The 65,734-nt window shown below is 31.9% G+C and overlaps 2 protein-coding genes across 4 annotated transcripts; one reads left to right on the top strand and one right to left on the bottom strand.

The window, feature by feature from the left end:
- Positions 1-27,237: 27,237 nt before the first annotated feature.
- LOC143052186 (fumarylacetoacetase-like) lies at positions 27,238-42,473 on the bottom strand. Its single transcript, XM_076225148.1, has 12 exons — positions 42,330-42,473; positions 40,399-40,509; positions 38,143-38,264; positions 37,369-37,418; positions 36,868-36,958; positions 36,076-36,173; positions 35,040-35,192; positions 34,059-34,265; positions 33,467-33,513; positions 32,187-32,288; positions 30,625-30,742; positions 27,238-29,548 (listed from the first exon to the last, which is right to left on the bottom strand). The coding sequence occupies exons 1-12, from the start codon at positions 42,408-42,410 to the stop codon at positions 29,469-29,471; spliced, it is 1,260 nt and encodes a 419-aa protein (XP_076081263.1). The 5' UTR covers positions 42,411-42,473; the 3' UTR covers positions 27,238-29,468.
- A 177-nt stretch (positions 42,474-42,650) lies between these two features.
- LOC143052185 (methylcrotonoyl-CoA carboxylase beta chain, mitochondrial-like) lies at positions 42,651-60,366 on the top strand. Of its 3 annotated transcripts, none has more exons than XM_076225145.1 (17): positions 42,652-42,835; positions 43,494-43,560; positions 44,194-44,278; positions 44,883-44,984; positions 45,928-46,055; positions 46,390-46,502; positions 46,937-47,050; positions 48,321-48,385; positions 49,015-49,114; positions 50,081-50,176; positions 52,998-53,070; positions 53,581-53,657; positions 53,800-53,866; positions 56,134-56,290; positions 57,794-57,908; positions 58,575-58,660; positions 59,758-60,366. In XM_076225145.1, the coding sequence occupies exons 1-17, from the start codon at positions 42,701-42,703 to the stop codon at positions 59,873-59,875; spliced, it is 1,698 nt and encodes a 565-aa protein (XP_076081260.1). In that variant the 5' UTR covers positions 42,652-42,700; the 3' UTR covers positions 59,876-60,366. The 3 variants fall into 3 exon arrangements, with proteins under 3 accessions (XP_076081262.1, XP_076081260.1, XP_076081261.1); XM_076225146.1 differs by having other exon boundaries at positions 46,390-46,506; positions 46,941-47,050; XM_076225147.1 differs by lacking the exons at positions 58,575-58,660; positions 59,758-60,366 and having other exon boundaries at positions 42,651-42,835; positions 57,738-57,865.
- The last annotated feature ends 5,368 nt before the right edge of the window (positions 60,367-65,734 follow it).

The following is a 65,734-nucleotide window of genomic DNA, read 5'->3' as shown; positions in this document are numbered from 1 at the left end:
GTATCATTAACAGCTCCTAATAGTACTTGAAGAAGGTCATCGTCGTCTAAATTGAAAATGTCCACATATTTTGGAATGGTAGGTTCATCTACAATTTTATAAAACATAACATTTCTCTCTGTTAATAAAACATGACACTCCATAATTAAATGTTTAATAATATCAAAAGACTCTTTGTTACGTAGAGTACATGTAGCTTTCTTAATGGCTGTCGATCCTAAAGCCACAAGTACTAGCAGTTCGAGTTTTGCATCGGGATATAAAACTGTCAACCGAATTAATCTATGTCCACAGAGGGTAGGATGAATTTTGGAATACCTTTTGAGTTCATTTCTATTTTCTAAATTACTTTTCCATCTGTTCTCTTCATAAATTTCAATAGACTGACGGACAATTTTCGACCACAGCACTTTTTCTGGTATGTAATCCTCATTTACATAGGTTTCAAGGAAAGAAAATAGATCGTATTTAACAAGAGTTGTTATAATATTATATGTTATAGAGTGTTCGGCATTTTCATCCAGAATAAATTGACTGATGCATATGTTGAAATGTCAACATCTGTATTATTATTAAATGCCAAGACACAACTTTTTGTTCCGTTATATTTAAGTCTCCATTTACAAGCATAAGTTTGTACACAGTCGAGAAGACCTTGTAGACCTTTTGGCAAAGCACTAAGAAGGGTTGTGTCGTCCGCAAGAAGAATGGCAGGAATGTTCAAATAACATATTCGTATTCCACAATTTGTCGAAATCAGCTGTAATATTAAGTCATTTATGTACAAAAAGAATAGCCAAGATGAGAGTACTCTCCCTTGCCCTACACCCTGAGAAATGGAGAAATTGTCACTAGTAAGTCCATTATATTGCACATGTGCACTAGCAGATTTGTAAGACATAAAAAGTATTATATTATAGCAGAGTGATTTTTGTACTAGTTATGAAGAAGATGTGTTCTGTTTTTGTCTTGATTTTTGCAACGTGTAGTGTTTCTCGTGCTGAACACCAATCAAGGATACGTGATAACGGTATATATCCAGAGCGGATCACATTTATGTACAAAAAGAATAGCCAAGATGAGAGAACTCTCCCTTGCCCTACACCCTGAGAAATGGAGAAATTGTCACTAGTAAGTCCATTATATTGCACATGTGCACTAGCAGATTTGTAAGACATAAAAAGTATGTTCCATAATTTACCAGTTACACCGATTTCTTTCAATTTCAAAAAAAGTCCGTCGTGCCAGATCTTATCAAACGCTTTCTCGTTATCTAGTAAACCAACATAAAGTTTAGATTTACTTTTCATAAACACGTTAATACATTCTTGGAGTGTATATAAAGCGGGGATAGCACCATGTTCAGGAACAAATCCAAACTGTAAAGGAATAGGAAAAGTCTTATCAAGTGCAGTAAGCATTTTATTTATTCGATGAAGGACTGTTTTGTCATGTAATTTTCCAAATACGGATGTTAGGACAATAGCTCGGTAACTGTTCGGATTACTCTTGTCTTTGTTATTTCCTTTATATAACGGAATAATTATGCCATGTCGATATAGTAATGGAATATATTCGCATTTAAGTATAGTATTAAAAATATAACAAATCCATTTCAACAAGGTATTACAACCGTATATTATATGTTCGTTGCATACATAGTCCGGTCCTGGAGCCTTACCACATTTTAAAGTTTTAACTTGCTCATATGTTTCATCTTCAGTGTAGGGCACATCGAAAAAGCATTAAACGGTTTTCTAATTTGACTGCTATATTCACGAATTTTTCCGTGACATCCATATAAAAAGATTGATCGAAATTGTCATTTTCATGTTCATTAGGAGTATATAAATCCCTAAATTAAGTACTCCACAACTTGCAAATATCCCCGTTATTAGTAGCTGTATTTCCATCATAATTCAAACAAGTTGCTGGCGATTTTTGTTGTCTATGCTTTCGCACTACACGATAAAATTGTCCTATGTCCATTTCGGCTGCTTTAGCACATCAGCAAATTTTTCAGATTCCCATAATCGCTCTGCATTACGTTTATGCTTTCGAAATTGTCTTTTCTTATCTTTATACTGTTTATAAAAAATATTGTCGTTGTTTCGTGTTTGTCCCATTGACAGCCACGTTTTACGAGCTTGTCGTTGCTCATTATGGTAATAATCTAAGCTGTTACTTTTCCAGTACGGTTTTAGATAGTGTCTAAATTTTCCAGTGGGAATACAAGAATTTGCAGCGATATGCACAACATTTACAATATTTGAGTTTATATGTTCTATGTAATTTTCGTTTATTTCACACGAGTTCAAAGGTAAAACTTCAACATTTAGTAATTTGTCTAGTTCTGTTTGATAATACTTCTTCTCCCATTCATCACATCTCGACCACATTAGAACTTTACGATAAAGATGAAATTTATTTGATGTATTACATAGCAAATTCATATCTAAGAAAATCAAAACAGGATAATGATCTGAAACATTAAATGGACAGTCATTTCTGACTTCTAAATTTGTAAAGCCATTACAAAAGAATTCTGGAATGAAAATATAATCAATCATAGTTTTACGTGTCATGCCTTTAGACCTAAATGTAAAATCAGGGCCTTTACGACCGGACATCAATGGGACAGGAGATAAATTATTTTTTGTAATAAAGTCTATGACATTTTTTGATTTACTACTTAAACTTGTTACTGCAATATCAGTATTAAAATCACCACCAATTACTGTTACACAATCAACTGACATTCTATCATAAATACTACACACAGTTTGAAAATGTTGTAAATACTCTTCAGCTGAATGATTTGTTGATGGTAGTAAAGTACCTATGATACATAAACTTTCATAACCATGCTTGGATAATTTGACAGCACAAAGTCTGTCATTATCAACAAATAAATTATAAGTCTTAAAACCATTTTTTTTTCCTTACAAGAATAGCTACTCCACCAGAGCCTCTGTTTGAATTTACTGAACTAGAGCTAAAGCATGAAAATACTCGAAAATCATTTGCTAACTCATATAAAAATGTAATATTAGTTCTATTTAACCAGTGCTCAGTTACAATACATATATCAGAGTCTTTGAGCAAGTTTTTAAAATATGAGGTGCCATACATAGCGCCTCTCATATTCCATGTTGTTATTCGTAACAACATAAGTAAAATAAAATATACAATATATAAAAGATTGAACATGAATGTTATAGATGTTTGTTTTGTGGGATATAGTCTCGCCAGTACACGCCTTCTGGCCAAAAGAAGTCATCGTTTTCTACTGCAGCAAAGTCCCTCTCATTGATGTTAGCACGAAGAGTATATGTTGCAATGTCTTTGTATTGTCGCTTTATTAGAAGTTTTACAAAAGTTATATTAACCCCTTTACTTGACGCAAAGTTTCTAATTGCAGTATCAACTAGTTCGAAAGGTTTATCAGCAGTTACATTGTAAAGTACGATTCTTCTGGAACGTTTCCTTACAACACCACGAAATACACTTGTATCTCCGTTTGTGACTCGTGTTTGTATTTGTTGAATTTGTTCTGTAGGAACCGGTCTGTCCACAGTATTTGGTCGTGCCTACGCATGTACGTAAGTATTTTTTGTCATTGTGTTTTCCTGATTATATACATGATCCCTGTTTGCGCTATTTATACTATTGTTTTCGTAATGTAAACTCTGATGATTATCAAGTTCAGAGTTAGCAGTTTTCGACTGTGAATGTATTTTTTCACCAGCACTTGGATTTAAAGCCTCATTATAAGACATTGTATTTTTTCCAAGTGTTTTACATTGTTCGAAAACATGTTCAAAAAGAGTGCATCTTTTAATGCGACTGTGGTGATTTTTATAAATGTAAACAATGTTTTAAGCCAAATTTCCTACAAATCTTCACCATGGATATTTTGTTAATGAACAACATTTAGCAAAGTAAACCTGTCCTAAATCAGGAATCTGATGTACAGTAGTTGTCGTTTGTTCATGTTATTTATACGTGTTTCTCGTTTCTAGTTTGTTATATAGATAAGACTGTTGGTTTTCCCGTTTGAATGGTTTTACACTTGTAATTTAGGGGCCCTTTATAGATTTTTGTTCGGTGTGAGACAAGGCTCCGCGTTGAAGGCCGTACATTGACCTATAATGGTTTACTTTTATAAATAGTTCTTTGGATGGAGAATTGTCTATTGGAACTCACACCACATCTTCCTATATTTATATGATACATCCTAATTATTTCAAAACTAAGGAATAAAGTATAATATGTTGCTACATATAACGAGCAGAGAATAAAAACAAGTGAAATAAAGAATTGAGAACATATACCTCTTAAGAATAAAGAATACAGAAATTAACAAAAACTACCCCTCCGCTATTCTCCTAAAAATAAAAATAAAAATTGAAAAGTTGTCTATATTGGTCACATCGTTTGTATAGTAACATCAGGAAGATGAGTTTTGAAAATTTTAACTTTCAATGACATTTGTTTCTGTTGCTAATCAGATGCCATTTATATCATTGTAAACTTGGGATTTGTCAGACAATGAACAAATATGTTGACACTCTCAAAAACAGCAGTAGGATAAAATTGTAATAGTTTAATGTTTTAAATGTTAGATTTGACACTAAGTTATGCAACTGAGGTATAAGTATTTCGGCAGAGCGATTTTCATTCTAGTCATGAAGAAGATGTGTTCTGTTTTAGTCTTTTTAATTTTTGCAACGTGTAGTGTTTCTAGTGCTGGACACCAATCAACCATGTATGATCACGGGATATATTCTTCAGAGCGGACCACAACATACAAGTATGGTAATGTTTATTATCCACAGGAGATGACAACATACATGTACGTGTATGACCATGTTGTATATCCAGAGGAATCCACACCAAAGTCCTATGACTATGGTAGGATATCAGAGCCAGCTAAAACTAGTGAGTACTTAACAAATTTCTTTAAAGGTTTACAGCTGGATCTGTTTAAACGTCAAGTTTATTGTTGTTGGTAATATTGGTTTATTTTGTCTAGTTATGTTTTAAAGGGGTTCCAACACTTGAAATATATATATAAAGACAGTTTAAACAATGTGCCTAAACAAAGGCCTTTTTTTTTGTTAAAAGAGGGTTCCAAGCCTAGGTAAATCTCCGGAATTCTCCAGTGATTAGTGATCTACAGTAATGTCTTTAACATTGTTGGTTTTTTGTTTTAAATGCCAAATTTCAAAACTGACACGTCGATCTAAAAAGTAAAATCACAAAAATACTGAACTCCGAAAATTTAAAACGGAAAGTATATCAAATTGCAAAATCAAATGATAAAACGCTTCAAACGAATGGACAACAACTGTAATTTTCCTGACTTGGTACAGACATTTTCAAATGTATAAAATGGTGGATTGAACCTGGTTTTGAAGCGTTAAACCTCTCACTCATATGACAGCCGCATCAAATTCCATTATATTTACAACGATGCGTGAACAAAATAGACATAATAGGCCGTACATTGACCTATAATGGTTTACTCTTTTAAATTGTTATTTGGATGGAGAGTTGTCTCATTGGCACTCACACCACATCTTCCTATATCTAAAGATAAAAAAAAACCGAATAAAACTGAAGCACCAAACAATCAAGTAAAAGCAAGGAAAAATTTGTTAATTTCAAGCAATGTAACAGACTTCCTAAGGTTTGGATTGTGTTTACAGAATAGAGCATAATGGACCACCACAAACAATAAGAAGAAAACTGTTATAAGTTATAGATAAACTGTAATTATTCCATTCACGTATCAGGATGAAAACGGCACAAAATTATACTTAAAATACGAAAATGAATAATGTGTAATGATAGTGTATATTCTTTCCATTGCAAACACAAACAAACACATCATACCCCCACCCCAAATTATCGTAGATTTATATAACATTGTGCACAACCTATTTGCTTTATTAAACTGTTGTAGTCATAATGATGCAATCCTTCAATTCACAAATAAGGATGAGAAAGACCCAAAAATGTATGATTTATGTTGTATTTATTTATATCCAATATCTCAATCGTTCCGCTTGAATTAGCCTGGACATGAGACGAATACTGAAAATATTGTCTGGACATTTGGTATAATTTAGACAGATTAGTTTTGACATTTGAATACAATCTATTAATTGAGACAATACCAATAAAGTGTAACGCAAGGCTGTTATTATAGATTATTGTTGATCAATGACCAATGATAATCTGTTTATCGCTATTTTACTTGTCATTTTCATTAATAACGCCACGTGCCTTTACAGTTTCTCGCGATTATTTTCCATCTCAAGCGATTAGTATGATATGAAAAATTATCACAAAAAAAGATCAAAGGAAAAATGTACAAAATAGCGATAAAGTGTGTTATTTCTGCAGCACAACCGATGTTAAATATAGGAAATAATTGTCGCGTTCATGTGATAAGAAAATATGGTCAGTCTTTTGCCAGGATATTTTTGTAATTGATTGAGTTTCTTGCTTTGGGTATCAATCATACATGTATGACAATATTGTATTTCCAGGGCAAACATTTCCGTATACGTATAACCATCGTTCATATCCAGAGCGGACCACAACGTACACTTATGGTTATGGTTTACATTAAGGTTTGACCCCTACTACAAGATATGACCATAGTATGTATCCAGAGGAAAGGACCAAAACTTCCAAGAATGGATATGGTCTATATTATGAGGGAAAAATCACAACTTTGATCAACGGCAATGATGAATATCCTGATTGGACCAAAACATCAAAGAATGATCTAGATAATTATCTTGAGATGACCACAGCATATCTATATGACGATGGACAAACTGCTGAGGGGAAAGCCTGTAAGTATTTAAAATAAAATTATGTCTTTTTCTGGTTTAATCCTCTTTTTCTAGGGAATACCTGTACCATGTCAGCAATGTCAACAAAACAAATATTTCCATTCAACAAGTGTTTATGTGTCTGCTTTTGCCATTTGAAAAGGTACTTTACTATTTGAATTTTCCTGTGAGATCGGTCATTTGGTACCCTTAATTACAGAAAGTCTAATTAAATGCATGTTGTAGGCTAGTATAGTATTTTTTCCGCTCCAAATTTTCTGTCAAAATATTGGTAATGAAATCTGCAATATCCAAATTCTTTAACATATTGAAATAAATCTTTTTGTGACAATGCTTATGGTCCATTTCTACACCTTTGAGTGTAGATTAGTACTAATTACATGAACATGACATGGTGAACATTTGAAAAATTTTCAGACGTTATCGTTTATTACAATTGATAATTTTATCATGATATCCAGTCATGTGAATTACCTGGTAAACATTTAAAAAAAGAAAAATAATCAACATCCAGTCCTCTTTCTATATTATTTTGAAATTAAAAAAGATAATGATTATATTACATGTGAAATAATAAATTTCTTCAAGACGATGTCCGTTCTGTGTTTTAGGAATTTTTCACTTGTAACATAATCAGGTCTAATGTATTGATGTGTTGTAATGGATCAAACTCTATTTCAGTTGATGAGAGCAATAATTGCTCTCGCCTCATACCAGAACCAATTGGATTGTTTAATACATCATATTTACAAGGTCTTCAAGACTGCTTAAAAGGAACAGTTGTCCGGAAGTTATTATGCAGCCATTCAATGACGTATAATATAAGTTTTGTAAATGACGTAGTTCCGTACTTTTCTGATTTACAAATATATTTTGCCGATGGAATTAACAATTGTACGAACCGTTTTAATAAATTCATAGAATCGAAAAATAATATATTAACAAATCTCGAAATCTTTCATTTTCTAACTCGTAGTTCAACTTGCTGGGAACATACTTTCTTCACTTACCAGTTATGCGTCAATTTTAAATTAAACACCCATAATAAAAGACTTTCATTGAATGTACGAACGTTTCCATACGAATCGATCCACCTCACTTTAAAGCACCAATCACATGAATCATGCAGAAACGAATTTATCCAACACGTTTATGAGAATGGTTTACATATGAGCTCAAACGACACGTACATTCTCAATATCGATAAGATAAATAACTTTAGTAAGGAAAACAATTGTTTGGACATTCACTTTCCATGCCCATGGCCGGCGTTCACAGATTTTTCTTTAAAGGTGCCAGAGTCTACAACTACAGTGTATATGCAATTAGTAATAGCAGTCGAAGTGATATTGGTAAATAGTGGTGTTGTTCTTGTTTTTTTGCAACTAGAAAACAGAACTCCTGTCACCATTCTTCTGTCAGCTTTGGCTGTATCTGATTCTACTGCTGCACTCCTTATGACCGTTCCAATATTTACCGCCCATCAAATATATGGTAACCGCATATATGAGCATTCGTTATTATATATTTTAGGTTTTCCAGATTGTGTTTATAATTTTCTGTATATTATCTTACGAGACGTGTTCCATATGACATCAGTCCTAATAACGACACTATTATGTCTCGAGAAAACTGCAGCTCTTCTATTTCCAATTTGGACAAAACAACATATAAACAACAGAATAAATATCGTATGTTCTCTTTTAATGTTTATCATAAGTATGTCCTTATTTTCTCGATTTGTCTATGAAGAATCTCTAGTCATTTACAATTTTAACGGCAGGTGTTGTGTTTCATCTCAAAATATTGATTACCAGGCAATATCATACCATTATATCATAGTTAACGCGTTTATCCTGCTGGCATGTTTGGTCGTATTTTTATGTACAGTGTACATGATATGCAAGTTAACAATCTTGAGAAGGAACCTACCGTGGACCGATAGTCCAGTTGTGCAGAAAAGAAACCGAATTTCCGTTATAACGGTTGTGTTCATTTGCATCATATTTTTGTTGTCAGAGTTGCCCTTTATTTACACCTCTTTTATCTACATGATAATTCACGTTAATTTCAGCTCTTTAACTAGATCTGCATTAGATGATTATGTTACATTCTTTGAATACAAAGACCTCGGTTTAATCATTGGATTCTCTCTGAACTTTCTAGTTTATATTATAATGGGTAAACAGATACGCAATAAATTATGGATTAGCGTTATGAAGTTTGCAAGGCGTTGTAAATGTTGGTGACATACAACAAAATGTATCCTCAAGACCAAGAGAGAGGGATATATATATATAGAGAGAGAGAGAGAGAGAGAGAGAGAGAGAGAGAGAGAGAGAGAGAGAGAGAGAGAGAACCAATTGATATTTACCAATAAGTGTGTCGGATCAATGATACATATATATAGTGCTATAACATGTACATCCACAAACATAGGCAGTAGCTGTGTTATGGTGTGTGTGTGTGTGTCGAAACGCACGTCTGGTGTAAATAATAAAATTTAATCCTGGTATCTATGATGAGTTTATTGATAATCTTACAATCATACTAATGTCAGTTAATATCTCCTTACGTTATTCAATTGTTCAGTTTCTGATGTCGTTACATTCACACTGTTACATATTTAGGGTATTGCAAATGTTAGCTTATATCAAAGTAATATATTTAGTGTCATTGATTGTATTTTGAATATATGATACTAATTTTTTTTTTTTTTTTTTTTTATAATAGCTTGTATTTGTAATTTATGAAAAATTCCTGATTTCCTTTACTTAAAAATTGATATTATATATTAAACAATTAAATTAGAATTATTCATGTTATATATATTAAACAATTAGAATATTATTTTATTTTTAGATTATATTCGAAATTATAATGTAATTATTCTTCTCATTTTGATCACCGTGGTTTTCAAATAAAATATTTAAAATATTTGTTTGTTTTGTATTAGAAATAGGCTAATAAATTGACGAAAGATGTGTAACATCATATCAACGATTTGTTTGTTTAATTGTTAGTTATTTTATATTAACGATAACATTTACGTCGAAATAATGTGATTTATAAGATGATTTCTGATGATTGACAGGGCAAAGAAAGGACATGACACTGTATATGCGTCCGAAGCATGTTTTTTTAATCTAACTTCACAAGGAACGTTCAACGCTAATCGTATAATTGTAACTTAAACTGGTACAATTTAAAATTAATTTAGTGAAGATGATAATAGCCGATGGTTGAAGGACGCCAACTGAATGCTGTAGCTTATTCAAACAAATTCAAACAAACTGAGCATAGAACTACACAATAGCTGTAAATATATATTCGCAATTTGTTTGTTCTTCCCTCGCCAGCTCTACACTTATAAAGCTTTTGGTGAACTTGCACCTGTCCTAAGTCAGGAATCTGATGTACAGTAGTTGTCGTTTGTTTATGTAATATATACGTGTTTCTCGTTTCTCGTTTTGTTTATATAGATTAGACCGATGGTTTTCCCGTTTGAATGGTTTTATACTAGTAATTTTGGGGCCCTTTATAGCTTGTTGTTCGGTGTGAGCCAAGGCTCCGTGTTGAAGGCCGTACTTTAACCTATAATGGTTTACTTTTTTAAATTGTTATTTGGATGAAGAGTTGTCTCATTGGCACTCACACCACATCTGCCTTTATCTATTGTGTTACCTTTCCTTGTCAGTATTAATCTAACGTCGATGTCGTAACACATATATACAGTACATGATACATTAGGCATACAGATGGAATTGTTACAGATCGGCTGAATTATCTATTGAAAATCATCCTGCATTCTAATGTAAGAGACAATAACAATCAAAACCAAGGAGTAAACAAAGACTCACAAAACCAAAGGACATTTACATCAACAGTTATAAATAATAATTAAGAGACAACACGAACTCAACTAAAAACCGGGAGTGAAATCAGGTCCTCCGGAAGGGTAAGCATTTCCTGCATCATATACGGGACCCGTCGTGTTATTTCCTTGTTCAGTTCGGTAATGATGGAAGGTAATTATGACTGAGAAAGAACATAGTCACATAAATAATTGTATTATAAGTACTATATGTATATATATATATATACAGAAAAAAATATGGTGGTCAACTAGAAGTCATCAATGGAATATAGACCGATAAGGAAGACTGCACCACGTCAAAAGTAAAGGACTCATGAATACACAATAACTGTAAAAATATTTAAAAAAAAAAAGAAAATGTTTAAGCTTGAACATTACACAGATATAAGAAGGTGTAGTATTTTTAAGATTGAGACAACCTTCCATCCAAGTCCCAATTTGTAAAAAGGAAACCTTTATAGGTCAAAGTACGGCATCAACACGGAGCCGTGTCTCACACCGAACAGTAAGTTATAAAGCCTCAAATATGACTAGTGGAAAGCCATTCAAATAAGAATACAACCGCTTTTTCTGTATAAAATCGATAAACGAGAAACACACGTATGCACCTTAATAACAAAGGACAAACACTAAACATCAGGTTCCGAACTGAGTGTAGGTGCAAACAAATGCAGACTATTTAAACGTTTACACCGGCGATAACCTTCATTCTAAGCTGAACATCACACCATAAAAAGACACATTTCAACATATAAACTGTAATGATTTAACACAATCAAAAGATTAATTAACAATAACAAGTAAACTTACACTGAACTAAGAAATTTGATGTATGACACAATCTAAATACTGTAAACCAACTTATTTTCGCGGATACTTTATTTCGCGTTTTACCCTTTCTAGTCTATTTCGCGGCTATTTAATTTCGCGATTTTCCAATTTCTGGATATAGTTTAATAAGGAAAGATCTAAGTTTTACATATTCGCGACGATTTATGTTCGCGTTATTTTTCTACTCGCGAAAGTCGCGAAAATAAATTGCTCGCGAAAATAAGTTGGTTTACAGTACAATATCAATGAAAAAGAAGAGATACGAAAAACAATATCGGAAAGACAACAAAAACCTTGGTCAAAATGACATTTAATAGCCTACACGGGTAATTATAATACAATGTAATTTTTGAGTAAGCAGTATATGGAGTACGAAAATATTTTTATACAAATAAATAAAAGCAGTAAATGGAGGAAAGGCCGAAATGAAATCCTCATGGCAAAGGTATAGAATATATACAAGCAGTCCAAACAACATGAAACAACAATAATAAATAGGAGCACACACGCTGAAATGGCTTGCATTCTTTACTAACCATTGATATTATGTTGGTAGTCCTAAATACAATGAAATAAACAGCTTTACTACAACCTTTACATAAACTTGACATGATCCAAGAAAATGAGGTCAAAGTCATAAAAAACTAAACGAGAAATACATGTACAACTTACCATCTCTAAGAACACATAGTTACCACCAGAGCCATGATCACAATTGAAAATCGATTTATTTCAAGGTGCAACGTATAACACACGTATTAAACGCGAATAATGCGTTTTTCTTAATGACAATTTGTCATTTACAATGGTTATAAGTGTTTTTATATAGTTTGCAGATTCAGATTCAATATATTTTTAGTCTCACCGCTTGTACAAAATTTTCAAATACACGTTTAATCATCTGTTTAATCGATATCTTTTTTTGTTACGAAGGAGATGCACTCACTTGATAAACAGTGAATTGGGAGATAACTCTTACAAAGGAAATTGTTCGGTTAAGAATGGATGAAAATAAAAAGCGCATAAACTGTATGATATTATATACATGATATAAGAAATATCTAAGCGACATATTGCTAAACAAAAATTTTACGCGACAACAAAATTTGGCGGAAGAAAAAAAAATAATAATAATAATAATAATCAGAACAAATACAATAGCTCTTTCCACAGAAAAGTGGAAAGACCTAATAATAATAATCAGAAGAAGAAAGTACAGTAAGGTCTTTCCTTATAGAAAAAGGAAAGACCTTAATAAAGAATTGAGAAGTATGCCTCTTAAGAATAAAGAATACAAAAATTAACAAAAACTGCCCCTCCGATATTCTAAAAATAAAAATTGAAAAATTGTCTATATTGGTCACATCGTTTGTATAGTAACATCGGGAAGATAAGTTTTGAACATTTAAACTTTCAATGACATTTGTTTCTAGTGCTAATCAGATGCCATTTGTATAATTGTAAACTTGGGATTTGTCAAAGAATTAACAAATATGTTGACACTCTAAACAATACTATTAAGATAAAATTGATAAAAAAAGATAAAAATATTTTAATGCAGCATTGTTTTAAATGTTAGATTTGACACTAAGTTATACAAATGAGTTATAAGTATTCCGGCAGAGCGATTTTCATTCTAGTCATGAAGAAGATGTGTTCTGTTTTAGTCTTTTTGATTTTTGCAACGTGTAGTGTTTCTAGTGCTGGACATCAATCAACCATGTATGATCACGGTATATATCCAGAGCGGACAACAACATACAAGTATGGTAATGTTTATCATCCACAGGAGACGACAACAAACTTCTATGACTATGGTATGATTCCAGAGCCAGCTAAAACAAGTGAGTAGCAAATAAATGTTATCTAAGGTTTACAGCTGGATATTTTTAAACGTCAATTTTATTGTTGTTAGTGATACTGGTATTTTTGTCTTTTTATCCAGAACATACTAGTTCCAATATGATTTGTTTACTATTCACATGCACGGATCTAGTCATGTTATAAAGGGGATTCCAACACTTGGAATATATATAAAAAGACAGTTCAAGCCTGAGAAAATCTCCTAGATTCGCCAGTTATTAATCATCTGCAGAAATGTCTTTAATATTAAAGGTTTTTTTTTCAAATGCAAAATTTCAAAATTGACACGTCGACCTAAAAAGTAAAATGACAAAAATACTGAAGTCCGAGAAAAGTTCAAATAGAAAGTCCCTAATCAAATTGTAAAACAACTGTCATATTCCTTACTTGGTACAGGCATTTTCAAATGTAGAAAATTGTGGATTGAATCTGGTTTTATAGCGCTAAACCTCTCACTTGTATGACAGTCGCATCAAGTTCCATTATATTAACAACTATGCGTGAACAAACAGACATAACAGGTAAAAAATAGAATAAAACATAAGCACAAAGCAATCAAATAAAAGCAATATGACGTTTGTTAACTTCAAGTAAGTTTGCATACTTACTAAGGTTCGGATTGTGTTTATAGAATAGAGAATAAACTCATCATAGATACCAGGACTAAGTTTTGTATATACGTCAGACGCGCGTTTCGTCTACAAAAGACTCATCAGTGATGGTCGATTCCAAAAAAGTTAAAAAGGCCAAATAACGTATGAAGTTGAAGAGCATTGAGGACCAAAATTCCGACCAAAACAAATAAGACGACAACTGTTATAAGTTATAGATATACTGTAATCCTTTCATTCACGCATCATGATGAAAACGATACAACATGTACTCAAAATACAAAATGCAAAATGTGTAATGGTAGTCTTTCCATTGCAAACACATACCCCCACCCCAAATCATCATAGATTTATAAAAAAATTGTGCACAACATGCACAATATAGCTATCAAAGGTACCAAGATTATAATTTAGTACGCCAGACGCGCGTTTCGTCCACATAGGACTCATCAGTGACGCTCATATCGAAATATTTATAAAGCATTTTGAAACATTCAAAGTTTTGTAAACAGGAAATTTATAAAAATGACCACATTATTGATATGCATGTCAACACCGAAATGTTGACTACTGGGCTGGTGATACCCTCGGGAACGAAACGTCCAACAGCAGTGGCATCGACCCAGTGGTTTAAATAGTTATCAAAGGTGCCAAGATTATAATGTAGTACGCCAGACGCGCGTTTCGTCTACATAGGACTCATCAGTGACGCTCATATCGAAATATTTATAAAGCCAAACAAGTACAATGTTGAAGAGCATTGAGGATCCAAAATTCCAAAAAGTTGTGTCAAATACGTCTAAGGTAATCTATGCCTGGAATAAGAAAATCCTTAGTTTTTTTTAAACATTCAAAGTTTTGTAAACAGGAAATTTATAAAAATGACCACATTATTGATATTCATGTCAACACCGAAATGTTGACTACTGGGCTGGTGATACCCTCGGGGACGAAACGCAACCTATGTGCTTTATTAAACTGGTGTGGTCATAATGATGCAATCCTTCAGTTCACAAAGCAGGATGAGTTATATCCAATATCTCAATCGTTCAGTACGAATTAGCTTGAACATGAGATGAATGCTGAAAATGTTATCTGGAGATTTGCTTTTGTTTAGACAGATTAGTTTTGACATTTGGATACAATCTATTAATTGATATAATACCAATAAAGTGTAACGCAAGGCTGTTATTATAGATTATTGTTAATCAATGACCAATGATAATCTGTTTATCGCTATTTTACTTGTCATTTTCATTAATGACACCTCGTGCCTTTATAGTTTCTCGCGATTATTTTCCATCTCAAGCGATTAGTATGATATGAAAAATTATCACAAAAAAAGATCAAAGGAAAAATGCACAAAATAGCGATAAAGTGTGTTATTTCTGCAGCACAACCGATGTTAAATATGAGGAAATAATTGTCGCGTTCATGTGATAAGAAAATATGGTCAGTCTTTTGCCAGGATATTTTTGTAATTGATTGAGTTTCTTGCTTTGGGTATCAATCATACAGGTATGACAATATTGTATTTTCAGGGCAAACATTGCCGTTTACGTATAACCATCGTTCATATCCAGAGCGGACCACAACGTACACTTATGATTATGGTTTTCATCAAGAGGTGGTCACAGCTTCCAGATATGACCATAGTATGAATCCAGAGGAGAGGACCAAAACTTCCAAGAATGGATATGGTATATATCATGAGGGGAAAATCACAACTTTGATCAATGGCAATGATGTTCATCAAGATTCGACCAAAATATCAAAGAATGATCTAGATAATTATCTTGAGATGACCACAGCATATATGTATGACGATGAACAAACTGCCACTGTATATCCTGAGGGGGAAGCCTGTTAGCTTTTAAAATAAAATTATCACTTTTTTCTGGTTTAATCTGCTATTTTCTGGGGAATACCTGTACCATGGCAGCAACAGAAACGAAACAAATGTTTTCATTTGTATGAAGTGTTTAAGTTTCTGATTTTGCCATTTAAAAATTGACTTTACGATTTTAATGTTCCTGTGAGTTTGGTATTTTGGTACCTTTTATTACAGAGAGTTTAATTAAATGCATATTGAGGTCTAGTTTGTGTATTATTGTTTGTCTGTTTGTCTTTTTTTATTTTTAGCCATGGCGTTGTCAGTTTGTTTTAGATTTATGAGTTTGACTGTCCCTTTTGGTATCTTTCGTCCCTCTTTTAGTATTGTTTATGATCAAATTGTCTGTCAAAATATTGATAATAAAATCTGCAATATCCAAATACTTTCACATGTTGAAATAAATCAATATGTGACAATTCTTTTAATCCATTTTAACAGTTTAGAGTGTGATAAGTATATGTATATTACATGGTGAACATTTAAAATTAATTCAGACAAAATCGTTTATTATTACTTTTTAATTGCATTTCCATTATAATTGATCAATTTTGTGATGATATCTAATCGAATAAATTATCTGGTACACCTTTAAAAAACGAAACGTAACCAACATCCAGTCCTCTTTCAAAAAAGCTACTCGATATTATTTTGAAATTTGAACAAAAAAGAACATATACCATGCGAAATAATAAACTTGTTGCATTCTTTGGTTTAGGAAATTTTCACCCATAACATAATCAAGTCAAATGTTTGCGGTAAGTTTTAATAATTAAAACTATATTTCAGTTGATGAAAGCAATAATTGCTCTAGCCTAAAACCAGACCCAATTGGATTGTTAAATGCAACATATGTACAAGGCCTTAAAGACTGCCGAAATGGAACAGTTATCCGGAAGTTATTATGCAGCCCTCCCATGACGTACAATATAAGTTTTGTAAATGACGTAGTTCCGTATTTTTCCGGTGTACGAATATATTTTGCCGACGGAATTAACAATTGTACGAATCGTTTCAATAAATTCAAGAAATCGAAAAATAATATATTAACAAATCTCGACATCTATCATTTTCTAACTCGTAGTTCAACATGCTGGGAATATTCTTTTTTCACTAACCAGTTATGCGTCGATTTCAAATTGAACACCCATAATAAAAGACTTGCATTGAATGTACGAACGTTTCCATACGACCCGATCCACCTCACTTTAAAGCACCAATCATGCAGAGAAGAATTTATCCAGTACGTTTATCAGAATAGTCTACATACGAGCTCAAACGACACGTACATTCTAAATATCGATAAGATAAATAACTTTACTAAAGAAAACAATTGTTTGGACATTAAATTTCCATGCCCATGGCCGGTGTTCAGTGACGTGGTAATTAGGGTGTCTGGGTCAACAACAATGTATTTACAATTAGCAATAACAGTGGAAGTGACATTGGTAAATAGTCTTGTTGTTCTTGTATTTTTGCAACGAGAAAATAGAAGTCCTGTAACCATTCTTCTGTCAGCTTTGGCTGTATCTGATTCTACTGCCGCACTCATTATGACCGTTCCAATATTTACCTCTTATCAAATATATGATTACCGCATAAATGAACAATCGTTATTATATACTTTAGAATTTCCGCAATGTATTTATATTTTCCTGCATTTTATTTTAAGCGATGTTTTCCATATAACATCCGTCCTTATAACAACACTATTATGTCTCGAGAAAACGGCCGCTCTTCTCTTTCCAATGTGGACCAAACAACATATAAATAACAGAAAAAATAGTATATGTTCGGTTTTAATGTTTATCATTAGTATTTCCATATTTTCACAACGTTTTTATGTAGAATCTCTTCTATTTTACAATTTTAACGGCCGATGTTGTGTTAATCGAAATGGCGGAATGAATAATCAAGAATACTTTAGCCATTATACTATACTTAACGCGTTTATCCTGCTGGCATGTTTGATAGTGGCTTTATGTACAGTGTACATGATATGCAAGTTAACAATCTTGAGAAGAAACCTACCGTGGACCGATAGTCCTCTTGTGCAGAAAAGAAACCGACTTTCCGCTATAACGGTTGTGTTCATTTGCATCATATTTTTGTTATCAGAGTTACCGTTTATTTACACTTCATTTATCTTCATGCTATATTACTTTAATCCTAGCTATTTAACTAGATCTGCATTTGATAATTATGTTACATTCTTTAAATATAAATACCTCAGTTTAATCATTGGTTTCTCTCTGAACTTTCTAGTCTATATTTCAATGTGTAAACAGATACGTGATAAATTGTTGATTGCCGTGATGAAGATTGCAAGACATTGTAAATGTTGGTGACATAAACATGATAAACAAATTTATCTTACCTCCAACAGATTTTGAGAGAGAGAGAGAGAGAGAGAGAGAGAGAGAGAGAGAGAGAGAGAGAGAGAGAGATTACGCAATGTGTAAGGATATTGCAAATGTTATCTAATGTCAAAGCAATACATTTAATGTTATTGGTTGTATTTTGAATATATGATACTATATATATTTTTTTTCATAAGCTTGTATTTGTATTTTAGGAAAAATTACTTATTTCAGTTCCTTTCAAATTGATATGATATATTAAACAATCAAATAAGAATTATTCATTACATGTACTCTATTTAACAATTAGATTATTGGTTTACTTGTAGATTATGATTGAAAATATATTTTAATATTCTGCTTACCTTGGTTACCGTGATTTTTAAATAAAATATTTAAAATATTTGTTTGTTTTGTATTAGATTTAGACTAATGAATTAACGAATTATGTGTCACACCATACCAACAAAGTGTTTGTTTATGTGTTAGTTGTTTCATATCAACGATAACGTATACGTCGAAATAATGTGATTTATAAGATGAATCCTGTTGATTGACAGGGCGAAAAAGGAAATGACATTGTATATACGTCCGAAGCATATTTTTGTAATCTAACTTCACAAGGAACGCTCAACGCTAATCATATAATTGTGACTGAAACTGTTACAATTCAAAAGTAATTTAGAGAAGGTGATAATAGCCGACGGTTGAAGGACGCCAACTGAATGATGTAGCTCATTCAAACAAATTCAATCAAATTGAGCATCGCTGCATGGAACTTCACAATAACAGTAAATATATATTCGCAATGTTTTGTTCTTCCCTGACCAGCTCTACAATCATAAAGCTTTTGGTGACCTTGTGTTACCTTTCCTCGTCAGTTTTAATCTATCTATACATTAGGCATACAGATGGAATTGTTACAGATCGGCTGAATTATCTATTGAAAAGGTTCCTGCATTCTAATGTAAGATACAGTCAACGAAATAATTGTATTATAAGTACTATATGTATATATATATATACAGAAAAAATAATAGATGGGTAACTAGAAGTCATCATTCAATGGAATATAGACCGATAAGGAATAATGCACCACGTCAAAAGTAAAGGACTCATACATACACAATAACTGTAAAGGCTTGGACATTACACAGATATAACATTATAATAAGATGTCTGCAATTTAGACAACTCTCCATCCAAGTCCCAATTTGTAAAAAGTAAGCCATTATAGGTCAGAGTACGGCATCAACACGGAGCCTTGTCTCACACCAAACAGCTAGTTATAAAGGGCCCCAAATATGACTAGTGGAAAGCCATTCAAATAGGAAACCAACCGCCTTATCTGTATAAAAACGATAAATGAGAAACACTTATGACTTAGTAACAAAGGACAAACACTGAACATGAGGTTCCGGACTGAGGGTAGGTGCAAACAAATGCAGACTATTTAAACGTTTACACAGGCGCTAACCTTCATCCTGAGCTGTACGTTACAACATAGAAAGACACACTTTAACATATCAACTGTAATGGTTTAACTCAATCAAAAGATTAATTAACAAGCACAAGTAAACTTACACTGAACTAAGACATTTGATATATGACACAATCTAAATACAATATCAATGAAAAAGAAGAGATATGAAAAACAATATCAGAGAGACAATAATAACCTTCGACAAAATGACATTTAGTAAGATAGCCTACACGGGCAATTATAATACAATGCAATTTGGGAGTAAGGAGTATATGGAGTATGGAAATATTTTTTATACAAATAAATAAAAGCAGTAAATGGAAGAAAGGCCGAAATGCAATCCTCATGGCAAAGGTAGAGAACATACAAACAGTCCAAACAACATGAAACAACAATAATAAACAGGAGTGCACACGCTGAAGTGACTTGCCTTCTTTACTTACCTTTGATATTATGTTGATAGTCCTAAATACATTGAAATACACAGCTTTACTACAACTATTACATAAACTTGACATGATCCAAGACAATGCGGTCAAAGTCATATAAACTAAACGAGAAATACATGTACACCTTACCATCATTTAATACACTATATATGGTTGACTTATTGTTTATATTTTCTGAGAAACAGACTTAACTAAGAAAAGTTAACATTGCTCAATGAACCATGAAAATGAGGTCAACGTCAGATAAACCATGTCAGGCACACATGTACAGCTAACAATCCGTCCATACATCAAACATAGTTGAACTATTGTCTATAGTTTAACAAAAAACAGACCAAAAACACACAAAATTAACACTGATCAATGAAACGTGAAAATCAAATCAAAGGTCAAATTAAAAACAATTGCGACACTGACATGTAAATCATTACATTTTTCCATACATCAAATATATAATTCACCTTTTGCATATCGTAATGTAAAAAAGACTAAAACTCAAAAACTTAATATTGACCAAAAGAACCATGCAAATTAGGTCAAGGTCAGATGAACCATACCAAGCAGACAAAAACGCTTTGCATTGAACCGTGAACATGAGGTTAAGGTCAAATAGAAAATGAGAAAAATGTCTGACGGGCATGATAACCTTGCAAGGTACACACATAACATATATAGTTATCCTATTATTCATAATAAGAGAGAAATTGACATTACAAAAAATCTTTACTTAACCATGAAAAAGAGGTCAAGGACAATGGGTATGTCACAGACAGAAAACTACATAACATAAGGCATCTATATACAACGTATGAAGCATCCAAGTGGTCAACCTTCTAAAATATAAAGCTTTTAAGAAGTAATCTAACACCACTGCCACCACCAGATCACTATCCCTATGTCGAGCTTTCTACGACAACAGTCTCAGGCTCGACAAAAACCACATCAGCTAAAAGATTGTCTTGTCTTTAATTGTCTCTTGATGGCATTCATCATATCATATCTCTTTCTTTTATAACAATAAAGGAAATAAAAATATAGTCACCCACCGCTCCGACACGGAATTAAAAAAACAAAAATTTATATTTTAAGAATAACTTTACATGATAAAATATTGACACGTGGTATTTGTGCTAATTTTTGGCATCGGTGTAATATATATCTGATGAATCCCATTGGTGCAAACTCAACGTCTTATACATGCTGCATTCATATCGAAACACATTTAAAGCTGTTGGCTCTGTAGAATACTAAGACAGCATTTAGATAAATTGTGTCTGAAGAACTGTTTGGGATTTACCTTCATTCAGCCGGTTTAAAGTTCACATTGGACATCTACAGATGCAGAAGTACTGGAAAATAAACATCAAAGTAACAAGAGAAGACTATGAGAACGCCAACTATCATACCAAGTTCATGTTTTGTAAATCAATTTTAAATTCTATTTTTAGTAAAGAAATCACCAAAAAACCGGTGATGACGTCACGTTCACAGGACAAAATTATATCTATGTGCTGATAGACAAAAAAACTTTCAACAAATCAGACGATTTGATACCTACCCTTAGCTGTATTTGGTAAAACTTTTAGGAATTTTTGTTCCTCAATGTTCTTCAACTTCGTACTTTATTTTGCCTTTTTAACTCTTTTTTTGAGACTCACTGATGAGTCTATTCTGGAGCAAATACAAAATTTCAATCCTGGTATCTTTGATGAGTTTATTTACATACAAAACTAAATTATCGTGATTTGTTTTGAAAACTTTGCCACGGCGTTGTCAGGTTCTCTTCGATTTATTCAGGATTTGAATGTTCTTCTTTTTCTCTTCTGTTTCTATTTTCATTAACCTTTATACTGTGAATTATGTTCATTTTATCAGTGTAAGGATTATTTAGGTGTGTTATTGGTTTAATGTCCCAGAAGGATTTGTAAGAATTGATGGACAAAATACATTCAAGACTGTTGACGAAAAATACAAGATGAACATTAATACTGTTGTATGTATGTTTTAAGTGCAATTTTTCTGTTCATCAGTTGGTATTTAAATTTCAATTTCTAATCCATATCAGAAACCGGTGCAGACATTATAGTTATAAGGCCATATTAGATATTTTCAGATACTGTATGAATATCAATACTTTTAGAAATTGGATCACTCATGGAAATTGGAGTACTGCTTGGATCCAAAATTTGTGGAAAATATGACAATTTTCAAATCCTGGGGGCTTATTTGGAATATATTGAGGCATATATATGCGAATTGTTGTCATGGATACTCATCACAAAATTGAATTTACAATTATAAAGCAATATACTACATTCTTATTCATATCGTTTTTCTTTTAATTACTGGTAATTCATGATACAATTTAGTTTAAATGCACTATCAATTACCAATTGAGGGGAGCTAACTCTTTAATTTGCAATCATTCTGACCAATGTTAAAGGTATCACACTAACATCAACTAACTCTTAACTGAAAGGTTAATTTGTTAAAAGCATGAACAAAGATACTGTAAATTCAGAAATCATTGCGATTTTTTTTTTTAATGAGAATAAAACTGAATAAGTATCGCAATAATAAGCAACTTTCATTCTTATATCTGATTCATATAAATGTATGCCGATTTTCCTGCAATCTCATTAATAAGTCCATTCATTTTAGGCCGTTTTCCAACATTCACAATAAAAGACAATGATAAATGCATGTAATAATTTCTGTATTAACAGTAGTCTAAAATTTGGATGGTAAATTTGTGTTTTCCTTCGAATAAAGAATGAAAACCAGGAATGGTCTTAGTTTTGTATTACTCATATAATGTATCTCTAAAAGAGACAATAACCTTACAAAAGAACTTAAAACATCCCAAGGCTTAAACACAGCTATAAAATCCACAACAGGAGGCAGGCTTCAGCTTGCCTCGAAACAAATATGTGTATTATTTCAGTGAAAATGGACCTCACACTAAACTCCAAAACATATAAATGAACCAAAATAATAAAAAAAAACATACAAGAAAACAAAGGAAAGAGGATCCTGACTTGGGACAGGTGCAACCAGGTGCTCCGCAGGGTGCAGCTTTATACGACCGCAGAGGTCGAACCCTGAACAGTTGGGGCAAGTATGGACAAAACATTCAAGCGTGATACAGCTCTGAATTTGGATTGTGATCAAATTTTTGACATTACATGGTTTTTTTTTACACAAAACAAATGTCAAGATTTTACAAATCAATTAAAGATTTCTTCTTCAAACTTTTTAAATCTAAAATTAAATAGTTGATCATGACACAGCATAGGTTTCTGACACAGAACGAATGTGGTCTAATGAACTTAAAAGTTTTTTTTTGCCTTTGAGCAATTCACTATGCTGTTGAATATTAATCCTCTCAAAAAAATGTTTGAAGAAATTTTCTTTTTATTTATGAAATCTGAAATGAGAAAAATTTAACCCCCCCCTTTTTTTTCACATCCCCGTTTCCCTTTTTCCAAAACTGATATCAATTCAAATTTCTAATGGAGTTTGCAACAATAACTACTCTTTTAAATACATCATAAAATATTAAAATGTAAAATAAAGTGCTTGTTATCACTGAATGGTAAAGATTGGTTGGCAGTAAAAGTGAATATACATTGTTTATTGTATAAAACAATAAAAAAAATACCAGCAACATTTTATATTGGCAAATTTCCAATGAAGTTATTAACAAAAAGTTATTGGCAAATAAAAATAGAAAATGACATCATAGTCATGTCTGGCAAATGTCCAACATACATTATCTAAAAACATTTTAGATAAGATAAGGAAAAAAAGCTTCATCAGCAACATTTTATATTGGCAAATTTCCAATGAAGTTATTTACATAAAGTGATTGGCAAATAAAAATAGAAAATGACACCATTTGGACCAACTTGAAAACTAGGCCAATAATTAAAAATCTAAGTACATTTTTAAATTCAGCATATCAAAGAACCCCAAGGATTCAATTTTTGTTAAAATCAACCTGAGTTTAATTTTGGACCCTTTGGACCTTAATGTAGACCAATTTGAAAACGGGACCAAAAATTAAGAATCTACATACATAGTTAGATTCGGCATATCAAAGAACCCCAATTATTCAATTTTTTATGAAATCACACAAAGTTCAATTTTGGACCCTTCGGGCCCCTTATTCCTAAACTGTTAGGACCAAAACTCCCAAAATCCAACCCAACCTTCCTTTTATGGTCATTAACCTTGTGTTTAAATTTCATAGATTTCTATTTACTTATACTAAAGTTATGGTGCAAAAACCAAAAATAATGCTTATTTAGGCCTCTTTTTGGCCCCTTATTCATAAACTGTTGTGACCTCAACTCCAAAAATCAATCCCAACCTTCCTTTTGTGGTCATAAACCTTGTGTTAAAATTTCATTGATTTCTATTTACTTATACTAAAGTTATTGTGTGAAAACCAAGAATAATGCTTATTTGGGCCCTTTTTTGGCCCTTATTTCCTAAACTGTTGGAACCAAAACTCCCAAAATCAATCCCAACCTTCCTTTTGTGGTCATAAACCTTGTGTCAAAATTTCATAGATTTCTATTCACTTAAACTAAAGTTATAGTGCGAAAACCAAGAAAATGCTTATTTGGGCCCTTTTTGGCCCCTAATTCCTAAAATGTTGGGACCAAAACTCCCAAAATCAATCCCAACCTTCCTTTTGTGGTCATAAACCTTGTGTTAAAATTTCATTGATTTCTATTCACTTTTACTAAAGTTAGAGAGCGAAAACTAAAAGTATTCGGACGACGACGACAACGCCAACGTGATAGCAATATACGACCAAAAAATTAAAATTTTTGCGGTCGAATAAAAATGCGGAGGGGTTAAATATGTTGTGTGGGATCTCATTCCTCCCTTATACATCTATCCTATGAAGAAATCAAAGCCTTAAAGGCTGTAAAAGCAATTGCTGCCATGTTAATGTTTGGGGACTTTCATTTTTCATCAACATATATACAATAATTAAACCTGACATGAGTGTTGTCTAGTTAAAAGTAAGAAGGTTTTAACTTTATATAAATAAAAGACTTTAGCAGAAAGTCATTTTTAATATGTTTTATATTTCACAAGGAGACAACACGTTTACCAGGCTCAAGTTGGGGTCAAATATACATGTGCTGAAACATATAACTCAAAAAGAAATCATCATGGATTATCCCCTGGTAGTGTTTGTAACTTCCTTGGCAATAATTTCCTTTATTGATTTAATTTTAACAATTTTCATTATTAATTTATATTTAACCATGAACACAAATGATTAAGTTAAAACATTTCAACTTTCCAGACGCAAATGTTAAAAAACGGGAAAGAAATAAAATATCTTACAAGACATAAACATGTAAAGAATAAATGTATATTTCAGCTTAATAAAAATATTTTCATAATGTTACTTTGTCATCATTTTTAAAACTAAGTTCCAAACATTATTGCTCAGTTGATATGTGTCCTTCTGATGCGGTACGAGCACAGACACTTGTTTCTATCCATAGGAAGGTCGATTATCCATATAAATAGTTTTATATGGATAGTCGACCTTCCTATGGATAGAAACAAGTGCATGTGGGTACGAGATAACTACAATTCTCATTCAATCCCGAAAAGGGGGGTCATGACAGACAAACATGACATTAAATCGTTATCACTGAACTAGTATATATATTGTATAGGGCCAGCTGAAGGACGCCTCCGGGTGCGGGAATTTTTCGCTGCATTGAAGACCTGTTGGTGACCTTAATTCTGCTGTTGTATGTTTTTATATGGTCGGGTTGTTGTCTCTTTGACAAATTCCCCATTTCCATTCTCAATTTTATTATACTAACAAGAACAAACAGCTCTACGTTGCTTTGATATTTATCAATTTTCAGGAAACATTGCGAAAAATGATCTTCAATATTTCGAAAACATGTGAAATAAAATTGCTAACACGGTGGACCGTCGAGTGTCAACAAACGTAGTAGACTTGTTCACTGAAAAGACGAGGATAATGGTTTCATCTGACATTTGTTATGCAAACCCAGTTTTGATCATGATATTTAAAAAGACGTACTTTTTTTCAATCTATGTATTAATAAACTAGAAAATTCCAAGTTGTAAATATCTCTTCCTCTGACAGAAAAGGAAAACGAACTTATTGTTATGTGTTTTCAACAAGGGTTTCGTTCCGTTAAATTATTTGCGCAAATAAAGTTTGTCTATTTTTAGATTACATGTAATAATTTGACACTACGCATTAACCTGTGTAGTGATTTTGATTTTACGATAAATGTATGAATGAACGATAACTTTATGAATGAACAAGAGCACCTGACCTCTTAAAGAAACACAAATTAAACATAAAAAACCGTATTTATTAGGAGATAATTCAGTTAAATTTTCAATACTAAATCAACAACTGAAATGAATCCATATTTTGTTGAAACATCGTACGAACGGCGGAAAACGGAATCGCATTTATAAAAATGTACTTTTTTTCACTCGGACTTCTATGTTATTTGATAGTCAAACGGTTTACCCTTTAAATACAAAAATACATATACAAGAACATATTCTGAAACTTCTTAAATCCACTAACTTTTTTTTAAAGTTTCAAGCTATGTATTGCATTAGAAAACATACATAGGTGTTAAAGAATGACTGACCAGGAGCCTGTTTAACAAAATACTATGGCTTGATCTGGGCGGAGTCTCTGATCTGGGTCACAAAGATGGCCATACGCGACGGCATAAAAGCAATTGCTTTAAAAACTATACCACAAATATATTGAATTCTTGATTCAAAATCAATGCATAGGGGAATAATACCTACTCTGGCAACAATATGTTAACATTATTGTTTATTGCTCTTCAATATCATAATTAATTTGGTCAACTATTTTATTATAGAGCCACTGATAAGTCTTATCAAGTTGAATTGCATATCTGGTGTACTAATTCATATGATGTACTAATTCATAATCCTGGTATTGTTGAAGTTTTTATCTTTTATTTCATTTTTATTCTCACAAGTAACAGACATGACATATATCATTTACAACAGTGTTTATATAAATTTTTCTGAGATTCTTAAAATAATTATGCATTTAGCACTCATAGCTAGGTAATTCAAACTTTATCACATATTTCCCATACAATAAAATTTTAAAATATGGGATCATTTCCCAATTGAAATTAATTTTTTTTCAAGAATTATATAGAAATGTCAAATCAGATTGTTTTGTGATGTGTCAAATATGCCGGAATTGTGATGGGATATGTCTGGCAAAAATACTCACTTCTGAAATCTTGAAGCAACATTTCTTCAAAAATCACAATAACTAACATAGCACTTTTTGTCTTTACTCAAAACAATCGAATAATAAATGAAGGCAAAAATGTCTGTATGCAATTTCAATTTGGTATAAGGTTTCTGTACACATTAAATAAAATGACATCAAGTAAGGTAAGTCATAGAAAACAAATCCGATACAAAAAAAATGTTGAAACCTCCAGCAATATTACTGAAAAGATGTTTTATGATTGTCTGATTTATTTACAGTAACTGTTCAACAAAATGAGGATTTCACTTTCAAAAAAAATACCCATGATTTATTTTTCATGACTGAAAATTACATTGTATCAATATCACTTATACTTATGCACAAAACAATGATCAGCTTCGATGCTTATGTTTAAATATGAAAGCCCAAATAAACAATGGGTACAATGATATTTCAAATATAAAAGGAATGTCAATGTCATCAGCAAGTGAAATAACTAGAAGATACAGATATTCCTTGGAAAAGGTAAAATATATTCATATATGATTTTAGAAGCAGAAGCAGATTAAGAAGGGGCATCCCGTCTTAAGGAGATATATTTTTTTATTAAAGCATAGACCTTTGATATTCCTAACATTGACTAGAATCCCTTTTTTAAATTTTGTGAAGGCAACTGATTTTGAAATCAAGGAGCATGATTTATTCATCAGTATGGTAGTATTTATTTACTTGTTTCAAAAATCAAACAGAATTTAACAAATTCTCCATGCAAATCACTATTCAAAGCAATGGGGAAATAAAGTTTGATGCGTCCTTATTTTTATTAATAATAATATGGTGTTTACCATGATTATAAGACTGATAAGTACCGATTATCAGGTTATCTACATGTTGATATCGTAAAATATCAGCTGCGAGACATAATATGAAGCTTTTTGTCGAGTGAGCGTAGCGAACGAGATCAAAAAGCCTTCATATAATGTCAAGCAGCTGATATTTTACAATATCAATATGCAGATAATCTGATAATCGATTTATCGGGTTATATTTGCGTGTTTCGAAAGTGTTTTCTTTGCTTCACCAGCACACAAAAGATGACTTGATAAGTTCGGGTCAAAGTTATTAACGTCGGTTCAAACATTATGACGTCGCTGATATGTCCGGGTCAAAGTTATTGAGGCCGGGTCAACGTATTTGACGTCACAAAGACATGATACGGAATAATATTAAGAGCTGAACAGAGTGATATAGACAGTGGGACGACCGATAAACATCAATTATCATAGCTGTTTAGCATCATGTTCAATAACTACTACTAGAGTCCAAATTCAACTTTGCCGTAGCGAGGAAGACTAAAATTATTCCAACTGTTTAGCATTACAAAATTATACAAAAAATGAGGTGTCAAAATGATTAAAAACCAAAAAACAGGAGAAAGTTTAAATTTACCATGTTTACTGACACATTAGTAATATCATGCCAACACTATGCACTGGCTTCTAGACAAATGAAAATGTCATTCTGAACCTCCACCAGGACACTTTAATACCAATATGTGTTTTAAATTCATAACAGCTTGAATATACGGTAATTATGAACCAATTTAAAATCTTTGTTCCTATCTTCACATTCTTATAAACTGTGGATTCATTATTATTCCTTGGATACCCAATGTTCGTAGATTTGGTTGGTACAGGTGAAACAAGATATTTAAAAATGTTCAACAAATGACAAATTTTCTAACGGCTTGTATGCTTACTTCAGCAAAACCATGAAATTAAATATCCACGAATATGTAAGTTTTCCTAATTAACGAAAATTGGTACCAATGAAAATAAATGAATCCACAGTATCTAAAACATTACATACAATAACATTTAAACCCTTCATACACTTCATTTTAACATTAAATGCTGCTTAGAGTATGACTAGAGAGTTTATGAGAGATCTAATGCTGGCAAAATCTTTCCTGTACATGTACCAAACCCAACTCTGCATCCATTCTTCTCACAATAACCTGAAAAGCATAAACACACAAAAAATGAAAATCCCAATATCACTAAAAAATCAAACACTCAACCGTTGAAAATTAATTACACAATCTATGAAAATCATTGTGGTCTCTTGTTATGAGTTATCTTATTGGCAATCATGCCACATCTTCTTTTTTTTGTATATAAAAACTGTATCCATGAAAATCAGACACACTATCAACTTGATCCATAAAAATCTATCACAAAACAATACAGAAAAAACATAGTATGGTGAACTCTAGCTGTACATACGATTTTTTCATTAAGTAATCACATTTTAGCAATTCCATTTATACAATGAATGTGTCCACTACAACTTAAAAATAATTGCCAGAACCCACCATGCTCATTCCACTTGCTCCGATAGACAGTGAAACAGGTTGACCTACATTGGTGTTTAAAAAAGTTGTCAACTAGCAAATGACCTATTCCAGGTCTGGAAAATTTAGAATAAATCCAAAACATTTGAAGTACAACATGTTTCAGTACATAGTTTAAAACAATTTACCACCTTCATTGACCTTCAAACCTTAAATTGATGTCAGCAAATATTAAAACACAATGTTACGGGTAACACAAATGACTGAATAACACTGTTATTATTGGAATAATACTTGTAATGAGCAAATAACACTTGAAATTTTAATATTAGCATATATTGGTGACCTTTAAACATTGATTATTAATTAATATTATATTATAAGTGTATTTGATAACTTAAAAATGATTTACAGCAATTAGATGAGTGCATTAAGATTGTTTTAAATATAGTGTTAATGAGTGTGTACATCCAACATAGCAACCATCTCACATGGTATATATATGGGTTATCCTTGGTCGCCATGTTGGATGTAAACACTTATTCACACTATATTTATAACGATCTTTATGAACTTACCTGATTATTATATATCATTTTTAAGTTATAAAAACCTTTGAAATATACTGATATTTAATAATCAATGTTAAAAAGTCACTAATATGTGCTAATATGAAAATTTCAAGTGTTATTTCGGATAATAACAGTGTTATTCGGTCATTCGTGGTACCGCAACCTTACCTGTCATTATAACTTCATCCCCGTCCTGTAAGAATTTTCTGGTGATATCATTATCCAGCTTTATAGGTTTGGTGCCTTTCCAGCATAATTCTAACAAACTGCCGTAAGAGTCTTCGGTCTGAGTATCAGAGAAAAAAGTGGTCATTACACATTTATTCAATCAAAAGTTTTAATGTTAATGTTTTTCAAATTGGCAATCTTATGGTTCAACTGTAATGAAAAATGAAAACAACCATGTTATATAAATTTCATGCATCCAAAGCCCTTTTTGGGATTTACCTTCATAAGGAACACTCAAAGCCAAGGAGTCATAAGAACTGAAACAATTGGCCGTTATAGAATCTAAAGGACTATGGGTAATTTCATTGTTCGTACCCCAAAATGAAAATAGCTAACGTCATTGGTTGAATTTTGATTGTTTAGGACGTTTAAAACCAATCACCGTGCTTTGGTGTACACTTTTGAAAATATTACCCAGAATGCATTAGATTCTGAAAGGGTGAATTGAAAAGCTATAAGACCAAACAGAACCTAATAAACAGCCAAATCCATCTAAGACTAACTGTATCTTAGGGAGTTGAAACCGAAGTTTCTTCATAATTTCAAAATTTATAAACGGACAATTTTAAAAAGGATTGTTATAAATTATTTCAGTACAAAATTAAGAATTACTGAGCTGAGTATACGCTCTGGGAACAGAGACCAATTTTGGTGCACACAAACCATGTTTCTAGAATAACCTGCATAAGGAATACATAATGATAAAAAAAAAAGGGCATTAACAGGAGAGGCCAAATTATCTTAAGGATGTATTTAGGTGAGGTTTTGGAATTTGTGTCAAATGTTCGGACTCCTTGGTGTTTTTCATAATGTAAAATATTTTGCCCCATAACACCCATTTATTTTTTCATATAAGACTTAATAGCTCATGAAAGGTCATTTACTAAAATTTTAGAAGATTCTTAATTTTCTTTCTTTTGTTTTGAGACCTAATAATACCAATGCAAATATAAGGTAAAAGGGCGAGTCAGCCTTTTCCCGCCATATTTTAAATCTCAAATATCTCGAAAAGGAGGTCCATGAGTTATCAATATTTTTAGCTTATTTTTATCCTTAATTGATGCTCTACTAGCTTATAGTATAAATTTTAATTTCTTAATTTATTAATTTTCACTTAACCTCACCTAAGTACATCCTTAAATCAATTGTTCTAAAAGAGTTCCAAACAATATAAACAAAGTGAAAATTTGGCAAAACAATAATTACATATTTGAAACAATAATCAATTAAATATTTTGATGATAATTTGTATGTAATACAGTTATAGATTATTGATTTTTTTCAGTTACAATCTCATTGAAGTGCAAAAGACCCGAGATTAGATGAAGCCAATCAACATCTTAGAGTTTTAAAGACCAATGATAAAAGTTTATACTCTTTTTTTCTCCTAAAACTTATGACTTCACACATTCTCTTTCTACATTCCTGAAAAAATCCATAACACTAGAGTTGCAAAAATCAAAGCAAAATTTTATAAAATATTGGTATTCTGTAACGTATACCTCTCCACTGATGGTGCCTGAGGCCAAAAGATCTCCAGGATTTATATTACATCCAGTCACTGTGTGATGTGCTAACTGTTGCTTCATGGTCCAATACATGTACTGAAAAATATACATAAGATTAAGGTGGTATATAACACTACATGGAGATAACTCTGTAAAAATGTGCTGAACATTTTAACCGATGTGTGATGTGCTAACTGTTGCTTCATGGTCCAATACATGTACTGAAAAATATACATAGAGAATAATACATGGCAAAATCCGTATCATATGTCGTATCATCCCGAGACATCAATATCAGCCCAAGGGCCTTTAGGCCCGAGGGATGATATTGGTCGAGGGTGATACGGCATGTGATACGGATTTTGCCATGTATTATACACTTTATCATATATTTCAACAGAAGAGTATTATATTATATGAACTGTTTTCTGATCCATAGCACTGGGTTACCTTCAGTTCTACTTTTGTCTTGTTTCAAAGGCCTTAAAAGAACTGCTCAATTACTTATCCACTTTATAAGCACCTGGGTTACCTTACAATTTGCGTGCTGTTGTTTTAAAAATATTTAGTTTATTATTGTATTAATTTGTGTGTTTTGTATTTTTCATAGTTGCATTTAGTGTGCCAAAAAATATGAAAACTTGACGTTCTTGACGTTACATACAATATGAAAACTCGACGTTCATGACGTCACATACCAAACAATGACGTCATTCAAAAATTTTACCTATTTTGAGGAAAATTTTTCTTAAGCAAAAAAAAACCAAAACCAAAACTGACTTTATGTAAAAAAAAAAAAAAAAAAAAGTAGGGGTGTGATAAAGGGTATGCAATAAAGGGTGCGCATCAAAGTTGCGCGATATGGATAAAACAGCAGGCTATTTATCACATATGCAAAACTACTGTATTTACTACTAAACATATGATAAATAAGATTAAGGTAATACATAACACTGCAGGGAGATAACTCTGTAAAAAGTGCTGAACGTTTTTATCCCTTTCTATAGTTCGCGAAATATTAAGCTTCTCAATGATCAAAATTCGTGTTTGTTAAAATGCTCTATAACAAATGATAAGTGAGTGGTTTAAGTTTAATAAAAACGGTTACCTTTTTGATTAGATTCAACAGGTATTCTGTTCACATGTAAAATGACATATTATGTTCTTAGAGTTTTATATTATTCAGTTTTCAGTTAATTCTGGTATTTAATTTGATATAACACTATTTTTTAAAGAAAATCTGGCATACACTTTTTTTTCTAAATACTATATACCTTAAAGTTACTTTTACAAATTGTTGACGGTTTACTTAATCCATCACCTGAAAAAGAGAATAAAACAATCATATTTGAAATTTCCGTTTTATATAGACATGGGAAAGTTTTCTATGTTCAGTAGACCCTGAAATTGCGGTAAAAACTCTTATTTGGCATTAAAATTAGAAGGATCATAGGGAACATGTGTACTAAGTTTCAAGTTTCAAGTTGATTGGACCTTAACTTCATCAAAAACTACCTTGACCAAAAACTTTAACCTGAAGCAGAATGAACGTAAAAACTGATACTTCAGCTATAGTCTAGGACAATGCAGGTAAAGTAGATTTTGATGTTTCCAACCTTTAATGGCGGGAGTGAGAACAGAACAGAAACTCTTCTCCACCTTCCCAATTGTAACTTATGAAGAGGACAAGACATTTCATTTCTTTTAATAACTATTTTCCACATCTAACAGTTTTGAAAATGGACATCCCTTTATGCATAAATATTTAATTCAATATCTTCTTTATAGCTTAAAATTAAGTAGGAAAGATAAGTGGGTAAGCCAGCTAATGAAATCTTTACTTTGCCAATATCTTCAAATACTCACAGTTCAAAGCTACTTCAAGTTGAATATCAAAACAATATGGATCTTCATGACAGAGATAAGGCAGTGGTTTAGGATCTTGTTTCTGATTAGGTACAGCAAATGGTGTCAAGGCATCCATGGTAACGACCCATGGGGATATTGTGGTACCGAAATTTTTCCCAAGGAATGGTCCTAATGGTACATACTCCCATTTCTGTATATCTCTGGCTAAAATAAAGTAATGAATCTACATAAAATCTTCATGTTGAACTTCCAACCCTGATACAAACATTGATTCAATCTTATCTTTTATCTTATATATTGCCATGCAGGTATATACAACTGGTAATTGCAATAAAAACAACCTTAATTGGTCTCCTACCTGTCTATTCAAAGTTGACAAAAATCACAATATCAACAAAAGATTATAATTCAGGGGTTAAAGAAAAATATTATTTGAATATAATAGTCACTATCAAATATATAATTATGTACATCTTTAAATTGTGAATATATGTACAATATCTTTCACTTAGACTAATGACATGAATGATGATTTTTTCAATTCTGTAACAGTTTACTTTTAACTGAGGGCTATTCCAGAAAAAAATGTAGGGGGGGGGAGTTGGAAGGCAGTTTTTGTCAGCATCCGCCACCCACACAATTGTAATTGAGAATTATAGTGCATTATAGTGTGAAAAGTTGCTCTGATACCCATCACCCATGTATTATTAATACTATGTGCCTTCCAACCCTCCCATACATTTTTTTCTGGAATAGCCCTGACAAAGTACATCTTCTTTGATTTACAGGTAAAATTTAACACAGGTGTCAATTACAACTGTACAGTAGTAAAAAATTATCAAAAATGGCAGCTGAAAATTTTCATTCATGAAATATTTTATACACAGGATTTTTTTCTCCTTAAAGGGAGGATAGGAGGATACCCCTGAAAACAGGATTATTGTACTGCTGTTGGAAGGTTCACATGTATGTACTTACCACTCCAATCATTCATCAACACCATGCCGAATATATGGTCCTCTGCTTTATCTATGGGTATTGGTTCTCCTAACTTTGTGGCTGGTCCTGTGAAAAATGCCATCTCTAATTCTATGTCTAATAGCTTACATTTACCAAAGGACGGAGGCTGACCTGTAATAAGGAGACACAAATAGACACAGATACTAAACCCCTAACGGGAGGGATTGTACCTGATATTCATATGATGAAGACATAATCTTTCAATCAGTTTAATTGAGGTCTGGAGCTGGCATGTCAGTTAACTGCTAGTAGTCTGTTGTTATTTATGTATTATTGTCATTTTATTTATTTTCTTTTGTTACATCTTTTGACATCAGACTCGGACTTCTCTTGAACTGAATTTTAATGTGCGTATTGTTATTCTTTTACTTTTCTACATTGGCTAGAGGTATAGGGGGAGGGTTGAGATCTCATAAACATGTTTAACCCCGCCGCAATTTTGCGCCTGTCCCAAGTCAGGAGCCTCTGGCCTTTGTTAGTCTTGTATGATTTTAAATTTTAGTTTCTTGTGTATAATTCGGAGTTTAGTATGACGTCCATTATCACTGTACTATTATGCATATTTTAGGGGCCAGCTGAAGGACACCTACGGGTGCGGGAATTCTCGCTACATTGAAGACCCATTGGTTGCCTTCGGCTGTTGTTTGCTCTATGGTCGGGTGGTTGTCGCTTTGACATATTCACCATTTCCTTTCTCAATTTTACAGAAAAGATTTGAGACAAAATAGGAGTTTCAGTATAAGTTTTAAATCAAGAACAATAGTGCATTTACACACCGTTTTGCAGCTTAAAAATCTGAATATATGAAAATGTCTATGCATAGATATCACTGCTATGTTAGGTGATGTAGAGATGAAGATTGTATTATATCCAATAAAAGCTGTCCAGCCAGTAATAGAGTCCACTATTTCAGTTTTCAAGTAAAAATTGAGTCACCTGTGACTTGTGAACAGGTTGAATAGACCCAAATCCACCTCAGTAGTAGTATACTTACTTTCATCAGTTCTGGTTTGTCCATTAGGTCGTCTGATTGGTGTTCCTGATACAACAACTGATGAAGCTCTACCATGGTAGCCTACTGGTAAATGTGTCCTATATAAAGAAAACATATATAGGATTATCATGATTATGGGATAATTCAAGGGAGATAAATCTCTAAAATTAAAAAAAGAAAGTAAAAAATGCATTTTTATATTAAAATATCATAATATTAAAATGAAAACTGAATAGTCAAAGTATATTTGTATATATGACATTTGATTCCATTTGAAAATTGTACAACTAACAGGCTATTATTTGAACTTGGAATTATTTTTAATTATGGAATTTGCTTGATTTCTTGTTATTGAAATTTTTAATAAATTCCATGTTTATTCTGTACTGAAATGTTCTGTGCTGCACACAACACTTTCTATTACAAAGAAAATAGTAATTTTTTTAATAGAATGTACTGTGCCGCGCACAACACTATCTAACCAAAATATATTGTATGGAAAGTGTTATTAACCGCTCAAAAGATCATAATACCAAATAAACATGGAATTTATTAAAAATTTTAAATACAAGAAATTATGCAAATTCCATAATTAAAAATAATTCCAAGTTCAAATAATAGTCTGTTAACTGTTGAAATCATAGCTCAATTTCAATTAAATTTGGATAATTGCTGGATTTGAATATCAGATTTCTGCTCAGATTCTCAGATTTCAGATCAGGTAAACATGGTCATGGTTAACAAAGTATTTTTTTAACATAAAGTCTAATATAGTATAAGTAAGTATTTTACCAGTTTGGCATCAGTGCATTTTCTGGTCCTCGGAACATAACACCAACATTATATGCATGATTCTTTGAGGAGTAAAAATCTGTATAATCACCTAAAACAAATAAAAATGAATAAATTATTATCTTTATTCATTTAAGAAATCTTCTGTCATGTCTATTCAGGAATTCATCTAGCTAATTTATAAGATCTTCAGTTTCTATCTAAAATATGGTTACTTTTGCAATATGTGTTAGTAATTGCTCAGGGCATTCATTTTGAAAATGTGATACCAAAGCAACCTAGACCCAATTGACTTTCATAGTGAGACACTAAAAATTTACCTTTTATTAAATATTCGTATTTGAATGTTCCGAAGTCAATCAGTTTTATATATGCACACACATATATGCTTATGTGCACTTTCATAAGGTCGATTTCTATCCATTGCAGTAAACCTTCCAAAAAGTTCACAAAACAAACTAATCATATTAATTATACTACAGAATGAAAAGATTCGATTACCTATATTAGCAGGAAGATGCATTGTTGCCTGACCTTGATCAACAAAGGCTCTGAAAATAAAGAAAAAAACAATTAATACAGCTGGGTCCTGTTTTCAAAATTAATGTTAAAGTTTTCATATTTTTGGTTAAATTTAGTGGTCATCATGCTGGTAGCTGTAGAGTATGTTTTACTTTTATGTCATACAGTCTAGATAGCCAAAAGTAAACATTGCTTATTTAATTCCCTCAATTTTTTTGCCTTCACTTAGTCAGGCCATCTTGAAAATATGAGCGAGAGGAAAGAAGAAATATATATTTAACCACTGCAACAAGTGTTTTACGATACAAATGAATTTCTCCACTTTAGACAGTAAAAATGTAATACTTAAAGCACAAGGCTTGCACAGCTTTTTTAAATAATTAAAATTCAACTGTTGAAAGAGGAGAAATATATATTAAGCTATATCATGTATATTGATGGAATCTGTTCCTCTAATGATTGTTATCCTTTCTTTTCAAAGATTGGCAGACAGTTGAATTGCTTATATGTGACTTCATCAGGCATGGTCACCTTTTTCAAGACATTACAAAAGGAAATTCAGAAGAAACACACAAAATGTGATGTCATAATTAATTTCAACCAATCATTTGCTGAGACCAGATATTTCATGAGTAGAAATATTTTTCTCACACCTATCAAGACATGTGAAAATAGCACAAAAATCAGAGAAACAATCAGTATACATCCTGCAAACAAATAAACCAATAAGAACTGAGGTAATGATGTCTTTACCTTGATCTAAGGTCAGCATTGTCTTTAAGGAGAGGTTCGTTAGAGGATAATATTTTCTGCAATGTTGCCCTTGCTTCTTTCCAAGCTGCTCGGCCTAGTCCCATAAAACTATTCAAGGTAGGCTACAAAACAGATAATGTTTCATTAATGGATACCACTGTCCCAGGTTAGGGGAGGGTTGCGATCCCTCTAACATGTTTAACCCCGCCATATTATTTATGTATGTGCCTGTCCCAAGTAAGGTCGTTAGTTTTCTCATTTGAATTGTTTTACATTGTCATATCGGGGCCTTTTATAGCCGACTATGTGGTATGAGCTTTGCTCATTGTTGAAGGCCATACAGTGACCTATAGTTGTTAATGTCTGTGTCATTTTGGTCTCTTGTGGACAGTTGTCTCATTGGCAATCATACCACATCTTCTTTTTTATATCCTTTACAGCTGTTACAATTACAGATTTAATTGATGATAAAGGAATGTACTTACCATGCTCAGGGAAATCAAACCCATTATTTTGAGTCTTTTAAAATATCATTTCTCTTAGAAATCTTGAAAGTAGACAGACATAAACAGATGGAAACGAGTGTGATCTAATTAAGACCAAGTTATTTAAAATTTGTATAAACCTGTGCATAAATGTGTTTTATTTCATTTTATACTTGAAGTCTTGTTAAGTTTTCTCAATTGAATTGTTTCATATTTTTTTTTGATTTATAGCCGATTATACGGTAGGTTTTTTGTTCATTGTTGATCATGAAGGCTGTATGCTTGCTTTTTATTAATTGCTAGCATCTACATTGTTTAAACTTTGGTGGTCCAACCATGGATATATGTCTTATTGGCAATCATACTACATCTCCTTGTTTTTATATTCTATTGAAATTTAGAATAACTCTTTTAGGTTATCTATCTTTAAAATAATTACCCATTTACATGATATATACTTAATTAAACAGGGGTTAAAAAATTCACTAGCCCGACGCCCGGGACTAGAGCATTTACACATCGGGCAATCAAAATGTGTAACCCAATATGCCCGACGCACTAGTAACTAAAAATTTTTAACGTTTCCAAAATAAAAAGGAAGAAAGTGGAAAATCCTTTCATCACTATTCTATCCTAGCCAATCAGATTCAATTACAATTTACGTCATCCGGGATTCCAAGAATTTAAACTGGTTTGTACACTCATGGTTTTTACATATTTTTTTAAAATAGAACAAATAACTCTGGGTGGTCCGGTACCATGTATTGATCGCAATTCGAAATATTGATTTCTAATACCATGACCTGTGGTATTGTACATTTATTTGATTGCTTAATGCTTATGCCGATATTTTTCAATTAACCGTACTGGGGGGATGGAGAACTGATCATCTTGGCGCGGACAGCTGTTTAGCACGAAACCATGCAACAAAATATTTTAGTACAGGCACCCACGGAACTTCGTCATTTCGAACAAAAACTGGAAATGAAAAGGGTAACGAGGCTGAAAATTCATCCGCCAAATACGCCAAATACGACCGAGAAAAGCAGGGGGAAACAAATTACAGATTGATTCCGCTGGGCAAGGTCAGCTGTAAGAGATGAAAAAAAACCTAGAGGCGATGCTCTGAATATTTCCATTATTTCCCCAAGCCTGCTTTATATGTGGGAACAATTAAGTTAGGTTTAGCACCAACAGAATAAATAGCAGATCAACAAAGAATAGTAAATACAGTGTATAATATCGCCTTCAAAACAGGGACACCCACTTTGTTGTATTATGAAGCAAAATCTAATTTTTAAGGCATACTCGGACTAGCCGGTCAGTTTTGATGGACAAGCAGTTCTTCCAACAGGGCTAGTAAAATACTGCTGCCTATAAGTCCTGGGCTAGTTAGCTGTAACAAAAAAATTTAACCCCTGTTAAAAAACAATGTTTAAGTAAAACCCCTGACTGATTATATCCACTACAGACATTAATGTAGAATTTAATGAATGAAAATTAAACACTTATAAGAATTTCAATTTTTCCAGTCAGTCAGTGTCTTTACTTGAAAACTACATGTATCAGTCAACATGATCAAGACCACAAGCTTTGGCTTGTAAAATTGCTTTAGGGCAATTAATTTTTTTTTCTTAAAGACTATGGATCATAATCATGATTTGTTTATTTCAATACCTGATCAAGACTCGATCATAATCATGATTTTTTTTTTTATTTCAATACCTGATCAAGACTATCGATCATAATCATGATTTGTTTATTTCAATACCTGATCAAACACATCCTGTTGATTCTGAAGTACAGCTCCAGTAAACAAACTCTTCACTACACTCAAATCTAATATCTGGTCACCTATAGCAACACCTATTCTGTGTCTTGGCTGAAATTAAGTTAAAACAGTATTTATTAATGAAAAAAATACCTTTTATACATAATTTATATGTGTTTCTCTATTCTCGATTTTTTTAATTTAGATTAGACCCCCCTCCCCCTAAATCCTCTATTTCAACCTCCAAAGACCTTCTTATCTTTTCACAATGACTCAAGAGACCTAAAACTAAATATCCTAATTTGAGTTATCTTACTTTGTGTATAGGGGGAGGGTTGAGATCTCATAAACATGTTTAACCCTGTCACATTTTTTCCGCCTGTCCCAAGTCAGGAGCTCTGGCCTTTGTTAGTGTTGTATTATTTTAATTTAGGTTCTTGTGTACAATTTGGAGTCTAGTATGGCGTTCATTATCACTGAACTAGTATATATTTGTTTATGGGCAAGCTGAAGGACGCCAGGTGCGGGAAATTCTCGCTACATTGAAGACCAGTTGGTGACCTTCTATTGTTGTATTTTCTACAGTCAGGTTGTTGTCTCTTTGACATATTCCCCATTTCCATTCTCAATTTTAGATATGCTACTTTCATGGCTGAGGCTTATACACTGTAAAAGTGAATACAAAATGGCGTCAAATTTAAATCAACTTGATCTTCGACCGGACAGAAACATGTCTGATTTCAAAAATTTTAAAGGTTTTCAAGTTCAACGCTGTTTTTTAATGAGTTTTTTACAGTTTTCGTCTTTTAGTTATTATGATTCTGTCATGAAACGATGTTAACGTTGCAAATTGTACTCGTATGATTGTGATGATAAATTGATTTAAATTTCAATGCTGTCTGACTGATTCTGTTTACAAAATTAATTGATTTTGAGGATTATTATGACCCATCAGAGAAGCAGATTTCTTGTAACTACAAATTATGACACCTGTTGTAACCGTTGATTAGCATAGGTACACGTAGTAAACTTGTCATAAATTGTCGCCAGGTAAAATAATTGATTTGTAGAAATTGATCAGAAAAATTTCCAAATTGGGAACCAATATTTTTTTGGGGTAGATTAAGTGAAAATCAGAATTTTTACTTGTTTAACGATCCCCATATCGGGAATCGGGTTGAAGCATGAAAATCGGGATGATACCACCAAATTAGGGATAATTGGCAGGTCTGTGGGTGTCACAGGAAAGTCCTTTATGGAAACCATGATGTAAATGGACTAGTCTATGTACATTTAGATGTCTCTGATAGTTTGTTTTTTCACTAGCACATTATTTTTCTTGTACAGCACCACTTTTCTGTTTTTGTGAATATTAATAAAATTATTATTTTTTTAAATTCCTTGTAAATAAGCGCATGCACAAACTGTAGTTTGACCAAAAAGTATGTACATTTAGATGTCTCTGATAGTTTGTTTTTTCACTAGCACATTATTTTTCTTGTACAGCACCACTTTTCTGTTTTTGTGAATATTAATAAAAAAATTTTTTTTATAAATTCCTTGTAAATAAGCGAATGCACTAACTGTAGTTTGACCAAAAGTGGCAGAACAAACAGAAATGATGGCGGCCACCAAACAGCATAAACAAAAAGTTGAAAAACGTGATTGTGGGCTAACGGATCCAGTTCCTGTTCAGGAAAACCTTCCCCCTTTTTTAAATTACCACCACTAATTTTTTCATTCCACTGATCAAGGGACTTACATTTTTGAAATATTAATTAAATAGTATGGTAGTGTATCCTTGACTTAATGACAGATCCTCTAAAAGATCTCACGTTTAAAGAGTATTGATTGGACCACCAAGGACACACCTCCATGGATTACCGCAAGTTTGTTTCGATTTTCTAGAGGATAATTCGCATTCTACCTACATTGGCATCTGTAGAAAATATCCCATAAGGTAAATTCTGAATAGGAAAATGGCTCTCTGGGCTGACATATATGAATGACATTGTTTCTAGTCGTTTTGTTCAGTTTTCAGAAGTTCACGTTTTCTTGAGTAGCCTTGACCTTGGAAAAAGAGACTAACACACAGTTTCGTATGAGAAGAATTAAACGTTAGAATAATAATAGTGCCTAATAATCTTATTTATAAAATGACATTCACTATTGAAAATTCATTCTGATTTTTTCAAGGTCATAGATTATACTTATGGTTTTAATCCGACAAAATTTGTCAAAATAATTTGTATTTATACGAAACTAAATTGAGCAATGTAAACACACGACCTCCAAGAAGAAAATGATGAGAAAAGCCTTTCCTAGTGTATCGTCGTTCTCCTCACGGCAGTTAAAGCTTTATATACGACGTCTTTATCATGCTGAAATTTCCTCGCCAATAGGAACACAAGCAGAAAGAGAATCTCCAGAGTTCAAGGTTCACTGCAGCTTCAATTTTTCTAGGATCTCCTTTTTTATATTTATAATATTAAGCTGTTTTACTTTATTTGCATATATATATTAACATTATATTCATTGTATGTGACATCCATAAACAGGGGCGTATGGTGCCTTGAACCTGAAATCACAACAATCCATTGAAAAAACTGAAAAACCTCTTCATGCACTTGTTTATGTTCGGACTGTTGTTATTTGGGGTAACATGAAATTCCCAATAACACTTGTTATGACTGATAAACACTTTAAATTTTGATATTAGCACATATTGGTGACTTTAAACATTGATTTTTAAATAATAATGTATTAGCGATGTATTTTATAACTTAAATATGATTTACAGAAAGCAGATAAGGTCATATTTTACATGGGTGCTGAAATGACTACATTTGGTGCCGATTTTACTGTACCGGTGCCAATTTGATCAGGTGCTGATTTGACTAGAATTGATATTGTGTGTCATGTTAACATGGTTAACAGATTGTAATTTCAGTAGTGGTGTACAAGTTACTTTGTAATAATGATAAAAAGTAAAACTTAGAAATTATGTTTTTATTCATATACTATAGATAGTTTTAAAATAATATAGTCATGGTAATCATAGTACATGAAGCATTAAGTTCTTTTTATTCTAACAGGAGAATTATGACCGCATGCAGTCCTTGGTGAAAGATTTACAATCTAAAGTTTCTACTGTGATACAGGGTAAGATTCTAAGTGTTGATGGGGTTCAGGTTGCTTAAAATTTTACTCTTAAAACATAATTTTTTCTGTATTTTATAAGATTTCAAAACAGTCCTGACATCTAGCATGTCTAGCAGCAACAGGAAAGTGAATTATGTAATTTCTACAATGATTCATGAGGACTGACTGACATACAGAATCTGTAATGCTAAAAACTATTTTCATGTGTGCAGAATTCTTGCAACTATCTTTAAGTGAGATACAAATATATCTTATAAAAGGCATGCCATTTATGATTATATTTTCTACCTCTAAAACAGGACACAGAGTCATCTCTGTTTATTTATCAAGTCCTTTTACTTAAAAAAATCATCAGTTAAATGTAGGCTTTTCATATCAGGAATGCAAAGACTTATAATTTTTACTGAGGCCTAATTATATATATATATCATGTATATATAAGGTGGAGGATAGGGTTATTAAACATGTTAAATAGTCAATTCAATATTGTATTCTGGGTATATTATATTGAGTGCATATACATCTATCATGTTTTATTGTATAACATGACAAAAATGTTTCATTGTGTTTATCGTGTTCATGTTTATTGATTGATGTTGCAAAAGCTTTCAACAAATTAATTGTGTCTTTTAGGAGGAGGTCCAAAAGCAATTGATCGGCATTTATCAAGAGGAAAGTTATTACCTAGAGACAGAATCAATGGACTCTTGGACCCAGAGTTAGTATCTTACCATTTTACCTTTTTTTCAAATTGTGTTTTCCTATTTTTGTTTGGAATTGGTCTGTGTCATTTTTCAGTCATCAAATAATAATTTGCTGCATTTATTATGTTTATTCATACAATAATTCCTACTGTCAGAAGTTAAGATGTTAACAATAAGTAAAATCACAAAAATACTGAACTTTGAGGAAAATTCAAAACAGGAAATCCCCAATCAAATGGCAAAATCAAATGATAAATCACATCAAACAAATGGACAACAACTGTCATATTTCTGACTTTGTACAGGCATTTTCAATAGAAGAAAAATGGTGGGTTGAACCTGGTTTTATAGCACTAAACCTCTCACTTGTATGACAGTCGCATCAAATTCCATTGTATTTACATCGATGCATAACCAAAAACGAAATTATAGGTAAATTGTCAAAATAGGGGTAGAGCAGTAATCACTGTGTCACAATCTCAATCAGAACAACAACAAACACATATTTTACAAAGAAGCACAAATTGTTAAGGTTAACAAACTCAGCATCATTGCAAAGTTAAAATGAAAAAAAAAATAAACATGGTTAAATGGCATGGGAAGCTGTTTTTATTTTAGATCACCATTTTTAGAATTAAGTCAGTTAGCAGGATACCAGTTGTATGGAAAGGAAGAGGTGCCAGCAGGAGGAATCATAACAGGCATAGGAAGGGTATCAGGGTAAATATGTCACAGATCAAATATTAAATTGAATCTTACATTAAGACAATAATCATGCTTATACCACATTTCACATCTTCCTATATCTAATAATGTAGTGCCAGAGCTCTTGATGAGTTAAAATGAGTAAAAGTATTTCATATGAATGAAAATATTTCAATGTTGAAAAAGTAATAAACTCAAGATAGAAGTTCAGATTGTAGGGGAATTGCATTTACATGATTTAGCAAACAATTAATAGTAAAACAAGAATGTGTCCTCAGTACACGAATGCCCCACTCGCACTTTCATTTTCTATGTTCAGTGGACAGTGACATTGGGATAAAAACTCTAATTTAGCATTTAAATTAGAAAGATCATATCATAGGGAACATGTGTACTAAGTTTGAAGTTGATTGGACTTCAACTTCATCAAAAACTACCTTGACCAAAAACTTTAACCTGAAGCGGGACAGACGGACGAACGGACGGACGAACAGACGCACAGACCAGAAAACATAATGCCCCTCTGCTATCGTAGGTGGGGCATAAAAAAAGATTAAAAGAAATAAATGGCAGAACAAAATGTATTCAGGGTAATACTAATTACCTTTGTATGATAAATTTTGGTTCTATCTTGTTTAAATGTATAGTGTTTTTCTTTTTATCATTGTTTATAGTACTTATAAAAGAAATGAACTGTCAAATTTGTTTGCTTGCTTTAATATTATACATGTACTGTTAAACAAATTTTGATCAATATATATATTTACAGTGTAACAAATTTTGATCGATATATATTTACAGTGTAACAAATTTTTATCAATATATTTACAGTGTAACAAATTTTGATCGATATATATTTACAGTGTAACAAATTTTGATTGATATATATTTACATGTAACACATTTTGATCGATATATATTTACAGTGTAACAAATTTTGATCGATATATATTTACAGTGTAGAATGTATGATTGTTGCCAACGACCCAACAGTAAAAGGAGGATCTTATTATCCAATAACAGTAACAAAACATCTAAGGGCACAAGAAATAGCAATGCAGAATCATCTCCCTTGTATTTATTTAGGTTTGTATAAAATTAAATGAATATTGGGTAATCTTTTAAGAGTTGATGATAAGTTACTGGGTTTCAACTTCAATATATACCTTAAAGCCTGTAAATTCAATATTTGCATTTTGATATTTGACAGTAATAATTTCTATCATGTCTATATTGTAAAGTTTAAAGCTTGTGAAAAATCTTTTATCTAAAACAATATAATTTGATTTCAATTTTGATTAAAATGGAATTTGAGGATATATCAGTATATCAACCTGACAGCAAAGAGCAGGCACCTTTTTATAGTTGAAATGAAAAGGCCTAGTCAGTAGTTGTCATTTAATTTAATGCTACATTTCAGTTGATTCTGGAGGTGCTAACTTACCACGACAGGCAGATGTTTTCCCAAACAGAGACCATTTTGGTCGAATATTTTTTAACCAAGCTAATATGTCAGCCAAAGGTATACCTCAGGTTGGTAAAATTATATTATAGTTATGTGATGATTAAATTGTCAAATTCTTTAAATTTAGAATTGTTATAGAATTTTAGAGTAACAAAATAAGCATGATCTGTTAAATATGAAATGAATGTAATTAGGTTAAAACAAAATTATCTTGAAATACAAGATAAAACCTTGAAAAATAAGTCTGTGTGTCTGTCTATTCATCTGTTCGTCTGTCACGCTTCAGGTTAAAGTTTTTGGTCAAGGTAGTTTTTTGATAAAGTTAAAGTTAAATCAACTTTAAACTTAGTACATATGTTTGCTATGATATGATCTTTCTAATTTTAATGTCAAATTAGAGTTTTGACCCCAATTTCACAGTCCACTGAACAAAGAAAATGATAGTAGGAGTGGGGCATCCATCTGAGTACTTAAGGACACATTCTCTTTTTTCCAATTTCAGGTAGCAGTAGTTTTAGGAAGTTGCACTGCAGGTGGAGCATATGTTCCAGCAATGGCTGACGAAAGTGTGATTGTCCGGAAGAAAGGAACTATATTTTTGGCTGGTCCTCCATTGGTTAGTAATACAGTAAATTTAATAGCACCAGCTTGGTTGGTAGAACTTATTATTTAGTTATGCAGTTGTTTGAAACTTAGATGAGAGAGGGCTAGGGTCTGCAATGGCTGATGAGAATATTATTAGGTCTATGAGATTATTATTTGTTAATTTCTCATCCTGCATGTTTGCACATGAGGCCATCACCATTTAGGTCTATGTGATAAACAAAAATTTCTCTATTGTTTATTACAATAAATAAAACAATCCAATAAACTTTACATGATACAAAGCAATTCCCCTAAAATAAATGCTAAGTCAAGATTATGTATAAGGGTTTCAGGACATGCTGCAAACACAAGCTATCAAAATTTACAATGTGACATATTCTGGGGGAATCAGATTCATTCAGTTTTCAAAATATTAAAACTCACAAATCCAACAAAAACATAAAATTAATTTCAAAACGTATAAAGATGTTTAATTTATGTAAAAGAAACCAATAATCAGCAAGTAAAAACATCAATGTTCATGATGATAAATATTACATGATACTGGAAATAGATCGATTACCAAAATAAATAAAAATAAGTATGCGAACCAGAGTCGCGTAACATTGCATTGGCTTTGTCCATTGACCCTGGATCGTCGATTAAGTTTTATCCATCATTTACCGGTTGTGTCATTTCTTTAAATTTTGTATCGAGATTCAGATTGACAAATACTTAATAAAAAGCTGGGCAAGCAAGAGAAAAAGAATCATGAGTTGAGTAGAAAACCTTAAATGCAAACGGAGGACACAACGGAGGCGAGAATCACTGTCCTCAAATTTAGTATATTGTGTACCTACTGGCTACAATTTTTATTCCAAAACTGCTGCAAAATTGTCCTTTAGATGTCATTTCATTGGTTGGTTTACTGTTATGTTTCTGTCCCACTGATGTTAACCCATTTCCTACTTTCCTAATTTTTTTACACATAAACAAATGGATTTCAATCGTTTGTGATGCACAATAGTGCTAAGTAAGAATCATATATTAGCTAACAAGAAATGTTTCAACATTTATTGGAATCATCAGGGCAAGTAAATTTTTTTCCGGACAAGTAAAATTTTTAGTTTTACTTGCCCAGGGACAAGTGCTCACAACAAATATTTCCACACCCCTGAGAGTTGTCTCATTGGCAATTATACCACATCTTCTTTTTTATATTGTTTGTCATAGTGCATATAGTCATTTTTATAGTTATATATTAACCAATAAAAGTGCCTCTACATTATATATTAACATAGGTAAAAGCTGCCACAGGTGAAGATGTACCAGCTGAAGAATTAGGAGGGGCTGACCTCCATTGTAGGTATGGAGTTATGAAGATTTAACATTTAAATAAAGCATTTCATTATTTTATTTTTCTTCTAGAAATAAAATTTACAAAAATTCTATAAATTAAATTGGGTAAAATCTAGATTCCTCAAGAAGAAGTCCTTGAATTAAAAAGTTAGATTTATAGGCCTGAAGGCTTAATAATAATTTAACTCTATGAATGATACACACATAGATTTATATCTATCTAGATAGTCACTGAAAAGAAAGATTTATTTGAAATTAAGGTAGACTAATTCAATTGAAATCTGATTGAAATACAGATCATGTGCCACTGCTTGTCTTACAAGGATCTCATAACACTCTGTTCTACTGACTGTTCTTGTGATTATTACATCAACAAATGAAATGTCTGCCTCCAAATTTTTGAAAGTATGTATCTTTACAACAAAATTAGAGGATTCCAAAAGGTCTTTAAAATAGAAAGTAGAATGGAGGGCCTTCATTTCTTTGTAAGCTAAACATTGTCACAGGATCAGTTTTCAATCAGATTGAGGTCAATAAAAAATAATAGAAAAATTAAAAAATACACAGCTGAAGAAAAACAACATTATTAAACTTTGATTATAAAGCTTTTATTATTTCCAATGTACTATATTTCAGTAAGTCTGGAGTAACAGATTATTATGCACAAGATGATGAACATGCATTACATATAGCAAGAAGAATAATTAAAAATATAAACTATTGTAAAAATCCTAAGGTAAGCTTTAGGGGCATTATGTTTGTTTGTCTGTCCGTCTGTTCCTCTTCAGGGTAAAGTTTTTGGTAAAGCTAGTTTCTGTTAAAGCTGAAGTACAATCAACTTGAAACTTAGTACACATATTCCCTATGTTATGATCTTTCTAATTTTAAACAAAATTTTAGTTTTGACTCCAATTTCTTAATTCACTGAAGATAGAAAATGATAGTGTGAGTGCCAGGGCATCCATGTACTGTAAATTCAGATATTATTGCGACGAATTTATTATTGGAAAAATGTGACAGGGTAATAATCGCAATAATTTTACTTTTTTACATGAACTAAACAGGATTTTTCTCAATATCGCAAACATTTAAATCGCATTTAACTCTAAAATAACAAAAATCGCATTATAAATACACACAATAATTTCTAAACTTACAGTACTTTGGACACATTAATGTTGTCATATGAATTGGTGGCTTTTTCTTGGTATACTTAATTGCTTTGTTTTTGCTTGAAAAATTATTTTTTTATATTAATAGATGTTGGTCTTTTGTTCATTTATATGGTAGAAATATCCAAATGAAGAGTTTTATCTTAACTAATACCTAATAATCAATTGCATTATTGAATACAAAAGAAATTCAATTGCCAAAGAATGTGTGTTACTATGTAAGAAGCCACATTTATATTTGATTGTGCTTTGGGAATTGGCAATGTTGATACTTTGAAAACATGAACATGGTTAAAAGCAAAATAACAAAAATGATGATTGGACTGAGAACTGTAGACCTAATTGTATTTGGTTATTATTTATTGTTCATGTCTCGCCTAAGAAAATAAAGTGATATTATGTTGTCCAGTCTGTGGATCTGTCTGTCCAAATTAGATTTTAGACAACCTAGCTTTCCTGGTGTTTTTTTTTGTAATTTTGACCATTGTGTCATGTATACGTTTATGCTTTAGTCAATGCTATTATTTCAGGTAACCATAGAAACACCAGATGAACCTATTTTCCCTGCAGATGATTTATATGGAATTGTGGGAGCTAATTTAAAAAAGACATTTGATGTTAGGGAGGTATGTGTAATGAGTTAAGATTAGCTTAATATTTATGAAATACTATATTTCAACTGGATTGAATCTTGTTCCTTGTCAAGGCAGTTTATTAAACATTTGTGTGCCAGTTTTTGGAAAGATTGGAACTTGTTCTAAATCTTTCCTTAGGCACTGGCCTCCCTATCAACACGACAGGTTAGCTGCTATTACTAAATGTATTCACACTGAAATATAGTTCCCTATAGTTCTCATGTATGTGCACCAAGGGTCCGGAAACGGTCATATATGCCAGACATGACCGATTTGGAAACTCAAAAGTCCTAAATCATTTATTGGGATTTAGGTCAAATTTTATTTTTCAACAGAAATAATTTCGGTCATTTCGTTGAGATTGAGTTTCAAATCGCCATTTTAAACATATTTTTGTTGTGTTATCGATTTTATGTAATTAAACTGCCACTCCAGTAAAGTGTTATAATCCTGAGGGCCCTCCTAATAGCTATATTAATGCCTCGGGGAGCTATTAGCTAATGATCGCTAATCTCTTTACCTGTGTTTTTAATTCACACCTGGCTATTAATCACAAGCTCCGAACTAATATTATAAAGAAATTAAAATTCAATACCAACTGTCTTCATTATTTAATTACTTTTCAGCTAAGACAATTGTCAATTATGATTTAAAATTAAATTAAAACTTGATTTAATTTACGTAGAAAAAAGATTTTTTTTCACTACTAACACACGTGCTTTGTTTACTATGATAAGCATGCCTAAAATTCTCTACCGCAGATTTGGCACTAAATCGTAAATTTAAAATGATTTCTTGGTAAATAAAGCAAGTGCAACTATTTTCATTAATATTCTTACACTATTAAAGGTAAAATATTAAAAAAAACGATGTTTTCCTGTGAATTTGATAAACAAAACTAATCCCGGGAATAAGTCCGGAATTGTTCGTTTTAGTATTGTCGCATTACATCCGGTTTGAATTTCGACTTCAGAATCGAAAGAAACGTAAGCGATGACTGAGAAAATTATGATTTTGAGTCATTAAAATCATTTTATTTTTAAACTGTTGCCTTCCCTTAATTGCTCTTGATCGATTTTAGGAAAATGGTAGGATAAATCATGAAGTAAACGCGATGCAACAGTTAAACAAGTTCGTTGATGCTACGAGTAGGAGCATACTCATGCAGTGATGAGATTTTGACAATCTGTTTTTGAAAAGGGGCACCAACTTTTAAGTTATATGAAAATGACCGAAATTAGGTGAAAAAATTTCCGGATCCTTGATGTGCACATAACATACATATAAACTGTAATCAAATGGGTATACTTTTGGAGCAGTTCATTCAAGAATGTATGTCATTAAGGTGTTTTGATGTAAATACTTTTTTTAAACATATTGATACAAAACAAGATGATTGACAACTGTCATTATCATCAACCATTCAGGGACAAGGTGGACCTTTAATTACAATGCCCCACCTCCTAAACTGTCAATCCAATTGACCACATTACTTATCAACCTTAGTCTTATATAATTATACAGACCCTATTACATCTATGCTTCAATATACATCCCAATAAACAAATATCAATGAATATTTGACCTCATAATTGAATACACAAATGAATATATTAGATGTTTGATATATAAGGATGATAGATTTATTTATTGCCTATTACTTTTGATATACATTAAATAAAGTGATTCTGTAAATTATGTCTGAAAGATAAATGATTAATTAAGGATTAACAAGATCTTTTAAAAGAATGAAATATAAATATGAATATAAAAAAGGTATTCAAGTAAGGCCTATGATTTACTTGATAAATTTCCAATAATCATCTGCAATTAATCAACAATTTAGGTAAATTGACTTATTTTTGTTTATCAGTAATTGGCTAGAAACAACTTTTAATTATAACAAACCATTGTTTATTAGTTTATTCCCCATCAATCATTACGTCTATTTTAGTCATTTGAATTTTTATAAGAAGTGATATACATTTTTGCAATCAAGAAAAAATCTGCATTTCAATAAAATAAGTTTTTTAATTTGTTTACGTTGAAATATTCTTTTTTTAATGCCCTGTTCTGAAAAATGTAAATTGATCAAAAGGCACTCTACAACTTTTAATCTTCAATGTCATATAACCTATGTTTTAAATTACAAAATGCCCCAAAACAACAATTTTAGATTATTTTTGTTGACACTTTAAAGTTCTTAGCTTATGTCCTATAAGAGTAGTTGGTAACATTTACTAGAAGAATTTTCAGCAATAGTGCTTTATTTATGTTCTTTTGTCCACACCATACCTTAATATGAAATTAAACAAACTACTCTTCCAATCTTTCCATGAGTGATATCCATCACTTTGATTATAAAAGCAGGCAATTTGGAAAAATGTGAAAGACATGTCCCAAAAAAGCTGCTTTCCTAATTTTTTTTATAATAACTTGCATGGAATTTTGAATACTAGAAAACTGGATTTTTAAGGAAATGTTCTTGAAATAGAATATCAGATGCCTTAAAAATTATGATTAGTAATTTGATTGTGATTAATACAACTGTCAGCTTCCTTTGCTATGTGATGGCATTCAGTATTGCTGGGGGATGCTGGAGTACACAGATAAACCTACAGCATGGAAACTAGCATGTCTATTCAATTATGATTGGAGCAAAATTCACATGCCACAAGCAGAGTTTTTAAGTCACAACCTCAGTTTTTACAGGCTAGTGATTGCTGTAAAGGACTTACTATTCAGTTCAGAAGTCAATATGCCTTTGATTTTAATGTTCATTAATAACCATGCATATTAATTGAAATTGTAGGTAATTGCCAGAATAGTAGATGGTAGTAGATTTGACGAATTTAAAACAATGTATGGAGAAACTTTAGTCACAGGTTTGTCATATATATTTAGATGTATAACATTCATGATTTATAACAAGCAATTATTGTTTATTCCAAAATTTGTAAATTTGTGAATTGTTCATAAAAACTAGACAGTTGTCAGAAAGGTTTTGTAAGGGGTTAATTTCTCTTAAATCTTTGATTTTTATACCAGTAGAAAAAAGACAAGATAATAAAAAAAGTATTCCAACTCACAGTTCGATGACAAACTGGCAATACCATCTTAAAAGATTTTAAAAAAGACAAACAACATAACATAAAAAATCTTCAACAAAAAATAAGGATAAGAGTGATCAGATCTTTTTCACATCAAATGATATGTTAAAATTTTTGTTTAAAAGTTTTTAATGTTTTTAGTTAAAAGAAAATTGTACTCTATCATCATTATTTCTTTAAATAAGACTAAGGATTTGCACTGCAGCCCACAACTGTGGTAAATCATGGAAAGATGAATCATGTTTTATACTTTCCAGTAATTTATTCTGCCATTTTCCTTTTCAGGATTTGCTAGATTATGGGGATATCCAGTGGGCATTTTAGGAAATAATGGAGTTCTATTTTCTGAATCGGCATTAAAGGTAACATAGATACTGTGAATGCAGAAGTTTTGACATGTATTAAATTTATAAGATATTTAATAGCTAGAAATCAACAACAAAACAATTGTTTCAGAATTGATAAATATGTCATAAATAGTTAATGTCATGTTTTCTATTTTAGGGAACACATTTTATAGAATTATGCTGTCAAAGAAATATACCATTAATATTTTTACAAAACATTACGGGTGAGTCAACAATTAGCTAAATCCTGAAGCCTGTGGTAAGCTTTAAAAGGCGCCGATATAAACAAAATTGAAAAAATAAACAAAAGAGAAAGCCAGCAGCAGGCCTGGGGCCATTACATTGCAATGTAATGCATTACATTACAATTACTTTGTGATTCTTCCATTACAATTACAATTACAATTACATTTTTTCTCACATGTAATACATTACATTACAATTACTTTGCCTGTGTAATGCATTACATTACACATTACTTTTTCAATATAAAAACAAAAAGCATTTCAAAAACAGAGGTATATGTACATATGTATACAGTGTTAGGGACATAGACTTCAAATACTTAATATGTCCATTGCACTTTATCATCATAAGTGGTTTAAATGTGATGCCATTAAGAGAACAGCGATCAGTTCTGTACACCTTTCCGGCAATACTTAAAAGCCTTTCTACAGGAGCTTATGTGTGGGAAATGGCTAAATACTTGATAGCTGTATTAACCAAAGAAGAAAGGCACACTGAATTTGACTTCCATTATTCCAGTGCATTGATTGAAATTTCTTCACATGGCTCAGACAAGTAGATGTCAACATCATGTACTGCACCTTACCTGTGTCTATACCCTTTGATTGAGTAGTAGGAGGCATGAAACTGAAAAAGTCACTTTTAAGTTTCTTAGGTGGTGGTAAAAAATAAATAAATTATCATATAATTTTGTTTCTAACATTGATCACTTAATCATTAAGACATCATTAAGGATTTCAAGGGGATATCATAAATGTGTCATTAAAGGATTATCTTGTGAAATGCCTAAGGGTTCTGTGAGAAGATTTGATTGCAATAAAAACATTGTGATATTAATTAGGTGAAATAACAACACAGACAGGACCCAAACCACAGTTTGGTTTAAAATGTTGTTTGATATATTCAATATTTCATTGAAATAAATGTAAGGTGTGTATAGAATTATGAAATTTTCATCTTCATATTTTTTTCATTGATCTATATAGTTTTGTTTGATAATTTTTAAAAAGACCACCTAACACCAAAATATTCCCATATCATATTAAACAAATATCAGAAACCAAGATCAAAGACTTGATATTGTTTACCGTTTTATATTTCTTACCTTATTTAATACAGTAATTAACTGTGACAAAAATTTTATTCCATACTTTCTTTTGTTTTTGTTAATATTTTATTTTTATTATACAATATCCTTCAATTTTATCTATTTTACCAATTTGTAATGAAAAGTAATGTACTGTAATGGAGGCATTACATCAATTTTTAACTAAAGTAATCATTACATTACATGTAATTGTAATGCAGAAAATGTGCATTACAAATTACTTTGCATTACATCCAAAAAAAGTAATATTACAATGCATTACAATTACAAATTACCATTACCCCAGGCCTGGCCAGCAGCATGATTCATACTGGGAAAAAAACATGACAGACAGGTAACAACAACAACCACTTTAAAAGATGCTCAAACATTAACAATATATTATAGAGTAATTTCTCTGAATCTAGAAAAAATGTGTATAAACTTAACAAAATACTGCAACTAATAGGACTAAACCAAATTCCCTAAATTACCCCTCAAAACCCAAAACATTCAGATATAACAACAGATATACCCTGACAAGGTATAGACTATGGACAGGTGCATAGATACAAATAAGATGATGTGGTATGATTGCCAACGGGACAACTATTCACAAGAACCAAATGACTTAGATGTAAGCGAATACAATTTTAGGGTATAGGTATGAAATGACATAAACATAAAATCTTTGCATTTGGTCTTACATATGCTGAAAATGGTATATTTACAGGAAATTCAAGCAGCCTGATAATAAACAATCAAAGAAAATGTATTTTATCATTACAATCTCTTTGGACAAAAATCTAAAACTTAAACTTGAATAGTAACTAAGCAGTCTGTTGAGGATTTTTCATTGCACAAGATAGTTGCTTTTGAAAAAAAACTTGTACGAAATGACTTGTGACTAAAAGTGTAAGGAACAAAATGCATAGAACATGTGCCAGCATAGGTCTAAACGAAACATCAAAAAATGTTAAAGAACTTTTATCTGATTAAACTGATACCATTCATTAAATCAAGATATTGAATTTATAGAATAAAGATAATTCATGAACTTGCTAACTTCTACATTATTTGGTCTCTGACGGAAAGTTGTTTCACTGCCAATCATACATGTCATACCACAGCATTCTAATTTTTGTATTATTTTTGTAGGTTTTATGGTAGGGAGAGAGGCAGAAGCTGGAGGTATAGCAAAACATGGTGCTAAAATGGTGACGGCTGTTGCATGTGCCAAAGTTCCTAAATTTACAGTCATCATAGGCGGGTCCTATGGTGCTGGTAATTATGGCATGTGTGGCAGATCATATAGGTATATATATTTAATTTTATGTTCCAATTTTGAGGTTCTTTTCATTAAGAAATCTTACAACTAAAAGTGATCATGAACTCCAGTAGGTTCATTTATTTTTCATGGATTAAACACAGATTGTGTTTATATTAACACTTAGTTACATGCCTATAACAGTGATTTTGCTAGCGCTCATCATTTTCGTATTTTACGAAAAGGTTTTCAAAATGAAGAATGTATTTCAAATCCATTTCGTCACTTAAATTTGGAAAGTGTAAAAATCTACCTATCTTCATGTTTTTGACAAGTTGATACTCGCCATCGGATGGGTCACTAATCCCTTAATTATTCTTAAATCTCATAATTGACCATGATAATTATTTTCCCCATAAAAATCAGTCAGTCAGCATTGTATCAACCAGGATTAAAGATAGTTTCGTCAATTGATTTAAATTGTTTTGTGTTCACATTTGAATTTAATATTTCTCAATCAATCACAATTTTAAGTTTTGTCTTTTGAATGCATTTCCATCATATTTGATATCAATTTTCATCTTAAGTTAAACTTTCTACAATTTTCATTTAAAAGATAGAACTTTATTCGTAACGTTCAGACTTAAAGTTTTCATGAGTCACATAACAGGTGGTTTCTGTACTGTATACTACGCATGTGTGAAAGTTTTCCTTTGAATTTAAAGACACTAGAAACGTAAAATACGAAATTATTTAGGATCAATTACACAAGAGAGACAAATATATATAGATATTTAAATTGAAAAATGAAAATTTCCTGCTTTTATAAACCGCAAACCGAACCGTAGATGAATCCAGACTTGTTTTGATTTTATAATCCACATGTCACTTGCCGTTTTCTTTTCATATGTACATACTTTTTTCTGTGGAAAATTCTTTAATTTGTCCACAATGAGAAGAAGTTTACTTATTTTTAATTGCTTGCTTCCAGGAAGCAATTCACCGACATATTTTCCGTATGCATATTGACCTGAGCATGACTATCCTATTATAAATCCGGTGATCGCAATAGGCATGGATCTGTCATTAAAATAAACAAGTATCTGATTGTACATGTTAAATACGTGCTCAATACCCATGCTTTTTGTTATTTGTTTACTATAAGGTGACAGTCGATAAACTTCGGCTTCAAAACAAGGCATTTAATGAGCAGCCATATTTGTAAAATCATAACAGAGACCAAAATAATTGATGATTATACGATATATTTACATAAAAAGTGATAAAATCGTGCATAGAGGACTAAGTTTATGATATATATAAGCATTGGTTCAAGAATTGGATAAACATTATTTTTCACCACTCACTCTTTTCATATGACTTAAGATAGCATTGTAGTCTGAAATGTATAAGTCGCAATACAAAATGCATGCCATGATTCTATATTTACAGTATTCTCTTTGTTGGTCAGTCATTTCTGTTCTTAAAATTTCAGTCCATGTTTCTTATATATGTGGCCAAACTCAAGAACAATTTGATCTTTGATTTCAGTCCACGTTTTTTATATATGTGGCCAAACTCCAGAATATCTGTAATGGGAGGAGAACAAGCTGCTAATGTATTGGCACAGATAACAAGAGAACAAAGACTCAGGGAAGGAAAAGAGGTATGATTTGATACTACTGTATGCTATGGCCTCCTTTATTTTCATGGATACCAAATTTCGTTGATTCAAGGAAAATTTATTTTCATGGATGTTTGATTTCATGTTATGCTTAAGTCTATATATACATGATATAAACGTCAATAGAAACTTTGAACTTCCTTGACTATTTCAATTTGGGGTTAAACTAAAGCAAGTATATATATGCAGATGAATAATGAGGCATTCACATTATTTGAACTGCAAAAGAAAATTCTCCTAATTCTCTCGAGTTTTGGTAACCCATATGCACTGTTTTTGCTAGGCATTACCCTGGGGAACCTCACATGTGTTTTCCTTAGTTCTGTTGTTGTTGTTCAATGTGAAAATCTGTAGATTATCCATGATGCCCTTATTAGATAAAAACTGTAATAACAGTTTTATCCTATTACGCAGATTATTGGAATTCCTTTTAGCAAATGCATCAACTGGGTACCACATCTTCAATGAATGGGATTACTAACTTAGTTTTGCAAATGACTCACATGAACAGCACATGGTCTATGACATATCTCCTGCAACATTGTGTGCTAATTTTGATGTATTTTAGTTTCTCAGTCTTTTTAACAGTAGCTATTATGTTAAAGAAATAGCATTCTTGCACTATTATATGTTTGAATAAAATTTCAGTGGACAGCACAAGAAGAAGAGGCATTAAAAGCTCCTGTGATAAAGAAATATGAATTGGAAGGACATCCATATTTCTCTAGTGCTAGGTAGGTCATTAATTTTACTCTATAGTTCAAAATAAGGCTATCTAAATTTAAGTATAAATTTCCATCTAGCTAAAAAAGTTAATAAATTGTTAAGGAAAGACTTTATATTTCATTTTGATATGTTAATCAGCATTTTGAGTTTCAGTGTGTTTAACATAACTTTATTATTTACTAAGTAGTACATATAACTTACAACTGATCATGTAAAACAATCAATGGCAATAGTTCTGTATCAGACATTCATATTGAAATTGATATTGGGCACAGTTACATAGGCTATATGAAACCCCTTATCAATATGCATCACATTGATAACAAATAACTTTTATTTATCATATGTTTAGTAGTAAGTATAGTAGTTTTGCATATTTGATAAATAGCCTGCTGTTTAATCCATATCGCGCAACTTTGATGCGCACCCTGTATCGCATACCCTTTATCACACCCCTACTTTTTTTTTTTTTTTTTTATACAGTCAGTTTTTTGGTTTTTTTTTGCTTAACAAAAATTTTCCTCAAAATAGGTCCAATAGAATGGTCATTCCAGCGTGATGCAATTTATTGAATGATGTCATTTTTTGGTATTTGACGTCATGAACATCAAGTTTTCATATTTTTTGGCACACTAGATGGAACTATAAAAAGTACAACACACACAAAAAAAAATACAATAATAAACAAAATATTTTTAAAACAACAGCACGCAAATTGTAAGGTAACCTAGGTGCTTCAGATAAGTAATTGAGCAGTTCTTTTAAAGCCTTTGAAACAAGACAAAAGTAGAACTGAAGGTAACCCAGTGCTATGGATCAGAAAACAGTTCATTTAATATAATACTCTTCTGTTGAAATATATGATAAAGCGTATAAAACATGCCAAAATCTGCATGACATGCCGTATCACCCTCGACCAATATCATTCCTCGGGCCTAAAGGCCCTAGGGCTGATATTGGTGTCTCTGGATGATACGACATATGATACAGATTTTGCCATGTATTATTCTCTACATATTCCAGCAATGTGCATATATTGTATATTTATTCAGTGAACAACCACTGAACATGCACTCAAGTGAAAAATTGAATTTTTACTTAACAGGTTATGGGATGATGGAGTTATAGACCCAGCTGACACAAGGACAGTATTAGGACTTAGTATATCTGCTTCATTAAATGCCCCACAAGAAAAGACTAGATTTGGTGTATTCAGAATGTGATCAAAGAACTATTTAGGATTTTATATACAATGTTAGGAGTACTTGTGATAATGTGTAAGGCCATAAAAAAGAATAGGTTAGTTTGCTAATCCTACCTACCCAGAAAATAGCTGCCTACTCAAAATCTTTTATTGCCCTGATGTGAAAATAATTTTTTTTATTCAGATAGGCATGAAGAGTTATAATCATCGCTTTGACACATTCCCCATTTCCTTTCTAAATTTTATCTGATACATAAATTTCTCTTTGCCAAAAAAGAAAAAGAAAATGCCTATCTACCTACCCACTGTCTCAATGTTGGGCAGGGTTTGGGCAAACCTATTTTTTTTAAGTGTGGCCTAATCTTGGCAGCTGCATTGTGAAGATGTCTAAAAAGTTTCCACATGATTGGAGGATATGTATAATGTGTTCCTTAACATATTCTCATGTTCAATGTAATACAATCAAGATAATAAATTTGAAATTTTGATTAAAAATTAGAATAAGCTTCATTCAAGCTTTGTTTCAGTGTTTTCAGATGAAATAGCATGTATGATGAATATGTTTTTACATGATTGTCAACTTATTTGTGATAGCATTATGTTATGGTGTTGTTTAACTTATTCTCATTTGCAATGTGATGCAACCATGATAATAAATTTAGAATTGCTTATAAGATTTGGATTATAGAACTGAATAAGCATTAATTAATCTTTGAAATCTAATGGTTTACAGGGGCGTAGCTAGAAAGAAACAATGTGCAAGCAACTACCGCTGAGCGGTGAGAGGCGAAAAAAATTTGGGACCCTTTTATGCAGAAAAATGTTTTCTTTTCCGTTTTTCGGTCATAGGACGGTTAAAAGAGGAGCTATATGTAGATAGGACTTATAAACAATTTATCAATGTAAAACTATTAATAAATCTTCTGAATAGAGTAATACATAAACAACACATATTTGTGTGATACAGAATTTACTAAAAATTGTCCAAAATCTGCTCTTCGGGTCTAGGCAGAAACAAACTTCTCTAATACTTTAATTGTCAATGTTCACACTGAAACATGTGAAATGCCGATGAATATGCAGTAATGCTAGTAACTGTCGTCGTTCATTGTTGATCGTACATTTGTTTTCAACATACGCAAAAAATAATGGGACTTTCCAATACTGTTTTGGTGTGTTTGCAGGGTGATTGGCTCTGGTAGTCTGTCGACCACATCGCCTCGGCATATTTTCAACGATATCGAAGGGTTCTGATAATTCTAATGCCGATTGGTACATCTCATTCCAAACTGATGAACCATACACTGTAAAATGTGCTCCAAAAAACTACATGTCTTAGACGGAGTATTACAAATTCAAATCTTGTAAAAGGTACAAGTTACTGTCCGATTTTGTCATAATCTCCAATAACACTTTATTTTGAAACCAAATGCCGTTATTTAATGATATTTCAGCAATTAAAAAAGTGACAACATAGGTGTTTCCTTTAACATTCAATCTATAAATTTTTATTTTGCCATTTTTTTTTGCATGCCGAATCGATGTGCACGCAACTGCGTGTTAGCATATAGGGAGCTACGCGCCTGGTTTAAAGGAAGGAGATGCAAGATTTGCAGTTGATTCAATAATACTCATTAAAAGAAATCAATATGATACTGTTGTTGAAATTTATGCTGTGATTAAAACTAACATTGAATTTTTACTATTTGATTACAAAAGTATTTAGCTGGTTGTTTCTTAAATATTCTAGGCCTCTGTTGTTTATCACTATATCCTGTCAACACTTGTTAGTCTGAACCCCACATGCAAAATGTGTATTCTACTCAAATCTTAATTGACTAGGATAACCAGTTTTACTACCCAAGGATCAGGTTCTCTCTGGCCCATGGGCATGTGGGCTTCCTCAACATATAAAAACTGACCCCAATGAATTAGCAAAGAGTGCTGAAAGGGTTGTTAAACACCAATATTCAATCCATTAATCACAGATTTCTATGGAGCTTGATTTCAGTAATGGTTAGATAGTGAAGTCAAATACAAGGCAGTGAAGTTATAATGACCCTACATAAGGGAATACATATAATAGTATAGTTAGTCCTTTTACAGACAAAGCTGAAGTAGTCTTGTGGCTTGATGGCTTGATGTCTATCTGTCTTTTCCTTCTTCATCAGTCCAGCTAATCATTTTTTTCATACTTTTTTCTTTGTGCTAAAAGATATTTATTTGATATTTTTTTTATTATATGACCGGTCACAGATCAAGTTTTAATTCTATTCCATTCTAATGATGAGGTATGGTCCTTGGACTAATTCATGCAAGTAATCAGTTTTCCACACTTTTTTCATCATGCTTGAAGATATTGATTTGATATTTGGTATATAGATATACCATTAAAAGTAACAGATCAAGTACGATTTGTTTTTCATTCAGATGTGTTTTCCCTTGGTCCTTGGAAAAAAATACACATAGTTGACCCCTTTTTTGTCATTTTGTTTCAGGACAAAGAATTTTTAGGACTACTGGTATGTTGTTTATGGAAAGATTGTAAAGGATGCATGTCAGTCTGATAAGTTTCATCTGACCTTGACTTTTTCGTGTTTTATAGGCCAATATTTAGTTTTTGTTATTTGGTCTGCTTTTCAAGTATTATAAGCAGGAGGTCAACTATATTTGGTTTATGGAATTATCATAAAGTGACCATAATGTCATTTTCATGGTTCATTGCTCAATGTTGAGGTTTTTTGTTTTGATAAGTTTTTCAAATAACATAAGCAATAAATCAACTACTTGTATATTTGATGTTTGGAATAATTTTAAGGTATACATGTCTGTTTGATAGATTTATCAGACCTTGACTGCATTGTCGTGAATCTTTATAAATGTTCAAGTTTAATAACGTAATATTTGTAATAAAATCGTTATCTTTAAGACTTTCAACATCAAATTAATGGTTAGTAAATGGCATGTGCACTCTTGTTTTATTTTCAAATTGCATGACCTGGGTACCAAGTATGTTGTATACAAGTCATACAAAACTGAGACCTCTATGCACTTTTTTTAACATTTATTACGAATATTTAATGACACATTATATTAAATTCAGTGTTGATCATAGGTAATTAACTTTTGGGTTTAATGGTTGGTGAGGTTTACCTGATCATACATGTAGTTCATTTAGTGTTCAATTTACGGAGAAGGATATTTGATTAAGGGAGCTACCATTTGATTTTTATGGGGGGGCTAGGATGAAAAATTTTGTCCTGCATTTTTTTTTAGTTGTAATCTCTGTCCTGCCTTTTTATTTTTCACTCTATTCGGTCCTGCCTTTTTTTTTTATTAGTTTATCCTGACTTTTTTTACCTAGATTGTCATCCTGCCTTTTTTTTGGCAAAGTGTCTCATCCTGCCTTTTTTTTTACTCAAAACTCCTGTCCTGCCTATTTTTTTCAAATTTCATCCTAGCCCCCCCATAAAAATCAAATGGTAGCTCCCTAAGTTATGGGTTTTGGTCATTGTGAAGGTCGTTATATAGTAGACATATACTATCATGACTATAGTTCATTTTAACAAATGTTCAATGATTGTAATATACTACTGAAAATATAAGTTATATTCAGTATAAAAGCTGTGCTAGTTCATTGTCCTGGTATATTAAAATTAAAGGTGGTTTGCAGTTTCAATTTATTAAGAACTATTGTTAAACAGAACGTTTAGGATTCATTATAATAAAGGAGCTCTAACCATCGGTGTTTTACCTATTTATATGGTAAAGTGCGAAGCCCAAGGGCATATTGAAATGAAATTGTCATAAATCATTATACAAGTAACTAATCCTTAATAATGCACATGAACTATAATATATGCTTGGCGGTATATGGTGGTAATACATAACATATATAAAGGTTGAGTATGAACACGGATGCGGCCATTTTCATTTTTGACAAAAAACATCTGAAAAGTGACATTTTTCGGCATATTTGATAGATTTTTCATATTTGAGCTTGAATCGGATCGTTTTTAATGACTAAATCAGTTAAATTCTTTCACATATTCTAATTGATTCAAATGAAATAGACACTTAAGTGATTAAAAAGTGGTCAAAATCTTTCATCAGATGAACCTGAAATTTGAGGCCAAAATCTGTCCTTACCGGACCTACTCCTTTATCATAACAATGACAGATATGCAAATGAGCCCTGTGTAAGCATAGGTTTAAGCTGGGACTATTATACTAACAGGACTGGAAACCGTTACACCAATCAGTGTAATAGTAACACGCCATTTATCTGTCAGCCCATTGGTCCGACAACCCATTACTCCGACAACCCATAAGACACTTATCTAGTCAAGTATCAGGGTAAATTAAAAATTGTCTGTCTGTATTATTACATCAGATGTTTAATTACATATTTTAAGAAATAATTCCTTAATATAAAATAAGGCTAAGGTAGTTCGAATACTTTCTATATACTCAATTCGAAATCTGTATATAGAATAGAACAGAAAAGAATATTTCATTTTCCAGACTAAATTGTCTATAAAGAGCGTATAAATCAAGAACAACCAGTGATGGTGCGAGCTACTGATGATAACCCCGCCCAAATATTTCGGTAAACAGGAAGTTGTTGAGTTATGAATCTGAAAACGCATCACACGATATAGCCGACTTCAATAAACCTTTCAGAAATCCCTGTAATGTAGTTCATGAACAGTCATATACAGTCACTGACCCGATATCACTTTTTCTTATGAATATTTAGATAGAAGTTGACGAAATGTTCAGGTCCGTCATATTTGTTTTTCGTATTAAGTTTTGTTGTACATCATCAGTCCGGTGGACTCCTGCATCTCCACCGACCATATAAAAAAGACATATTTTTATAGATTTTGAAATAAGCTCGGGATATAAAATCGGTATCCTTACAAATATGTTGAGTGTCATCTCTCAGACTATGTCTGATCGATCGCTATTGGAAGTGCTGTGTACTGTCTCCGTATTTCGTGGATTCACATTCCCGAACATGATACCGTATTGCTCATCTTTTCTGAGCACATATTTCGTCCTATTTGTCATCTTATTTTTAAGGGTCTAGTTATGTATTTTTCTCTTTGTTTTTAAAGGCAGTGCTTTAAGGCCTGACTTTCAAGTCATGAGGTTCATCTTTTCATACGCAATCTATGCAGGGGGTCTTTTGGCCAGAAATAGATCCGGAAATGTTCGAATTTCTCCTCTTCTTTTTATGGTATGATATGGTTTTTGTTTCTTTCATTTACATTGGGGACTAAAGAAACGATCAGTGTGTATTGTTCGTTTTATAGAACTTGTTATTAATGTGTATTTTGCATTATAAGCAGTCAACCTGACTACAAACTATCATTATTTGTATTCCGTGTGGAAAGAGGTCGGGTCAATTTCGAGTGTTATCTGACATCTAAAGATGTTTTAATTAGTTCAGACGTTGATATAACAATGAAAAGTCGACTGAACATGATTAATATTGCATCTTCTATAATTCAAAGCGGAATTCGGTTTATAAACGAGAAACCGTAAAGCGTTTTCAATTCCGGTATTAGTTATGTATGTTGTCTACGTATTATCCTGGTTCCCGGTACTACGTTCCGGGTATTAGCTATTTGATATATCTGATGTGTAACATTACGATCAGGTACCAGCCAATCTACGTGTGTATGTGTACATGATTTCCCGCCAAAATGACCGACTTACAGCTATGGAAAAATAGTCCATCAACGTTCCGTATAATGATATGCAAATTCATAATTAATCGTAACTTTTTTTTATCTTTATATAATAAATATAACAAAACGGATTCCACAAAATTGAAAATAGCATTATTTTACGAGGATTTCTAATATTTTTT

Source organism: Mytilus galloprovincialis, chromosome 11, assembly GCF_965363235.1.
Source record: "Mytilus galloprovincialis chromosome 11, xbMytGall1.hap1.1, whole genome shotgun sequence".
In the NCBI taxonomy this organism is placed as follows: Eukaryota; Metazoa; Mollusca; class Bivalvia; order Mytilida; family Mytilidae; genus Mytilus; species Mytilus galloprovincialis.
The sequence above is the reverse complement of the archived record's forward strand: the minus strand, read 5'-3'. Positions and strand labels throughout refer to the sequence as shown.

Coding starts and splice junctions, on each gene's coding strand:
- LOC143052186 (XM_076225148.1), bottom strand. CDS start 42,410: ATGTCATTCATATATGTCAGCCCAGAGAGCCATTTTCCTATTCAGAAT. Junction 33,514..34,058: donor ACTTGAAGTAGCTTTGAACT/GTGAGTATTTGA, acceptor TCTCTTTTTCAG/GTGATGGATTAAGTAAACCG. Junction 30,743..32,186: donor CAGGCACCATCAGTGGAGAG/GTATACGTTACA, acceptor TCTGATACTCAG/ACCGAAGACTCTTACGGCAG.
- LOC143052185 (XM_076225145.1), top strand. CDS start 42,701: ATGATGAGAAAAGCCTTTCCTAGTGTATCGTCGTTCTCCTCACGGCAG. Junction 44,985..45,927: donor GGCATAGGAAGGGTATCAGG/GTAAATATGTCA, acceptor ATATATTTACAG/TGTAGAATGTATGATTGTTG. Junction 53,658..53,799: donor TTTCTGAATCGGCATTAAAG/GTAACATAGATA, acceptor TTTCTATTTTAG/GGAACACATTTTATAGAATT.